The sequence below is a fragment of the Ovis canadensis genome, chromosome 12, assembly GCF_042477335.2.
Source record: "Ovis canadensis isolate MfBH-ARS-UI-01 breed Bighorn chromosome 12, ARS-UI_OviCan_v2, whole genome shotgun sequence".
In the NCBI taxonomy this organism is placed as follows: Eukaryota; Metazoa; Chordata; class Mammalia; order Artiodactyla; family Bovidae; genus Ovis; species Ovis canadensis.
This window is the reverse complement of record NC_091256.1, coordinates 14,458,602-14,529,506: the sequence shown is the minus strand read 5'-3', so window position 1 is coordinate 14,529,506 and position 70,905 is coordinate 14,458,602. Positions and strand designations below refer to the sequence as shown.

General features: G+C 42.8%; 2 protein-coding genes across 6 annotated transcripts; both read left to right on the top strand.

Moving 5' to 3' along the window:
* The first annotated feature begins 144 nt into the window (after positions 1 to 144).
* On the top strand, positions 145 to 7,152 carry RAB29 (RAB29, member RAS oncogene family). Of its 3 annotated transcripts, XM_069545232.1 has the most exons (7): positions 145 to 432; positions 552 to 777; positions 2,633 to 2,704; positions 3,655 to 3,705; positions 3,878 to 4,059; positions 4,352 to 4,473; positions 4,752 to 7,152. In XM_069545232.1, the coding sequence occupies exons 2-7, from the start codon at positions 654 to 656 to the stop codon at positions 4,861 to 4,863; spliced, it is 663 nt and encodes a 220-aa protein (XP_069401333.1). In that variant the 5' UTR covers positions 145 to 432; positions 552 to 653; the 3' UTR covers positions 4,864 to 7,152. The 3 variants fall into 3 exon arrangements, with proteins under 3 accessions (XP_069401333.1, XP_069401334.1, XP_069401336.1); XM_069545233.1 differs by lacking the exon at positions 3,655 to 3,705; XM_069545235.1 differs by lacking the exon at positions 3,655 to 3,705 and having other exon boundaries at positions 172 to 432; positions 3,883 to 4,059.
* Positions 7,153 to 19,859: 12,707 nt separating this feature from the next.
* Positions 19,860 to 47,056, top strand: NUCKS1 (nuclear casein kinase and cyclin dependent kinase substrate 1). 3 transcript variants are annotated; one of them, XM_069545230.1, is made up of 7 exons: positions 19,860 to 20,296; positions 37,484 to 37,533; positions 39,113 to 39,218; positions 42,025 to 42,080; positions 44,419 to 44,571; positions 45,387 to 45,536; positions 46,544 to 47,056. In XM_069545230.1, the coding sequence occupies exons 1-7, from the start codon at positions 20,280 to 20,282 to the stop codon at positions 46,741 to 46,743; spliced, it is 732 nt and encodes a 243-aa protein (XP_069401331.1). In that variant the 5' UTR covers positions 19,860 to 20,279; the 3' UTR covers positions 46,744 to 47,056. The 3 variants fall into 3 exon arrangements, with proteins under 3 accessions (XP_069401331.1, XP_069401332.1, XP_069401330.1); XM_069545231.1 differs by having other exon boundaries at positions 19,948 to 20,296; positions 45,390 to 45,536; XM_069545229.1 differs by lacking the exon at positions 19,860 to 20,296 and having other exon boundaries at positions 37,437 to 37,533.
* Positions 47,057 to 70,905: the final 23,849 nt, after the last annotated feature.

Genomic DNA, 70,905 nt, shown 5'->3' with positions numbered 1-70,905 from the left:
ATTTAAAAATAAAATTCCAAACCATTGAAGGAGTTTGAAACTAAGTGTATTTAAAAAAAAAAAATAGCGTATAAACTACACTCCCAGGAATCCATGCGGGCGAGTCGCTGCGCTCGGCAAGCGGCCTTCGCCGCAAGGTACGCTGGGAAGTGTAGTGCGCCAAGCGACGCTGCACGTGACACGCGGAGGCAGGCGAGGGGACCGCGCCACCTGAGGCGGTCGGGGGTCCGGGGGAGGCTAGGCATACGGCTCTCTTTCCCCCCGAATTTGGTCTGTGCAGTTAGGGGATGGCCCCCATCTCCTCCCCACCGTGAGGTGAAATAAGCTGGCCGTGTTCCGTCGCCCGCCGGAGCAGCTCCGGGGAAGTCCGGAGAGTAAGGCATCGTGGTGCCTCGCCCCTTTTCTCGGCGGCCGGGCGGGCCGGGGAAGAAGGTAACAGCCCGGGGCTCAGAGCCTGCGCCCTGCGCCCCGCCCAGGCTGCGGCAGCGCGGGGAGGAAGCGCGTCTAGTTAAGCGCAAAGTTTCCTTTTATATTTTTTGCTTTCTCTTCAGAGTCGCCCTAACGGGCCATGGGGCGGGTATGCCACACTTCAGTTTGAGCGGGGGTCCCTAGACCAAGGGGTGAACATAAGCGAGCCCCCCATCCCGCTAGCCATGAGCAGCCGCGACCACCTGTTCAAAGTGCTGGTGGTGGGGGACGCCGCGGTGGGCAAGACGTCCCTGGTGCAGCGATATTCCCAGGACAGCTTCAGCAAACACTACAAGTCCACGGTGGGAGGTGAGACGCTGCGAGGGGCGGTCGGGGGAGCGGCCGGGGTCCTGCGACTAGCCGCGGACTGGAGTGGGCTGGGGGCCGGGGGTTTTGCCGGCTTTGGGTCCTTCCCCGGGCCAGGAAGGAGCTGTCTGAGACCCTGGTGTTTGATGTTGCATGTCTCTCGGGGTGAGGGGCGGGGGGGGGGGGGGGGGGAGGTGATTTCCAGTTAAATTTTCCCAGTCAGAGCTGTCTCGAGAGAGAAAGGCAAAGTGTGACGGTAGGAAATGGGGAAGGGTGGGTGAGAAAATGAGCAGTTGCTGCGTTTCGCTGGGGAACTGTGAACTCAAGCCTCCAGCCTTCCTAGCAGTCACCGGCAAATCTCTGCGACAAGCGGACTCCACTGAGACCTTCTGGAGAACCTGGTTAGGTACCATCTGGGGCTGCTGTTCTACCTTTCACGAGAGTTACAGACAGCTGTTGAAGGAACAGAAGGGTGTTTAACCTGGCCTCAAGGAGCCTGGCTTCGTTATGGAGATGCTTGCCCAGGAGAGCATTTGGACACTGTCAGAGGCTGATGAGCTGTGTGGTTTTTGTCCATTGATTGTTTAAAGACAACCTATTCCTAGTGTAAAATATACCACTTTTTTATTTTCCCACCCCTTTTTCTCTCAAACTAGGGAGGCAAAGGACAAGGGGGACACCAGGAGTTAATTCACTTCTTTCCAGGTGTGGCCTTTGGACTCAACTATCTTTGCAGAAGTAGGAGAATGCTTTTTAATTAAAAGTTTAGCTGGGGAGAGCTGGTGAAGAGGAAAAATAACATTTATTTATCTCCATTAAAAGAACTTTTGTAATACAAATTTTGAAAATGTACACTAGTGTTCATTATGGAATTTTTAAAAATTAACATCCAATTAAGACATCTTCCTTAAGAGCATCCATCAAAATGAAGGGTTTTAAGTTTCAGACAAACAAACAAATAAGTAACATGAGGGCCTCTGATTCACGGATTTGGTTTAAAAGTATCCCCCTAATTTTTAACAATTGCTCTAGTTTTCTTATAGTAAAGAATATAATTGACTGGCTATTTTTTTCAGTGTTTATTCTAAATTTCCCCTAGCTTTCATTTCTGTCATAGATGTGAAGAAATATATTTCCAAACATCAGAAATTATCCTGTTTCTGTCTTTGTCAAACGCTCTTCCCCCTTGGCCTTAACTCATGGAGTCTCAGCATCTACAGATGTGGCAGGAGCTTTCAGCACAGCTCTTAAGCATCACCCATGGGGTGAATCCTCTGGGACCTTTTCACTTTATCTCATTCCTGCCCAGGATAATTCCTACAGCCTTATGAAGGATGTAGAATTCCCCCAAGGGTGTGATTTTCTCATAATACAATTGGGTTAGAAACCAACAGTGAAATTGAACGTGGAAAACGCAAAGGCCAACACACTTACCTCATTTCCGTCTTCTACCTCATCATCCCTTCCCTGAGAAAGCCCCCTAAATCTTCCAAAAACTGTTTAACCTAAGATAAGTTGTTTTTGTAATTACTCTCACCTAATATTCTCCAATTGAGTTTTCTCAGCCTGAGCCAACTGTCTGAAAAGAGATAAGGCAGTATTAGTAGGATCAAATAATTGGTTTGACAAGAGAGTAAAAGCCAGAGATGCCTTCAGAAGATGCATGTGAATTATATGTCCCATATTTAGTACATGGGTGTGGTCCATTGAGGGCTTAAAATAACCAAATAAACCAACAATGAATGAATGAATTTGATTGGAGTTGTGTGTCCCTAGGGTTGTATCTGCATGTTTGATATGACTTTGTGGACTTTTTAAAGGTAAACTTTATTCAAGTATATTATACATATATTTTCAGTGGATTTTGCTCTGAAGGTTCTCCAGTGGTCTGACTCAGAGATGGTGCGCCTCCAGCTGTGGGATATTGCAGGTAGGATGGGAAAACGGGACAAGAATAAGGGGAGACATTTTGGTTTAACCAACAAGCTTTCAGAGAAAAAGTAGAACCAAACTTTTTTTTCTGAAGCTGGAATGATCAGACTGCTCTGAGGATATGTAAGCTGAATAGATGTAGAGCTTTTGTAGATGTGTTCTGTAAATGTTTTACCCTGAATAAATATAGAGCAGTCTCTGTGCGGGTGGAGGGGTGGTGAGGTAGTGAACTGTGAAGACCATAGGCAGATGCTCCCACAGCAGGCAGAGGGTGCTCTTTCTAAGGTTTCCAGCTAACCTTGGTGAGAAACAAGTGAAAAGACAATAATAATAGCTAGACAGTGTATTAAAAAGCAGAGACATCACTTTGCTGACAAAGGTCTGTCTAGTCAAAGCTATGGTTTTTCCAGTAGTCATGTGTGGATGTGAGAGTTGGGCCATAAAGAAGGCTGAGTGCTAAAGAATTGATGCTTTCAAATTGTGGTGCTGGAGAAGACTCTTGAGAGTCCCTTGGACTGCAAGGAGATCAAACCAGTCAATCATAAAGGAAATCAACCCTAAATATTCATTGGAAGGACTGATGCTGAAGCTGAAGCTCCATTACTTCTGGCCATCTGATGCAAAGAGTGGACTGATTGGAAAAGACTCTGATGCTGGGAAAGACTGAAATCAGAAGGAGAAGGGAACAACAGAGGATGAGATAGTTGGATGGCATCATAGAGTCAATGGACATGAGTTTGAGCAGACTCCGGGAGATAGTAAAGGACAGGGAATCCTGGCATAATGCAGTCCATGGAATCACAAAGAGTTGAACATGACTGAGTGGCTGAACAACAACCCTTATTTATTATTTGCTAATCACTTTTCTGAGCGTTTTAGAGTCACTGACTCATTAATCTTTACAACTAGCCTGTAATAAAAAACCACTGCTTTCCCCCCACTTTACAGATGAGCAATCTGAAGCACTGAAACCTTGGCTTATCCAAAGTCACATAGATGGTAAATGACAGAGCAGGAATTTGGAAGTGGATGATCTGGGTACAGAATCTGGACTCACCCGCTCCTCATACTGCCCTCTTTCCTTAAATGAAGATGGAAAAGGCAGAGTGTCAGAGAGGGTCCCCAAGCTGGTTCTGAGGATCACCTTCTCAAGAACTGTCTTACTTCCCAGGGCAGGAGCGCTTCACCTCTATGACCCGACTTTACTATCGGGATGCCTCAGCCTGTGTTATTATGTTTGATGTTACCAATGCCACTACCTTCAGCAACAGCCAGAAATGGAAACAAGACCTGGACAGCAAGCTCACACTGCCCAATGGAGAGCCGGTGCCCTGCCTGCTCTTAGCCAACAAGGTATGTGGTCAGCTTGGAAAACGGCCCCTGGCTTCAGTCTGTGGTCAGAGAGTAAGGGAATCTAAAATGCACTCTGATTCTAGGTTTCCACTTGCCCTTCTCAAGCTGGCAAAATCTTCTCTACCTCTCTTCAAGAGATGTTGAAACTTTCTTTGAGAAGAACGTTGACTATAGATTTCTGAGGCTTCTGTTCTAGCCATTGGGGGAACTATTTTAAATCCACATGTATCTGAGCAATGTTCCTATTCCCAGGAAGTTTATGGTGGTGCCTTTAATTTCTTTTCTTTGCCAGTGTGATCTATCCCCTTGGGCAGTGAGCCGAGACCAGGTTGACCGGTTCAGTAAAGAGAATGGTTTCACAGGTTGGACAGAAACCTCGGTCAAGGAGAACAAAAATATTAATGAGGCCATGAGGTGAGTAGCTTATGCTGTTCTAGGGATAAGCATACAGATTTACCCATCTTTCACTGCAGCATCTTGGACCTTCTTGTTTCTGAGCAAATAAGAACAGACTGAGCCAATGGAATGCCAACTTCTGAAGGCCAGGGATGCTGTCTTCTCTCCTGAGATAATTGGGGACAGTGAGGCATTTAAACCTTGTGGCTTTACTGAATGCCATCTGGTGACAAAACAGACAATATCTGCCATTTCACCATTCAGTTTCTGAGGCTTATATTTTATTTGATTTTTAGAGTCCTCATTGAAAAGATGATGAGCAATTCCAGAGAAGATATGTCTTTGTCCACCCAGGGGAACTACATCAACCTGCAAACCAAGCCCTCCTCCAGCTGGGCCTGCTGCTAGTAGCATTTGGCTTGTTTTCCCTCCCAGCTCCAGGAAGTCTTTCTCTTCCCTTTGGTTGCCCATCCAACAGTTGTACTAAGTACATTTGACCTGTCTGCTGGTGACTGTCTGGTAAGGAGAACCATCATAACTAAGAAAAGACACATGGGACCCATGGGCATTTCTGCCTCTTGCTTGCTGCTGGCTTAGAGAGACCAGTGTCTTCTCTCCAAACAAGATCATCTCATCCCTCAGTTTGTGATCTGGGATTGATTTTGTGGCAAGGATTAGAAATTAGCATCTGTGTTTCAAGAAGCATAATTCTCACCTGTTTTTGAGTGTATTTTTCCGTTCAATTTATATTGATATCCCAGTCTGATAGGACTTCAGTTACAAGGAAAGTGAGATCAAAGCTCATTTCCCAAATTCCTTGTTGGCCGTTGCTTTCAGATTCTTTCGGTTTTACCTTTGAATTAAACATCTGATTCTGAAATGCAGGAGGAGTGGGGCCAGATAATAGGTGTTTAGGGCTACTGAAGGCCCTAAACCAAAAGTCACTGTATTTTTTTAAGATTCTAAAGTTGTATTAGCTTTCTCTTGTCTTGGCTTTAAGAATAGCCAAGCTTTTAAATGAACTCTTTGGTGAGAGCATTTCTTTCTCCAAAGAAATTAATTCTCACATTAATGTTTTCTAGTGTCTTTTTCCCAGTGGGCTGGGGACCGGGTTTGCAGGTTTCTGGGTTGATGTCTTACTGCATGATGCTGCAGGTGACATCAGTTGGCCATGGTGCCCTAAAATAGGTCTGTTCCTCAAAGCTCTGGTAGTCTGAGTGGAAGAAGAGGGAGAGGTTAACAGAACAAAATCCTGTGGGACAACTTGCTTATGAGCACTTTCGTGGCTAGCACTTAACAGTCATAGGAAATAAATATTATGTATAGACCTTTGCCTGGGGGTGGAAAGTAGATAGAAAATCATTAGGTAATTTAAGTGCTAAATTGGGTAGAGTTTTTAGTATCCAGTCACTTCTAGACAGTTTAATTTGTTAAAGTCTCACAGGATGGTGATTTATAACCTACCTAGAGTTATGAGTATTCTTAGTGAGCTCAGACTTAGAGCTCTGTGAGAGACACATAGCTAAATAAGTGTTCTAAGTCTGTGGTTCCCACATCTGATCAAAACCACCTAGAAAGTTTGTTTAAAGATTTTAAAATAAAATGTTTTAAGATTTGTGTTTCCCAGTCTAACCTACTAAATCACAGTGTCCAGGAGTGAAACCTGGGGATTCATTGTTGTTGTTGTTTTCAGTTCTGATCAGGCCAGTTTGGAAACCACAGCTGGAGAGCGTGGTGAAAATGCAGAGATCCAGGCTTTCCCAGTGAAATGTTCCTGGGCTGCTGTAGGCTCCGTTAGTTCTCTAGGTGATTTTGACACATACCAGACTGGGGCTTCCCAGGTGGCACTAGAGGTGAAGAACCCGCCTACCAGTGCACTAGACATAAGAGATGAGGGTTGGATCCCTGGGTCAGGAAGAACCTCTAGAGGAGAAAATGGCAACCCACTCCAGTATTCTTGCCTAGAGAATCTCATGGATAGAGGAGCTTAATGGGCTACAGTCCATAGGGTTGCACAGAGTCTGACATGACTGAAGTGACTTAGCACGCAGGCGTGAAGACTGAAAACCACCCTCCTAAGAGATCAGAAGCCAGATATCAGAGCCTTTGGTGGTTTGTTTTTAATGCCAGTTGTTAAATAAATTTTGCACAGTCTTTTTAGACCTTCAAGTTCTCTTTTGTATTACCCATTCCAGGTTGAGTTTTTATTACAATGATTCTGAAAATAATAGTGGAAGAACAAGTTTTCTGTGAAAAGAAAATTGATTTTTATTCAATGATTTGAACCCCTGCAAAATCACAAATAAATGGGAAATAAGTGTTGTATTCATGGTAGTTATTGACCTTCAATATGAGTTTGTTAAAGTGTTATTTTATACTGATAAGAGTATTATGGAAATGGAGACTTTTTAAAATACCTTCTTTAAAATGAAGGTAAATGTTAGTCTGTTATATGTTAATTTCCTAGCACCAGTTGCCTTGTTCCAATTTAGTACTTGATGTAACTTCTCAAATACTGCATGGAAATGTGACCATTTTTAAAAATTGAATATGTTTTCTTTTCCCACTGGCTGACTCAGGATATTTCTGCCTTTTCAAGCATTGCTAGAGGCTGGCCTGCCAGCCCTTCTGGATTTTCTCTCCCAAATGGTGAACATTATGGCCCTGAAACCAATTAAAGAAGAAAGTGAAATATAATTCCTCTCCATATCCCTATCTGTAAAGAAAAGAGAAAGTAATTAAGATAAGGAAGAATAAAAAAATATTTACATGATTATAAATGTGATTATATTAAAAATAATTAGATCTTATCATTTGGATGCTACTTCTTGGGTAAAACTGTTTGGAACATGGACATCATTGTAGCCCTTCCCTAGAGAAATTTCCATATTTGAGACAAGATGCCCCTCCACTCATCCAGCTAGTCTGTGGCCAAGAAGAAAACATAGGCATTCCCCGCAGAGTGTTCTAAGAGATGCAAGGAAGGGCCGAGAACAGAGCTGTGGAATTGTGACTGCCTTGGCTTGCTACTTTGAACAGAATAGCTGAGTGATCAAACAAGCTGGGAAAGGAACCACAGGTCACGGAAGGCCCCTCAACAGTAAGTGATGATTTGCTCTTCTGTGCTGTAATGAGCCGGAGTTGCTCTAAGATTATTTCTCTAACTCATTTAACAATAGCTGAGGACTACTTGGGTTCCTCATTTCCCCCCTTATCTCCAGATTTAACTCTTTTCCTTAGCTGGTCTGCATTCTGTCCCCAGAACACTGTCCCATCTAACAGAAGGCTCTTCCTACCTTTTATCCTTTTGTAGGCAGTGGCCAAGGTTAGCAGATGTAAAAATTTCCATGATAGATATTCTGTACAATCCAGTGATTAGATTGCTCAAGGAAATAAACTTAAGTGCCCTTTTCTCCTTCACCCCCTTCACTATGTATAGGAAGAGGCCCCAGCTGTGTACATGGCTCATTTATTAAAGGCAGATACCCTCCATGCTGCAAAGTAGAATAGGTAGAAAGCCACTCGAAAATGTGCATTGGAAAGAACTCTACATGTATTTTTGACTTGAAAATATATCTACGCATGATCTTTGTTGTTGTTAGAAAAACCCTACCTTCTCCTTGGCTTTCAAGCATAATCTGAATTTTGTTCAGTTTTATCTGCAGAGTTTTAGTATAATAATGGTATTGCTCTTCTTTAGGTTTCTCCAGGGAAATAGAACTAATAAGATACAGATATGTAGGTATGTATATATATGAATATGTGTGTGTATATATGTAAAGGGATATATTATAAAAATTTGTCTCATGTGATTATGGAGGCTGGCAAGCCTGAAACCTGTGGAGCTGATGCCCCAGTTCAAGTCCCCAGACTGGCAGAGCTGATGTTCCTGTTCAGAGGCTGTCAGATAGGAGAATTCTCTGCTACTCAGGATGGGGAGTCAGCCTTTTGTTCTGTTCAGGTCTTCAACTAACTGGATGAGGCCTACCTGTATTAGAGAAATCAGTCTGTCTTACGGCATCTACCAATGTAAGTGTTAATCTCATCCCAAAACACCCTCACAGAAACGCCCAGAATAATGGTTAACCAAATACCTGGGTAAACCGATGTTCCAGTCAAACTGACACACAAACTTAACCATTACTTGCACTTAACAGTACTTTTCTATGTAATGGTGCTGTTTTGATAACTTTCTTTACACTCAACTTGATTTAACTGATTAGGAACTAACCTACATATAATGGGAGTAAAGAGGAAAAGCAGATATGAAAGGAAGAAAATAAGATAGACATTTTATGATTTATCATGACCTGAGAAAGGCAGTCCAGTAGTACTAGATACCAATATCTGACTTTGTATAAACTCTTCCCTCAGACCTGTGAGTTGTGCATGTTTCTTACACTAACCTGGAAATAAGAAAGTAAACAGTTCTCATTTTATATTTGAGGGAAAAACTGTCTCAAAATTTGACTAATGAAAGACAGCTATTTGAATCTGTAATAAAGCCAAGACATAACTGCAAATCTTCAAATTCCCCATCTCCATTCTGTCATTTAGGTTTCTGGGAAGCCTTTGACCTGAAAAACCTATTTTATTAATAGAATATGAGCCCAGACATTTAGAGAAACAGAACTGGCCCTTTTTGGGTTGGAAGTTTAGTTTGTATTAGATAGACTTTGAGATCATGTTCAGAGATGTGTGTAATTAAACTTGGGGTCAAGTTTAGTGTTGTATGAATAGCACGCAGCACAGATATGTCCTGAAATGTTTGACAAGTTCCAGTGACTAAGATAATGTCACCCAAATGCAGTGACTGTCATTTACTTTTGAACATCAGCTTTATTGTTAGCAAATACAGAAATTTTTTAAAAGTTATTCTTTTCCATTATAGTTTATCACAAGACACTGAATAGTTTCCTGTACTATACAGTAAGACCTTGTTGTTTGTTTTATATATGCAAGTACAGGGATTTTAACAGCCATTGCATTTTCAACTGTTGTTGCCAGTAGCTAACATCTGAATGTTTCTATAAGCCAAATACATATTTGTCTAAGCAGGTCCCATGGATTATTTTTATTTTCACAATGATCCCAAGATTCTATATGTGTAGACACTTAAGACACAAAAATTAAGACTGCTCAAGGTTAGACAGCTAGAGAGTGGCAAACTCATTTTTAACCTTTAGCTGTGTTAACCTCAGGGGCTCCTTTTGCTAAATAAACTGCCTCCTGTTTTGTATGTGTCTGTTTTGGTGGTGGCATCCTTGACGTTTTCCCACATAAAGAGTAATTTATTAAATGGGTGTACAGGTTTTTAAGTACTTCTATAACAATTTTAAATCTGCTCCTTAAGGAAAATGTCCCACAACCCAAACAAAACCTCTGTTTACATTTTGATAAATTTATGTTCAGTCCATTTTTTTCATGTGCAGACTTTTTTCATATGCTTGTATTCACACTTAAGGCAGTTTTCATTGCATCCTTTTTATGTATCCAGTATTACAGTAGGAATTGTGGAGGATATAAAGCTCTGTGCCATAGAAGTTCATGGAAGGCGGTCAAGAAAGATTTCTTAAAGGGAAGGAGGACACGAGATGGATGCCGATCGAGAAAGAGGTAGGATAGGATTTCAGGCTGGGAAGAAAGGGGGCTGAGAGTTTTTATGCACGTTTGAGTAGTCACCAGTAGACCAAAAGGGTCATATTATAGAGCAGTGGGAAATAAAGTTAGAAAGACCATGGAGAGATTATATAGGTCACTAATTAAGTGGTATACCTACTGTTATAATTGTGGGATAAGCCCTGGGGAAGAAATGCTTTCTGTCCAGGAAGGGCAGTCCAGAAGAGAGCCAGGCATGTAAAAGAATTGCATCTCACTGAAGGGAGTCTACTTCTTGTAGTGACGCAGGGCAAGGAAGGAGGTCAGGAAAAACCTCGTGGAAGAGGGCACTCCAACTGGAGGACTACAAGAAGAAATGCGTTCTTAGACAGGATGAAGTGAGTAAAGGCGTGGGGGCACTCACTAAACATCAGAGCTTGCTGTAAGGACAGTACATGGATGTTAGACCTGGAGCTGTTGGGGGAGCTGGGGTAGAGAGAGGATGGATGGAGGAGAGCAGGGGACTGTGGGTAAATGAGATTGGAGTTAGGGTAAATCAGGAAGAGCTCTATACGCCATGCATCTGAACTTCATTTTGTTGGAGAACTGTTAAAAGGGCTTTTTAAAATATTTCTTTTCTAATTGAAAAATACATAAACATTATTAATTTTTTAATGGCTTAAAACAACAGAAATGTATTATTTTATAATTCTGGAGGTCAGAGATCCAGAATAGGTTGCATTGGACTAAAATCAAGTTGTTGGCAGGACTGCATTCCTTTCTAGAGACTCTAGGGAAGAATCATTTTCTTACCTTTTCTGGCTTCTGGAGGCCATGCACATTCCTGGGCTCATGGTCCCCTTCTTCCATCTTTGGAGCCAGCAAAAGTCCGTCAAGTCAGTTTATCACTCTGACATTTCGTGTCCCTCTCTTCGACTTTTAAGGACCCTTGTGATTACACTGGGCCTGCTCAGATAATCCAGGTTAATTTTATATTAAGATCAGCTGATTAGCAATCTAGTTCCCCTTCCCACGTTCACAGGTTCCAGAGATTAGGTCATAGAACTGAGGAGTAGTGGGTTAAGGAACTTGTTAAGGAGTCACATGACTAGCTGGTAGTAGGGCCAAGAACATTATTGTTATAATTCACATAATATATTTTTTAGAAGGAAATAGATTTCTTTTGTAATTTGACCTCCGAAAGACAATTTAAGAGTATGAATATTCCTCCAGGATTTTCTCTGCATATGCAGTCCCAGCTGTATAACTCTTTCTCCTAAAAACAAAACAAAACAAATTTATACACAGCTTCCTGAAACTTGCTTTTTTTCTTTTTTAATGTATCTTGGATATCTCCTCTTGTAAGAACACATAGTTCTACCTCATTCCTTTTACTTGCTGCATAGGATTGTATGGATGTATTATAATTTACTTGACCAGTTATCTATTAATGGATGTTTGGATTATTTCTTTTTCCTCTCTACAAATAGTGCCACAGAATCTCTCTATAAATTTATAGACTTGTGTGAAACCTTCTTTATGAACTCCTAGAAGTAAGTCAAAGGGTATACATACTTTAAATATAGTGCCAAATTTCCCTCCAAAATGTTGGTCCCATTATATACTCCCACCAGTAAGATATGAGGGGCCAGTTTATCCATATCCTTAACAAGACTGTTTTCAACCTTTACCAATTTAAGTAGTGAAATGTAAAAAAAAAACCAACTTGGTTATGATTAAATGTAATTGTCATTTTTATTTCTTACGTTAGTCACCTATTTGTAGCCTATGTCTGTTTTTACTTTGTTGTCTTTTTTTAGTGCTTTTGTAAAACTCATTATAACTTTTTCTCATATATATTGTAAATATTTTCCCCAGTTCATGGAGAGGTTTAAAGTAGAATAATATTAGACTTATGCCTGAGAAACTCTGGCAACAGCTTAAATGTTAGTATAAACCATTCAGACTTTATTATGAGAACCATAAGGACATATTGAAAATTTAATTATAGGAATGCCATGAGTGCTGTACTTCAGGAAGACAGTGTTGTCTGCTGTATCTACCACACATTCCTAAAAGGGAAGAGAAGCTGTTGCAGTAATTTAAGCATGAATGGTGACAATGGGCATGGCAAGTGAATAGTGAATTTGAGAAATGCAATAAAGAAAGAATCAAGAGGTTTCTGTGTTGAAGACTAACAGTGAAGGGTTGGGTTGGAGTCAGTAGCACCAAGGATTTGAGCTCAGGCGATTAAGAAGATGCTGCTGACAGAAATGAGGAGTCAGGAAAAGAATGTGGGTAGGGGAGATAATTTGTTTGGCATAGATGAACTGAGCTTGTGGGTATTCAAGTGGAAATGTCTGGTAGGTAGTCAGGATACTGGACTGGAACTCCAATATCCTGGGATTCACTGGAGGCAGAGAGGCTAGCAGCAGTTGGTAGAATCCTGTCCGTACTGGGTGTGGTCAGAACACAGTCCTCCTAGGAATGGTTAGGAGATAGTGGAGAATGAGTGATGGCACCCTGGACATGTTACTGCTGTTCAGTCACTAAGTCATGTCCAGCTCTTGGCGGCCTCATGGGCTACAGCACGCCAGGTTTCCCTGTCCTCCACTATCTCCAGGAGTTTGCTCAAGTTCATGTCCATTGAGTTGGTGATACTATCTAACCATCTCATCCTCTGCCGCCCTCTTCTCCTTTTAGTCTTTTCCAGCATCAGGGTCAGGGTCTTTTCCAATGAGTTGGCTGTTCACATCAGGTGGCCGTATGGACATACCTCCTTGGATATTCATGATGGTAAAAGATGACTGTCATCACTTCTGTCACCTTTTCTCCACGTGTAGCTGTGGGCACTCTTTGTTTACTCTCCTCCCGAGGATTGTTATGTTCCGGTGGAGGCATAAACCAGCTGTTGGATTTGCTTTTTTCTCTTCAGTGAAGATAGTGTACTTCATTCTGCCTCCTACAGTGCTCCATAGTGTCCAGCCTACTTTCACAAGGGAGCCCCTTTTGTTGCTATTGTTACACCGATCTCGATCTCGTGAAGGAGGGAAGGGCCAACATAATTATCCCCATTTTACAGATGAAGAAGCAGAGGCACAAGAATTTAAAATTTGTTGAAGATCACCTAGGTAGTAAACCACAGTGCTCAGGGCCAATATTCTTCATCACAAATGCAGTGCTCTTTTTGGTATACCTTGGGGCTTCCCCTTTCAGTAGTGTTCACTTAACAGTGTTTGCTGGTGGTTTAGATGGATAAGGCTGTGTTGTCTTTCATGTTACAAGTGCAAGTTTTCTATTACTGCTGTTGAGCAAAACAGCGAGTGTTAGTGTTGGGTTTTTTTTCCTTCAATCTGATGTCAAGTTGTACATCCTGTTTGTCTTAGTAACAGAAACCCACCTAAACTTAGCTCTTAACATTCTTTTATTTATTTGTTTTTGGCTGTTCTGGGTCTTCCTTGCTTCGTGGGCTTTCCTCTAGTTGTGGCGAGTCAGGGGTGCTCTTCCTTGTGGTGCGCAGGCTTTTCATTGCTCTTGTTGCGGCACATGGCTCTAGAGCACAAGGGTTTCAGTAGCTGCAGTGTGTGATTCCCGGGGTTCTAGAGCACAGGCTCAGTAGTTGTGGTGCACAGGCTTAGTTGTTCCATGGTATGTGGGATTTTTCCAGACCAGGGATTGAATCTATGTCTCCTGCACTGGTAGGCGGATTCTTTACCATTTAGCCATCAAGGAAGCCCCATCTCTTAACATTCTTAGGAATAGAAAGGAAGATGGAAGTCTGGAGCAGAAGAAATACACACTTGAGAAAATAAGAAATTTACACTTGAGAAAATAAGAAATTTACACTTGAGAAAATGAATTAGAAAGTTTAAATTGACTTTGGCCCAGTCTTTTTCTGGCTGTGACCTGAGGCAAGGAAGCATCCTTCTTAACCATGAACCTATCTCCAAGAAGGTTTTTGGCCACTGGGGTTACAGAAAGACTAACGAAACACACAGCTCCTCTATCCCACCCTTTCTTATGAGTGTTGTGATGGGACAGAGGGCAGCAGGTTGGAGGTAAAAGATTTTTAAAAAGAAGAAGGAAAAAGAAAACACAACTCTGGAGAATCTTTCTTTAAGTTCCTGGCAGGGTCTTCAAAGACAGGTCCCTTTCTGAGCTCCTGTAGACAGTAGAAGCAGTGTCTATCTTTATTTTTCTTTTAATGGACAATGTGGAATCTTTAATTGAAGTATTTAAGAAAGAACATTTGTCATTCTGTTATGGTTGGTGTAGCATACAGCCTTACATAGTTTCTTTTTTTTTTTTAATTTTTTATTTTAATTGGAGGCTAAGTACTTTACAATATTGTGGTGGTTTTTGCCATACATTCACATGAATCAGCCATCGCTGTACGTGTGTTCCCCATCCTGACCCTCCCTCTCACCTCCCTCCCCATCCCATCCCTCAGGGTCATCCCAGTGCACCAGCCCTGAGCACCCTGTCTCGGGCATAGAATCTGGACTGGCGATCTGTTTCATATATGATAATGTACATGTTTCAATGCTATTCTCTTTAATTATCCCCTCTCACCTTCTCCCACAGAGTCCAAAAGTCTGTTCTTTACATCTGTGTCTCTTTTGCTGTCTCGCATATAGGGTCATCGTTACCATCTTTCTAAATTCCATATATATGTGTTAATATACTGTATTGGTGTTTTTCTTTCCAACTTACTTCACACTGTATAATAGGCTCCAGTTTCATCCACCTAATTAGAACTGATTCAAATGCATTCTTTTCAATAGCTGAGTGATATGCCATTGTGTAAATGTACCACAGCTTTGTTATCCATTCATCTGCCGATGGACATCTAGGTAGCTTCCATGTCCTAGCTGTTGTAAACAGTGCTGTGATGAACACTGGGGGTTCACGTGTCTCTTTCAATTCTGGTTTCCTCGGTGTGTATGCCCAGCAGTGGGATTGCTGGGTTGTATGGCAGTTCTATTTCCAGTTCTTTAAGGAATCTCCACACTGTTCTCCATAGTGGCTGTAGTAGTTTGCATTCCCACCAACAGTGTAAAAAGGGTTCCTTTTTCTCTGCGCCCTCCCCAGCATTTTTTGTTTGTAGACTTTTTGATAGCAGCCATTCTGACTGGTATGAAATGGTACCTCATTGTGGTTTTGATTTCCATTTCTCTGATAATGACTGATGTTGAGCATCTTTTCATGTGTTTGTTAGCCATCTGTATGTCTTCTTTGGAGAAATGTCTGTTTAGTTCTTTGGCCCATTTTTTGATTGGGTCGCTTATATTTCTGGAATTGAGCTGCAGGAGTTGCATGTATATTCTTGAGATTAACTGTCAGTTGCTTCATTTGCTATTATTTTCTCCCATTCTGAAGGCTGTCTTTTCACCTTGCTTATAGTTTCCTTCATTGTGCAAAAGCTTTTAAGTTTAATTAGGTCCCATTAGTTTATTTTTGCTTTTATTTCCATAACTCTGGGAGGTGGGTCATAGAGGATCCTGCTATGATTTATGTCAGAGAGTGTTCTGCCTATGTTCTCGAGGAGTTTTATAGTCTTTGGTCTTACATTTAGATCTTTAATCCATTTTGAGTTTATTTTTGTGTATGGTGTTAGAAAGTGTTCTAGTTTCATTCTTTTACAAGTGGTTGACCAGTTTTCCCAGCATCACTTGTTAAAGAGATTGTCTTTTCTCCATTGTATATTCTTGCCTTCTTTGTCAAAGATAAGGTGTCCATAGGTGTGTGGATTTATCTCTGGGCTTCCTATTTTGTTCCATTGATCTATGTTTCTGTCTTTGTGCTAGTACCATACTGTCTTGATGACTGTTGCTTTGTAGTATAGCCTGAAGTCAGGCAAGTTGATTCCTCCAGGTCCATTCTTCTTTCTCAACATTGCTTTGGCTATTCAAGGTTTTTTGTATTTCCATACATATTGTGAAATTATTTGTTCTAATTCTCTGAAAAATACTGTTGGTAGCTTGATAGGGATTGCATTGAATCTATAGATTGCTTTGGGTAGTATACTCATTTTCACTATATTGATTCTTCCAATCCATGAACATTGTATACTTCTCCATCTATTTGTGTCCTCTTTGATTTCTTTCATGAGTGTTTTGTAGTTATCTATATATAGGTCTTTTGTTTCTTTAGGTATATTTATTCATAAGTATTTTATTCTTTTCGTTGCAATGGTGAATGGAATTATTTCCTTAATTTCTCTTTCTGTTTTCTCATTGTTAGTGTATAAGAATGCAAGGGATTTCTGTGTGTTAATTTTATATCCTGAAACTTTACTATATTCATTGATTAGCTCTAGTAATTTTCTGGTGGAGGCTTTAGGGTTTTCTATGTAGAGGATCATGTCATCTGCAAACAGTGTGAGTTTTACTTCTTTTCCAATCTGGATTCCTTTTATTTCTTTTTCTTCTCTGATTGCTGTGGCTAAAACTTCCAAAACTATGTTGAAGCAGAGTCTATCTTTAAACCTGGCTGGCTGATTTTCATGCAGCCACAGAACTGGAAGTGCCCGGCATGGAGTAAGTGCTCAAAATTTTTTACAAAGTTCCCAGAAATTATAGCATAGCCTTGAAGGAAATGGGTCTTTGTTAGGGGTAGGAAAGAATCATCAGACTCACTGCCCGACACTGTCACTTCTTATTGTCTTTAACATATGCAGGGGAGAAGGAAAAGGCTAATTCTCAAAATGTAACTAAAATCATAGGGGAAATTAAGCATTGGGTTCCCAAAGCCATTAAATCTCATTTCCTGGGAGAAAGAGTAACTGTCTTTTCTGTCTCCTGAGCCTGTTTCATTTTCACGATTTCGTATATTGTCTCTTCGAGGTTAACTGACAGTGCATCTGATATCTAACGCACCAGATGATTAGTATCTGTCTTCAGTTTCCTACAGAGTGGCTGTGCTTGAGACAGGTGTCCAGGGGAGATTGTGTGGGGATGCACTGGAGGGATCTGACCTTGGAGGTTGCATTTCAGATTCTCCTGACAGCTAGGGAAACAGTTCTAGGGGTCTTGTAGGCATAACTCTGTACTTGCTCACTAAAAAGTAAACTAGAAGTTCAAGTCTTCCATCCTTCCTGAGAGACAGTGTTTGTTGAAATACTGAGTGAAGGGACTTCCCTGCTGATCCAGTGGTGAAGACTCCCCACTTCCACTGCAGGGGGAAAAGGTTTGATCCCTGGTTGGGTAACTAAGATCCCATGTGCCACACAGTGCGGCCAAAAAAACCCAAAAAGAACAGTACCTGGAACAAATGAAAAGGGTATCCAGTGTTTTAAAAAAAGAGAAAAAAAGAAATACTGAGTGAATAAACAAGCAAACAGAAGCTATTAGCTGAAGCTAAGGAGAGAGAGAGGATATGACCCTCACTTTAGAAGAGGAATAGCCTTCCATGGCCATCTGTACATAGGCCTGGAAGTAAACTACAGTGCCAAGGCCCAGAAAACCTGTTCTGAACTTTCCATTTGCCTAGATATGTAGATTGGTCAGTTCCTTTCATTGCCTAATAAATGAATAACAAGAATTCCTCTGCCTCATCTCACAATAACAAATAATGGTATTTGCTAAATAACAGCAATCTGACCTAATAATAGAGCTTCCAAGAAAGTCACCTGTGACTGCGCCACACCAGCCTCTGCACTGGCATTGTGGCAATGATGGATGACAATCCTTAGTCAAAACATATTTGGACATCCACTAAGACTACCACCAGGAAAAAACAAAAAAAAAAAAAACAAAAAAAGATGACTACTATCAAAAAACACCAAAACAAGGGTTTCCCTGGTGTCTCAGGGGTAAATAACCCACCTGCCAATGCAGGAGACATGAATTTGATTCCTGATCCAGGAAGAGCCCACATGCTGCGAAGCAACTAGCCTGTGCCCTACAACTATTGAGCCTGTACTGCAGAGCCAGGGAACCACAGCTAATGAGCCCATGTGCTGCAACCACTGAAGCCCACATACCCTAGAACCCATGGTCTGCAACGAGAGAAGCCATCACAATGAGAAGCCCTTGCTCTGCAACTAGAGAAAAGCCTGTGCAGCAATGAAGACCCAGTGCAGCCAAAAGTAAATAAATTATAAAACCAAAAAAAGTGTTGGCAAGATATGGAGAAACTGGAACGCTTGTGCACTGTTTGTGGGAACGTTAAATAGTGCACCTGCTATGGAAAATAGAATGGAGATTCCTCAAAAAAATTAAAAATAGAGTTACTGTATGAGCTAGGATTTCCACTTCTGGGTATATAGTCCCAAAAATTGAAAGCAGGTGCTAGAAGAGCTATTTATATATTATATTCACAGCAGCAATTATTCACCGTAGCCAAAATCTGGAAATGATCCTAGTGTCCACTGACAGAGGAATGGATAAACAAAATGTGGTGTATACATATAATGGCATAGTATTTAGTCTTTAAAAGGTAGAAAATTTTTATACATGCTTCAACATGATTGAACCTGAGCGGACATTATGGTAAGTGAAATAAACCAACCACAAAAGGATAAATACTATATGATTCCACTTATATGAGGTTCCTTGCAGTAGTCAGATTCATGAAGACAGGAATAAGGATGGTGGGTACCAGGGCTCGGGAGAGAGGGAATGGGGGATTAGTGTTTAAGTATAATGTTTAGTTGAAAATATTCTGGAGATGTGAATGTACTTAATGGTATGCTTTATTTTTTAACTACCAACAACATTCACGGGGGAAAGGATGGCGCGACATGGAAGAGAAAATATAACTTGTTTTACGCTTTACTGGTGGACTGTGCTGTTCTTTTCCCTTAGGGAAGCCAGAGTTTACAAGGGGAGACATTCAGGAGGCAATAGTAAAGGTTTGGTTTGTTTGTTTATGGACTGTGGCTTCAGTTGGTTATTAACAGGCTGCCTGTAACAGGGATTGAAGTCTGTTTTACAATGGTCGGGTAAACCTTGGCCTTTCCCATAGGGATCCTGAGCTCTACTTCCGAGAGTTTTATGCTTCCAGCAAATGTTCATAGATTTAAATGGAACGATCTGAGTTACCCTCAGTTATTTGACTTGAGTCTTGAGCCAGCCCCTCCCCCATCCCCACCAAGGAATTAGGAATATGAATTTACTAATAACAAATACTTACATTCTGCTTATTGTTCCAGAGACTGTCCTAAAGCCTTTTAATATATCAACTCATTTAACCCTAAGAATCCTACGAATTCAGTAGTTGCCCATTTTACATAGGAGAAAACTGAGGCACAGAGCGGTAAAGCTATACACCTATTAAGTGGTGGACCTGAGGTTCAAACAGAAAAACCTTCTGGCCCAGCGCTCTTGCTCCTAATTTTTAGGGCCCTGAAGTCCACGACTGGGACGTTAATGACCCTGAAGTGATCTCAAGGTCCTGAATGGAGAATGGAAATTGATGGTGAAGTTTTTCCTTGACTGAGAGCCTGCCTCCCTGCTCCAGCAGTTGCTGGGCTCCTGAGGTCTAACGGTGAAGCAAGGCGAAGGGGCTTGTGGGTTTAAGGTCAAAATTTTTGAAGCTGTGAAGTTTCCCTCCAATTCAGAAGCAGCCCCTTGCTGACGAATCAGCTGCCTAGCCCACAGGTTTTGCTGTCAGTGGAGTTTATAAATGACCAAGACAGGCGAAATGATGTATCATTAAGCTAACATTAAATAACACTGAGCCCTTCATAAATCTTTTTTCTCAGTCGTCCTAAGGCGCGACCCAAGACGAATCTGCAACTCCGGAGTGGCAACCAGGGGGCGGGACGAGCAGCGACCATTTTTGTTTTGCGGCCGTGCGCTCTCAGAGAATCTTGACAAACAGGACCTCACGGAGGAGGTGGGGCCTCTCCGCGGGCGGGGCGGAGCCTGGGGGGGACGTGATGATTCAAACGGACCAATGAGCTCCGCGCATCTGGCAGGAGCTGCCAATGACCGGTGGTGCTGGGGCGGAGCCCACCGGCCCTAGTGGGTTCGGTAGTCCGGCGGCTTTGGCGCATTTTCGGCTGGTTTGATTCATCCATTTTGAAGACACTGGGGAGCGGGGGGCTCGTCTGATTAAGGGGCCCTGAACCAGGGAGCGGCGGAGTCTGAGAAGCCAGCAGCTCGGGGCTCGGCGGCAGCGGCCTCCTCGGCCGAAGTTGGGGGGGGTGGGGCGCCGAGCGCGCGGGGTGGGGGGGGTCCTGGTCTTTGGCTCCTCGACTCGGTCCTGTTTCGACAGCGAACATGTCTCGGCCTGTCAGGTCAGTGCGGAGTCCGAGGCCTGGAACGGGCTGGAGGGGGCTGGGGTGAGTGGTGAGGGAGCGGGTGGGGGGGGAGGGCCGAGGCGCAGCGCCGGCCTTCTCCGCGCCGCGCGCGGCCTCCCCCCTTTCGGGCCCCGCGCGCGCCCCTGAGCGCGGGGGGCCTGGCTGGCGCGCGGGGCTGCGCGGGGGCGGCGGCTGCGCGCCCGAGCTCGGGCTCCTCCCCGCCCCGCGCCGCTGCAGGGCCTGGGGCCGCGTTGCCGCCTCCCCCACTCGCCGCACTGGGGCGGGCCGGAGGGGGAGGGGTGTGAAGTCGGCGCCCCCGCGCAGGCCCCACCTCCTCGGGGCCGGCCCCGCGGGCTGGGTGGCTTGGCCCGGCCTCGTTGGGGGTTGGGGCAGAGGCGCCGTGGAGCGCCTGCCCCGCGCGGCCCGCGTGGGGGTGGGGGGAGGCGGCCCGTTCTCTCCAGCGGACGGGGTTGCTCCCTGCCGGGCGGGAGGGGCCGCGCTGCTGCGGCGGCCCGCCTCCGTCCTCCAGGGTCTCCGCAGGGCCCCACCTCCCGGATCGGGGCCGGGCGTGGGCGGGACGCGTTCTTTTCCCCTCAGGCGGGAGGAAGAGTTCGGGGCTGGGCCCTGGCGCGGACTGCGGCCTCTGCCCCGCCTGGGGCTTTCTGAGCGGGGTAACCCCCCGCACCTCCCGTCCCGAGTTCGCTCCCGGCCCCCGTCTAGAAATGCCCTTCCTCGGGGAATCGTCCCTGCTCGGAGAGGTGCGGGTCAACTTGCACAGCCCAAATCCCGAGTGCTCGTCCTTCCCGTTACCCGGCTCTCCTCACGTGGCCGAACACGTTCGGGTGTGTTTGTAATCTTTTCACCCCCCGAGTAACTTTAATAATAAACGGGCTAGGGTCGGGCAGCCGTTGGACTTCATTCTGAGACTGTCAACAAGTTTGCCGTTCCCCAGCGCCCGGTGGAATCGCCCTCTGCTGTCCTGGCTATTGTATGGAATGTGCCATTTATGGAGGGGTGTGGCTTAATCCAATCTGGTGCGGCCTTAAGAAGGAGAGCTGTTGCTAATAAATGTTATTTTTAACATAATGTCCTTGAGGCTGTCAATGTAAGGATTGGCTACTTGGCGTTGTGTTTTCTGGATAAATAGGTTTCGTTTTTAGGTATTTTAACAGTTTCTTCCCCCTTCTCCATTCCAAGTTTTGTGAGAAACGGAAGTATTTTGACCTAGAGCTGTAAAGGGAGGTTTGGAACCCCGGAAAGGGTTTTTAAACGTTGCACACCGTTCTGTCTCCAGACTAGACTGCCCGCTCCAACTGGTGGTGGTCTGGGACTGCATACTCCTGCGCTCCGGGTGGGCGTGAGGAGAGTGCTCACTACCTACCTGACAGCCTTTCTGCTTAATTTCAACCCGCATCTCTGATACCTTACCATCGCCACCGGAAAGAGTTCTGCCTGCATTTTGGCACGGAGTCTGAGTCGATATTTCAAATTACAGTATGCATACTTTTTTGCATAATAATTAACCGGTGTATCCGGTCAATTTTCATAGAGTATTTTCTTTAGGATCAGAACAAACAAGACAATTATCATAATAAAGATTTATTTCACCTGGATTGGATCTTCTGTCTTCTGGAAGTAAATTACTGCGTGATGAAAATGGATTTATTTTTCTCTACCTTCTAACCGCAGTTCACTAGGTTTTGATGACTTTTCACTGTTGCAACTTAACTCCTCTGCCTGAGTTTGTGCCCCCAGATTTATATGTTGGGACAGGAACATCTTTTATCTCTTGAAAACTTGGATTTTTTTTTTTATATCACCAGGTGGGAATAAATACATTAAGCACGTTCTAATGCGTTTTTTGGTAGGCATTGGGATTTGTGCACAACTTTTTTCTTAGTGTGTTAAAAGTAATTTTTTTAAGTGTTTATTTGCCCCTAATTGAAGAATGAAGTTAAATATATTGTAGACTTTTTTGAGTCACTTTCAAATTATTAATTTCAAGCAGCTTGGTTTCTGATTATATATTTAGTGATGAAGCCTCTTTGTAACTGTCTTTTAAGTCTTTTACATACTCTTGATCAATAATAAAGCAGAAATAATTAAACTTGAGTTTGGTGGTTTGTTAAATTTGCAATAAAAAAAGTTCTGTCTTAGGGAAGTGCTTTTATTTCAAGGTGTAATTGAATCTGTTTACTCTAGGGAATGTAACCAAAAATTACAGATGTTGACCCAGTATCAGAATGATCAACTTCGTTTAAAAACAAACCAAAAGCCAAAAAAAGCACGTGTTGGATAAGTGTCTTTGCAGCTTAGGGATATGTTTCTGTCCTTAGGCCTGTATATAATTTTGAGGGTTTTCTGGTTTACGTTTTTGACTATTTTAATGTTAACCTAAGCATTTAAAGAAGATTTAGAAATGTACTAATGGCTGCTTGACACCAGTCCTAATGAGTGGAATTGATCAGCTGCGGCAGGATTTTCCACAGATGTGTGAGACACACATATCTAAGTAGTTTTGTTCAGGCTATATTGTTCTCTTCACCTTTTATAGTATATGACTCACATATAAATGAGAGCTCAAATATTTTAGGTCTTGGATTCAAGTTTATAACATAAAATTACAGTCTTAGAGCCAGAAAGAAATTTAGGCAAATTCATCTTGCAAGTGGCTTTATGTGGGGACCTGGACAAGTGAAGTGCCTTGCGTCATCCGATAATACATGCCAATACTGGGCCTAGAACCTAGATTTCTTAATTTCCAGCCCTGCTTACCCTCATCCTCCCCCTTTCCACATAAATGTTCTACCTTCTACCAGATAAGAATTGATGTTACTTGACTGTATGACACTTTGAACTTTTGTTTTTATGACTCTTATCCTTTGGGGTAGGGACTAAAAATGCTACTACTTGTAAAAGATGAAACAGAAAGCTCAGAGATTTACTGACTTGCCCAGACTAGAAAGTGGGTTTTTTGAAATTCGGCTTGGTGTATATCTCCAGAGATCCTCTCTTATTGAAAATACTCCCAAGTCACTCAGATCAATCTATTTCTCCTTTCTTCATCTTGTAAGTGTACTTGATATCATGCCTCTTTTTGTTTAGTACTTGAGATTGCAAAGAACCTTTAACATTGAAAGTTAGATGTGAAAGCATAGGCTCTTACTGATAAAACTATTTTTGGTCTTGTTTATACTTTTGTTGAGAATTAACAAGCTTTTCCAAGATTTCAAATTGCTTTATTTTCAAAGAGAATTTTGTTTGGAGTGTGTCTGGATTTCTTTTTTTTTTTTTTTTTAAGACACTCTCTTACCGGGAAATTAGTTTCAAAACGGCCTGTTAAAGGGAAAAACTTAGAAACCTGAAAATTTTAGATAGTTTGGATTTTGATACCAAGTATACACCGTGCTAAGTCTACTGTGACTCTAGCTGGCCAAGCTCCTCTGTCCAAGGGATTCTCCAGGCAAGAATACAGGAGTAGACAGCCATTCCCTTCTCCAAGGGATCTTCCCTACCCAGGCATCAAACCGGAATCTCTTAACGTCTCCTGCTGCATTGCCGAGCTGGTTCTTTACCACTAGCGTCACCTGGAAAGCCCCCAGGTAGACACAGGAAGATACTTAAAAATGTCATATGTTAATAAATGTGGTTTTAGATGAGCCTGGTTCCTTGTATCTCATCTTATTCTCTATGTCCAGGATGTGTGTGTGTGCATGTGAAAGAAGTGTGATTTTTATTAACCTTGAATCTGTACATTGTTACTTACATGTCACTTTCCTCTAAAAAGACAAACTCTTTGTAGACTTTACCTTCCAAAATATCTCACATAACTTGCAAAGCCTGAATAATGGAGGAGTTAATTTTGTAACAACACTTAAATACTCAACATTTCCCAACATACATATATTTAATGTGAAAACTATAGTAAGACAACGCTGGGAATTCCCTGGTGGTCTAGTGCTTAGGACTTGATGCTTTAACTGCGATGGCCCAGGTTTGATCCCTATTTGGGAACTTAAGATCCTCCTGCAAGCTATATGGCACAGCCAAAAAAAAAAGTTTTAAGTTTGATTTTAGAGAAATTAAATAAACATTTAAAATAAACATTTACTAAGTATAAATACAGAATCACGTACTCCACTAGAGGATTTCACTTTATCTTGTGTTATCCTTATCACCCTGTAATAGAACATTTTTTAAAATAACAGATGACAAAATAAGTTACAATAGTATGTTACTCAATGTCACAGAACTATCAAACAGAGCCAGTATTTGAACTGAGATTTTCTGAGTACAATGCTGGCATTCATTCTGTGGTACCACTCTTTCCTTCCTAGTGTTTGGCATGAAGATGGGCAAATGCTACTTTATTTAGTCATCTTTAATGGTGAGTGCATTCTGTATGCACCGGTGGTTAAGATTTATATAGAAAATATTTGAGGGGAAATATATGGCCAAAATGTTTTAAATAGCGATCTGTGTTTTTTTCCAACTCAATCTTTAACTTTCAGAGATAAGTTAATTAAAAGCATTTGTTAAGAAAAACAACTAGAAAGAACTTCAGCTTAGTCCAATACCATCTGTTTGAAGTGATAACTTTGAAGTCAAGGAGCTAAGGTGTAGAAATAAAAGTAAAGGTGGATTTAGGCTTCACGAGTCTTAATTAAGCCTCTTCCAGATTTGAATTGTGTTTGATTACACACCGAATGTATTACAGGTCCACAATCCTTAGTTTGAAACCACTGGGGGACTATATGTTTGAGAGAGCAGTATTTTCAAAACTTTTAAGCAGGTAACAAGATTTTAAAAAAGTAAAAGGGTTCCTATACTGAATATATAATGTACTATCACCAGTCTGGGGTAGTGCTCCTATAATGAAACACATTAATCTCTGGTAAAACCTAGGAATTTTCACACTAAAATTCTAAAAATCCTCTCGTTTGCCCCTCATATATTTACCACCATATACATTATGAAAAAACTTGGTTTTCAGAACTTTTTGAATTTCCAAATCATAGATGAGAGAATGGACCTTTTAACAGTGCAGTTCCTTTCTCAACCTTTAATTTTAGAAAAAATAAAAATCTTGAAACAACTCTTTAAGCAAAGTATATATATTATCCCTACTTTGTATGTGAGATAGCTGAAACTTAGATAATTCCATAATTGGCCCAGGCGACCTAACTGTTAAGAGGAAGCAGGAATTCCAATAGAAACTGTGGCCAGTCCAAAGCCAGTGTGATCGGTTCTGTGAGTCACTGCCTCGGGGCATTACTCACGTGGTAGCAGCACACTTTGCCATCTTTGGAGGCCTTTAGTTCATAGCAGGACTTCGGTGGACACGACCAACTGTAGAGTAAGCTGGGGAGGGGTGTGAATGGAGAAAAGGAGAGTCGGGGGCAAGAGTAAGAGAGCATGCGAAGAGGTTCATTAAAGGAAAAGAACACTTGAATGCAGAGGAAAACTTACTGAAGTAGTGTGAGGCTTTTGCGGGAGGAAAATTGCATGGCTTTAAGTGAATACAGTTCATAAGTCGGCATTTTTCCCCTGACCAAAATAAGTGAATGGATTCCAAAACCACCCAAAGGACACCACAGGAAATTAATGGGCTCATTTTACGTATACACATAGATGCAAGAATGCCAAACATAGCTAACTGAAGCTAGTATGTATTAAAAATATCAAGTAGAATATGTCCCAGAAACAAAATGTAGAATCTTTCACTGATTTCATCATATTATTAAACAACCAAAGGAGAAAGACCATAGCATTTGAAAAGGTTCAGCATCAATTATAAAACTCATTAGTATACTACAATTAGTAGGAAATTAAGATTAATAAATTGGAGTTGATTTAACTTGACAAGTTATAAATTAAGGTAAGTGGTTGACTTTTAGTGATTGAAATCATTTAGCAATATAACTCATTAGTAAGGAGAAAGTAATTTGGAATAAAGAAAGGGAGATTGGTTTTATTTATGTTTTTGGTCTGTTTTCCCCAGAAATATAAAAAACAAGGCCACCGTTCTGTGTAGCTCTGGGATACCAACCCAGTTAACATCCACATTACAGTCCATGTGAATGGTGCCTCTCTGGAGTTGAGAGTTAATGATAGGCAGTCACATAGAGTTTGCAAACTTGAGTCACTTGAACTTAATGAAGTTGTTGAGTATCCTGTGAAGTGTTACTTCTGTTTGCCTTTTTAAATTCTTAGCTGCAAAGGGAAATAAATATACCATTCTGGATTATGAAGAAGTGGCTTCTTGGATTGTTGAGTCTAGAACTAGAGACTGCAGTGTTGTAGACAGAGAAAACATTTGATCTAGCACATGACAACTTGATCAAACTGGGGCATCCCTTTGTTTTGTCTCAAAAAATGTATTCCTATCTAGGTTCTAGAAAGTAGAACTGATGTTACAGAATTGCATTGCCATATTTTTAAAATAACTAGTATCTAAATAGAGGTGTTTGAAAAACTTTAGGTTGCCAGAGTGTTTCAACTGGCTATATTTTCAGGTGCTTCTTAGTATCTTTTGAACTGTGCACCTGTACAGTTACCTGCAAAGCAAGGTGATCTTCAGGAAGATTTCATCTGTCCAGATAAAATGACCCAGAAAGTGAATTTCTTAAACTAAAACTTAGCTCCACTGAGAAGTAAAAATCCAGCCATCTATTCATTGGGCAGAGATAACAGACTTTCTTCCACAGAAGCTACAACTGGAAAGATCTATAATAGTTTATAATAATGAATAAATGTAAACTAGAATACTCTTCTGAATACTGCTCTCCCACTGAGTTCTCTAAAATCAGACCGTCAGACTCCGCTGCTTGAGGCTGCATTATTAGAGGGAAACATCACACTCGGCAGGAAAAGCTGTCCTTGATTTACAACTTTAGAGCCTCAAAGAAGGACTTCTTGGGCACAAAATTCACATCTACCTTAACTTCTTTGCCAAGAAATAGGACCCAAGGTCCACTTCACAGTCTAAACCTGATGACCCCTTTTCACACAGTCCTACTGTGCTTTGAGCCTATCAAGACACTGATTCATTTAAATTTCACCTAAATTGTACCCTTCCCCAAATCCTTTTCAGTTTTCCTGTTGGGTTAGATGCTCCACAGCTCTGATGTTCCATCATCTTTATGAGTCAGTAAATCTGACTTTCTTAGGCTACAGATTTGTCCCTGATAGTTATTAAGACAACTGGAAGAGTCCGCTGAAGTTTCCAAGACTTTGCTGCAGACAGGACTCTGCTTGGTAATGTGCTCACCTGAGACCCCTTTAATCTCAGCTGCTTGAGGTTTACTCTTCCTGATTGCATAGTTTTTGCACTAAACGTACGTTTGGAAATGTTTTCCTATATGGAGGAACTGAATTTATTTTGGGAGTAAGGACTGCCATGTAATAGTTCATATTTATTCACCTGAACTGAAATAGTAGCAAGTTGATAAAAGGTTTAGGAGGGAATTGTAATAACTATCTAATATATATCTGGCTCATCATTCACAATGCCTTTATTCTCGTGCAGAAGTTAGAAATTTACTTTCCCCATTTGGAGAACTGAGAACTCTTTACTTGATTTTTTAATTTTTATTTAAAATTTTTTGCTTTCTTGTATCTTGTGAATGGTTTTGAATTCTATTTAATTGTAAAAAGCAGAATGATATGCAGTTAAATCAATATTTCTTAGTCAAAAGGAACATGAAGCTCAAAGATAAGCAATTGTGAGAAATTACTCTGAATTGAATTTATGTATCTCTGCTTCTGTGAACTAATTTTCCTACATCCTGAGTAAATTTGGCACATGAATAATCTTGAGAGTTAGGAAAATAGAGGTAAAATGTCCTAAGTTTTAAGGGGAGAGTGGATAGTGATTGGTGATAAGCAGAAATTTTCATATTTAGCCTTGGAGGAGAGTGGAAACTCACTTCAATTTTAAGGGCTGCTCTGTGGAAGAAAGTTGAGAGTTAGACCATGGCAATACCAGGAGCTAGACAATTGGAGCGTGGACTTCAGAGGCAGGTCTCACGGCACTGGAAACTTCCATTATGGAGTTTTCTTAGAATTAGTAGCCTTGGGAGATCATGGAGGCCCTCAGTCAAGCCCTTACAGTACATCCGTTACTAGGATGACGTGTTTGGGGTAAGACTGGGCCAGTGTCAGGCCCAGTAGTTCCAGTGCCTGGTGGCTTATCACCCTTCCCCCTGACCCCCACAGGCCACTAACCTTGGATAGGCTTTATGAGTGCTTAAGGTTAAAAAAGTGATTTTCGTGAAAAGATGAATTAAAGTAGGAAAAAATGTTACACTTTTGTGGCCACAGATTATAACTGTTTCTTGTAAAAGTGAAACTGCTTTGGAAGTCAGTATATTCTAAAGCAGTGGCTCTCAAGACATTTTCTATGGGGTTCCTGTAAGGAATAGGTTTGACATTGCAGTTTTGTTACATGTAAGAATACAAACACAGAAACAAGCTTCAGGAACTTGCCAGTTATTTAGGTACAGTTTTCTCTAATATTTTCTATTTGCTGCTTTTTCTTTTAAAGAGCTAGTTACAGGGAATTCCGTGGCGGTCCAGTAGTTAAGGCTCAGTGCTCTCACCCCCTGGTCGGGGAGACTTAAGATCCCCCACCTGTGTGGCAAAAAAAATAAAATGCTAGTTACACATCAGTAAGGGCTTCACTTTGGAACAACAGACTGGTTCCAGATTGGGAAAGGAGTACATCAAGGCTGTATATTGTCACCCTGTTTATTTAACTTGTATGCACAGTACATCATGCGAAGTGCCGGACTGGATGAAGCACAATCTGGAATCAAGATTGTTGGGAGAAATAGCAATAATCTCAGATATGCAGATGACACCACCCTTATGGCAGAAAGCAAAGAGGAACTAAAGAGCCTCTTGATGAAAGAGGAGAGTGAAAAAGTTGGCTTAAAACTCAACATTCAGAAAACTAAGATTATGGCATCCTGTCCCATCACTTCATGGCAAATAGATGGGGAAACAATGAAAACAGTGACAGACTTTATTTTCTTGGGCTCCAAAATCACTGCAGATGGTGACTGCAGCCATGAAATTAAGACATTTGTTCCTTGAGAGAAAAGTTATGACAAGCCTAGATAGCATATTAAAAAGCAGAGACATTACTTGGCCAACAAGAGGTCCATTTACTCAAAGCTATGGTTTTTCCGGTAGTCATGTGTGGATGTGAAAGTTGGACTATGAAGAAAGCTGAGTGCCAAGGAATTGATGCTTTTAAACTGTGGTGTTGGAGAAGACTCTTGAGAGTTCCTTGGACTGCAAGGAGATCAAACCAGTCAATCTTAAAGGAAATCAGTCCTGAATGTTCATTGGAAGGACTGATGCTGAAGCTCCAATACTTTGGCCACCTGATGTGAAGAACTGACTCATTGGAAAAGACCCTGATGCTGGGAGAGACAAGGTGGAAGGAGAAGGAGATGACAGGATGAGTTGGTTGGATGGCATCACCAACTCAATGAACATAAATTTGAGCAAGCTCCAGGAGTTGGTGATGGACAGGGAGGCCCGGCATGCTGCGGTGCTTGGGGTTGCAGAGAGACGACTGAGCTGCTGAACTAACTGACTGAATGGCTTCCCAGGTGGCTCAGTGGGTAAAGAACCTGTGTACAATGCAGGAGACACAGGAGTTGTGGGTTTGATCCTTGGGTCAGGGAGATCCCCTGGAGGAGGGCATGGCAACCCACTCTAGTATTCTTGTCTGGAGACTCCCATGGACACAGGAGTCAACAGAGTCGAAAAGAGTTGGACCCGCCCGACTGAAGTGACTGAGTACACTCGCAGGCATACATCCGTAAATTGGCTTCAGGAGCCAATAACAGGTTGTGACTGACAGACTGAAAAACATTGTTCTAGAAATTTACCAGTTACATGATTAGTGAAAAGAGCTATGTTAGCTGTTTCTCAAAACTCAGGTAAACTAAATTCTAGAAAATTAGCTAGGTATTTCTTCCCTGCATTGACCAGAGCAGTGTGATTTCTTCAGGGTTACAAATGGAAGGACAGTCTGCTTGAGTGAGCTAAACAGTGTAAGCTCTTTATAAGCTCTGTCTGGTTTTCCTTGAGAAAATGATTTTGTGCTCTTTAAGTAGTATACAGCTTACGGTGTCAACAATTAAATGTGTGTTTCTATTTTAAAGTTTGCTTCCTTGCCTGGAATTTGATGTGAACATTTGTTATAGATTAGCATCAGATTTTGTGGCTTTAGTTGTTTTCTCATCTATAAGGTTAAGAGGGTTAGTAGATCATCTCAAAGGTGTGGTCATTTTCATCTCTGAAATACTGTTCATTCCATGATAGCTCAGTTGGTAAACAATCCGCCTGCAATGTGGGAGATCTGGGTTCAACCCCTGGGTTTGGAAGAGTCCCTGGAGAAGGGAATGGCTACTCACTCCAGTATTCTGGCCTGAAGAATTCCATGGGGTCGCAAAGAGTCGGGCACGACTGAGTGACTTTCACTTCACTTGATCTCTAGAATGTTATTCAAATATTATTGACTTGGTCTTAGATAGTTGCTGATATAAGAAAGAAAATATATTTTGGGGGTAGAATTACTACTGTTTAGTAGAAGGAAGTTGATGATCAAGAGAGAGGAAGAAAAAAAATCCTGTTGCTTGAGTTAGCCATTTTTGGTGCCAAAAATAGATCTTTTCTTGTTCTTTGTCTAGCTTCCAACTTTACCTTTCAGTTTTGCATTTTGCTGCTGCTGAGTCACTTCAGTCGTGTCCGACTCTGTGCGACCCCGTAGACGGCAGCCCACCAGGCTCCCCCGTCCCTAGGATTCTCCAGGCAAGAGCACTGGAGTGGGTTGCCATTGCCTTCTCCAATGCATGAAAGTGAAAAGTGCAAGTGAAGTCGCTCAGTCATGTCCGACTCCTAGCGACCCCGTGGACCGCAAGCCCACCAGGCTCCTCCATCCATGGGATTTTCCAGGCAAGAGTACTGGAGTTTTGCACTTTATACCAATGCAAAAGTTAGGACTTATCTCAAAGCCCTCTGGTGGTCATCCAAGAATTGGTTCATGTGCAACCAAGTTACCTTTAGAATCTAAATATAGTGATTATATCAGCTTTTAAAATAAGAGCAGGCACATAATTGAAGTTTTTGTGTTCCTATAGTTTCTATTTTAAACATTTGTTTTCCTTACTGGGTTACAGTTCTGTTTTCTAGTATAAATTTTTAGACTTATTTAGATAGAACTCCATGTGATTTGACTGATAGAAATTGATCGAACTTGAATGGTGGATTTAAAATAGCTAGTATTGCTACTTTCCCTGGCCTAAATGGTAACTGGAAACTTTATCATAGAGTTGGAAATAATGTTAAAATACCTATTTTGACATTGCATTTTAGTGAAATGAACAACAAACTCTTGAACACAATCTTTCTAAATAATACTAGAACCAGACACAATGTTTTTAAGAGGAGTGATTTAATCATGCTGTTCAGATAAATAGTTCAAGAGTGTTGTGTAATCAGGTGGGTTCAAGATTGCAGTGGTATTCTGGATGGAACAGGTTAGTGGTTACAAGAAATAATGGCTACTGTTTATTGGATAATTGTGTGCCTGGCACTCACAGCATCCTTGAGAGACAGCTGTTATTTGTCTTACAGGTGAAGTTCAAAGAGGGGAAGTAACTGGGAGACCCAGGATTTAAACCCAATTTTAAAATCCATGTTTAACTTTTATGCTATATTGAAATTTTTAAATTTAATTTATTTTAATTGGAGGATCATTGCTTTACAATGTCTGTATTGGAAATTTTGTATTGTCCTCCCAGTTTCAATTTTTGATGTTCATTTTACACTGAAGAATTGGTTTTGGCATTTGATAGTTGCTCCAGCAGTTAAGACTCCATGCTTTCAGTGGCATCATAACATGTTTGTAGTTTTCCTGTGTTGAAAACTAGGATAGAAAAAAATATATTGATATGAAATATGGGACTTCCTTGGTGGTCCAAGGACCTTGGTGGTCTTTGTTGCCAAAGCAGGAGGCTAGATCAAGGAACTAAGTAAGATCCCACATGCCATGCAGCATGGCTAAAAAGAGGAAAATGTACTAAATAATTTTTTTGCTGTGCCAGGCGACTTGCAAGGTCTTAGTTTCTTGACCGAGTATTAAACCCTGGACCACTGCAGTGAAAGTACCAAGTCCTAAGCACTGGACTGCCAGGAAATTCCCCTTTCAAATCTCTTAAATCTAAAATAAAGTTTTTTAGTTTGGAGAAAACTGAATTTTCTTTTGTTGTTAAGAGCAGTGGGATTGAAAGTCTGATAGGTTAAAACCTCCAGTGGCACATACATCCTCCCTTCTGTTGCCCTTTCTCACCCTAATCCTTTGGAAAGGCCAAATCCATTCACTCATAAAACCTGCCTTGAATCTGACGTTCTAAGTGAAGGAGAGACGCCTCTGTCCTCAAGAAGTTCACGTTTAAAAGGGGAGACAGGCATTAGTGGTTTATGTAGTATCAGTAAGGGATTAAAGGTGTTAAGAGGTGATGTTGTAGCTGATATGAATGAGACTGATAACGAACGAAAGCATTCTAAGCAAGGAAGCTGCAGGACCAGGTGGTTAAAAAAAAAAAGAAACCTGATTCTTGGTTGCCTTCTGGTGTTGATTGTTAAGTGGCAAGAAATGAGATCCAAAAAGACTTAAGGAGCTGCTGCTGCTAAGTCGCTTCAGTCGTGTCCGACTCTGTGCAATCCCATGGACGGCAGCCCACAAGGCTCCCCCATCCCTGTGATTATCCAGGCAAGAACACTGGAGTGGATTGCCATTTCCTTCTCCAATTCGTGAAAGTGAAGCTACTCAATCATGTCCGACTCTTAGCGACCCCATAGACTGCAGCCTGCCAGGCTCCTCCATCCATGGGATTTTCCAGGCAAGAGTACTGGAGTGGGGTGCCATTGCCTTCTCCAGACTTTGAGGAGATTGGATAATTAACCTCTAGAGTATTTTCTAGAATTAGATTTCTAACAGAGCTCTTAAAATTTGGCCCTAAGAGCAAAAAGTTCAGAAAATATTTGGGTGCCTACCTTTTACCTGTTCTGTAGCACCAGTGGGGACATAAGACATAACTGTTACCTTCAAAGAGCTCAAATTAGTGAAGAAAACAAATGGCACAGCAGTATGTGTTAAGCTGTGTGATGCCCAAAAGGATCATTGACTGTTTGAATTTGACAGTCATGTTTTTCATTAAACTTTGGTAATTGTGTTTAATTTCATAGAGCAACTCTTTAGATCTTTCTAGCAACTTAGGTCATCAGTTCCAACAGCTGAGGAACTGGGGCCCAGAGAGTAAGTGATTGGCCTGAAGTTCTAGAACCAGAACCTGAATTCCTCTCGGCAGATTCTGTATTTATCACTACATAATTCCTTTGTAAAGAGTGTTTCTAGGGATACACTAGAGAAGTGTAACTATCATTAGCAAGCAGTTAGAAAGTTCTTTATATTGAACCCATACTTAATCTGACCACCAAATGTAACGTGTTTTCCCTTTTGCAAGTTAAAAAAATCCCAATTTATTCAGTTGTTCTTCATATGAAGAAGGAAGAAGGAGGAGAAGAGAATGTCTACCCACTGCAGTATTCTTGCCTGGAGAATCCCCACGGACAGAGAAGCCTGGTGGGCTACAGTCCATGGGGTTGCAGAGAGTCAGACACAACTTAGTGATTTAAGAACCACAGTGATCCTTTTCCATTATGATTACTTGCCTTTATACAGTATCATAGGCTATGTCTATCGATCCCTGGAAATTGTACCGAATTTTAGCTGCAATTACACCAGCGTGGGTAACCTAAAATTATTACACCTGCAGTTTCAGAATCTGCACATAATTATTAGAAGTTGAGGTTTGAAACTCCCTCTCCTGGATCCTTTCCCCCTGCTTCAGTGTCCCATTTTCTTTGATACTAAGTAATGCAGAAAATGGTCGTCTTTGCCTTGGGTTCCTAATGTTGTTTTTCATGGTGTCTGTCATTAAAAATCACTATTTTGCTAGAACATGAATATTTACTAGCTCCCCAATAACTTTTTTTAATTGTGGTAAAGTAGCACATTTACCATCTTACCTTTTCCCCCCGATTCTTTTATATCATTTTATTCATCTGCTTCTGGCTGTGCTGCATCTTCGGTGCTGCGAGGGGGAGCTGCTCGCTAGCTGGGATGCTCGGGGGTCTCTGCGGTGGCTTCTCTGGCTGCAGATCCCAGGCTCTAGGGCTCCCAGGCTTCAGAAATGGTGTACACGGCCGATAATTGTGGCGCACAGACTTAGTTGCGCTGCCACTTGTAGGATTTTCCTGCATCAGGGGTTGAACCCGGCCTCCTGTATTTAAAGGCGGATTCTGTACCACTGAGCCACTGAGAAAGCCCCATCTTAACCATTTTTAAACGTACGGTTCAGTCGTTAAATACATTCACATTTTTGCGCATTCAGTCTCTAGAACTCTTGTAAAACTGAAACGATACACACCATTGACTAATCCACCTTCCTCTACCCCAACCCTGGCAGCCACCGTTCTACTTTTTGTCTCTCTGCATTTGACTAGGTAACTCATGTAAGTGGAATTAATAGTCATGTTTTTTAAATTGACTTTCCTAATAGAATGGTATCTTTAGTATATAAACTCAGTTTCTTAAAACATAGTTACAATATATTTTATGATTTTGCATCTTGACTCATTGAGGCAATAAAGTCAGAAGATAATTCATTATTGGTAGACTAAAGAAAAACAATGCAAAATTCCTTATGAGTCCTTTTTCTCTCTTAAATCAAGTGTGTGTCCACAGGGCTTCCCTGGGGGCTCAGTGGTAAAAATCCTGCCTGCCAGCCCAGGAGGCATGCGTTTGATTCCAAGTCTGGGAAGGCCCCACATGGCGCACAGTAGCTAAGCGTGGGGCTGCAGCTCATGAGCCTGTAGCTCTCAAGCCCGAAGGTCCTAGTGCCCGTGCGCCATAACACAAAGCCCCCATTTACCCCAGATGGAGGAAAACCTGTGCACAACGGAGACCCAGAACAGCTTGAAAAAATGCAGCTGTACCCTCTTGCACATCTAAGCCCCGAGCATGTGTTCAGAATTCACTCCTACTCTATCATTTTTGCATATTATATAGACATTGCACCTACACTCGAATTCTGACTGCCCTGGTTTTCCTTTTAAACGATGTCTTAATCTATTGTTGTGCTGTTATTTAGTCACTAAGTTGTGTCCCACTCTTTGCGACCCCATAGACTATAGCCCACCAGGCTCCTCTGTCCATGGGATTTCCTAGGCAAGAATACTGGAGTGGGTTGCCATTTCCTTCTCCAGGGGATCTTCCCCACCCAGGGATCGAACCCCTGTCTCCTGCATTAGGTGGATTCTTTACCACTGAGCAACCTGGGAAGCGTCTTAATCTATAAAACCAGGAATAGTCCTCAGCTTAGGTTTAAGTGCAGTTGGTAGTATGTTTCTCTTAGTTCTTTCAATTCATTTGTTCAATTTCCCCTTAGTTACAGTGCTAAGGTTCTTCAAAATGCCAGGCTGTTTGGATACTAACATGGAAGCTCTTATATCTCTCTCTTAAGGCAGAAATTTTAAACTTCTGGGTTTAGAATATGAAGTAGAAAAATGGGAATTAAATTTGTTTGAGATATTAAAGATGCTTTACCTAGGAAGAAATACTTTTTAAAGTACTTTTAAGTAGGGCTTCCCTGGTGGCTCAGAGGTTAAAGCATCTGCCTGCAATTCGGGAGACCTGGGTCCGATCCCTGGGTCGGGAAGATCCCCTGGAGAAGGAAATGGCAACCCACTCCAGTATTCTTGCCTGGAGAATCCCATGGACAGTGGAGCCTGGTGGGCTATAGTCCACGGGGTCGCAAAGAGTCGGACACGACTGAGCAACTTCACACACACACACACACACACACACACACACAGTTCTTAAAGCTGAGCACCGAAGAATTGATGCTTTTGTAATGTTGGCAAAGACTCTTGAGAGTCCCTTGAACTGCAGTCAATCCTAAAGGAAATCAGTCGTGAATATTCACTGGAAGGACTGATGCTGAAGCTGAAACTCCAATATTTTGGCAACCAGATGCAAAGAACTGACTTGTTGGAAAAGACCCCGATGCTGGGAAAGACTGAAGGCAGGAGGAGAAGGGGATGACAGAGGATGAGATGGTTGGATGGCATCACTGACTCAATGGACGTGAGTTTGAGCAAGCTCTGAGAGTTGGTGATGGACAGGGAAGACTGGCCTGCTGCAGTCCATGGGGTCGCAAAGAGTCAGACACGACTGAGCAACTGAACTGAAAGGACTTAAAAATCACTGAGCCAAGCAGATACAAAAACTTGTTCCTTTAATAAATGCTCTTTAGGGGAGCTTCCTGGTGGTGTAATGGGTAGGACTCCGTCCAGGCTTTCACTGCTGTGGGATGGGAGCAGACATCTGCACGCTGTCGGGTGTGGCCCCAAATGCTCTCTAATAAAGAGCATCTTTATATGCCTTGTTTGGCTGTGCCATGTCTTAACTGCAGCATAGGGAATCTAGCTCCCTGACCAGGAACTGAACCTGAGTTCCCTGCATTGGGAGCACTGATTCTTAACTGCTGGACCACCAGGGATGTCCCAAAGAACAGCTTTTGAATGAATCAGTTTCTTCCATTCCCTTCTGTGTAAAGCTTAACTTACAGTCACCATAGTTTGTATATTATAATTGACTGTATTATATTTAAAAGCTAAGACACTTTGCCGTGAAAAAAAAATTAGTAGTAACCTTATTTATCAGGAATATGTGAATAAAATAACATTTATAGTTTTGGTTTGTGTGCAGATGGTATCAGACTCTGTATATAAAGAATATATGGTACTGTGGCTCATTTCTCCATTTTATGTACTCCTGGGAGGTTGTTTTGTTGGAAAGGATATTATTTGAGTTATCCCTGAGATGAGCACTATAAGAATTTTCATTTGAAATACTTTTGTTTTAAGCTATGCTTTCCTATAACACAATGTGACATTCTTTTGGCTGAGGTGACAGCTTTTTGAAAAATAAATTTCAGAGAGCTAGTTCTAATTCTGTTTATGAAATAGAAATGTGTGTTCTAATATCTTAGAAAAGTCCTATATTTTTATGATCTTGCTTAGAGTCTTTTCTTTTTACAGAAATAGGAAGGTCGTTGATTATTCACAATTTCAGGAATCTGATGATGCTGGTAAGTTTTATGATTTCAGTAAGTAGTAAATTGAACTGATTAGTGGAAGAATACCCAGCTTATTTATACTTTTTTTTATTCTTTTGAAATAATTTTTAATTTTTAGACTATTTTGACGTATATAAATTACATCAGTCTGTGTCACTCAAAACAAATGTTGAACCTGCATGGATTTTAATTTTTCCTTAGTAAATCATTGATAATAAACACTTCAATAATTTTTTTTCTTACCTAGTTTTGGAGTCTGAAGTTTAAATGTTCGATAATTCTTATACATTGTTTATCAGTTAATATATCTCCTGCTATAATCACGACAAAACTCATACCTTGTAATAGGGAGCGTGTATGTATTTTGCATGATAAAGTAAGATGAGAGTGTTTTGTGAAACACCTTTGATTTGTGGACTAACTATAGAGAGGCTAGGGTATTGTAAATCTTAGCCATGAAAGGTTTCTTTAGAATATGTCCTTACTCTCATTTTCAAGATGTGTTTACTGTTCTTTTTTTCTTTATTTTTTTAATCTAATTTTACTTGATAAAGATAATACTATATGCTTTGGGGAAATGTGGGAAATACAGCAATGTATAAAGAAGAATAAAAAAAGAACATAACCCAACTTCCCAGAAGCAATACTTGCTAAATGTTTTTGTTTACTCATTTAATCCTTAGCTCAGTCCTATTAAAATGGCGTTATAAGTATTGTTATTTCCATTTTACCGATAAGGAAACTGAGACAGAAATATTATTCAAGGTCCCTTAGCCCTCAAGTAACCTTTTTGTTTAAAAAGGCTTTGGTCTTTTTTTTTCCTTTTAAAAATATAGTTGACATCTTTCTGTAGAATTTTGGATTCTGTGCCTCTCCCAGCTGCCGCTACTTAGCTTTCTTGTGTTATGAAAAGTTTATGCTTGTTAGTGGTTGTATGGTATTCCATAATTTATAATTATTCAACCATTTAATAATTGCTGAAGCTTCGCACTGTTCTCGATCCTCACGATTATATATAATGGTCTAGCGAACAGGTTTGGAAATGGTCACTCTTTAAGGTTTTATGGCACTTTTTAAATTGAGGGTGTTTTCTTCAAGTGTCAGAGTGTGCTATATATGATACTTTAGCTGAAAAGTAATTTGCTTGATAACAGTAATTGTGTTAGGATTGTAGAATTGTTGGTTCTTTACATTCTAAAATGCTTATAATATAACCATGTTACTATAATAGTAAAAATAAATAAATACAAAGATGTGGAAACATTTAAAGGCTTTAACAAATTAAAAGGGTTAAATATAAAATAAGAGATATTTGACTGTGAGTATATTAAAGTATACACACGAGGACTAGAAAGCAATAGGCAAAAATAAAAATGACTGAGTCAAGGTGGAACTAGAGTAGAAAAGATTTTTTTTTTTGTAATGAAAGAAAATTATTTAGGAAATTCTGCCTTCTTAGCTGTTAAACAGCTTGAGAGAATTATCTCAGTAAATACTGTGGTATTTTTGATATGTAAAAATCATAATATAGTTCATTAAATTTGAAAATTTTTATCTTCATAAATAAATTCGATCTTCATAATCTATTTAGATGAAGATTATGGAAGAGATTCAGGCCCTCCAGCTAAGAAAATTCGATCATCTCCCCGAGAAGCTAAAAATAAGAGGCGATCTGGAAAGAATTCACAGGAAGATAGGTAAGAGGCATTGCTAATCCGTTTCTGCCCACACTGCCACCACTCTAAGATGGGGGTGGTCTCTGATCTCTAACCTGGTGGACTCTTCAGTTACTTTGGGAAAGTGCTCTTGGTGGTGTTTTTGTGTGTTTCATATTATCAAAGCATGAAGTGCTTTGATTCTAGAGGTTAGCCTCTTTAAGGTCATGGAGGCTTGCTCAGACTCAACCTGGAGTCTCAAGTGAGCTCTGGGAATGATGGAATGATTTTGTTGCTACTGCAAACCTCTGAACAAAGGCAGAAAGATTGTTTAAGTATGTACTGATAATTTGTTGTCCAAAGATACTATTGGCATTTTCACTGTAGAAAGAGCGAAGAATAAGTGACCTTTCCTATTCAGAAAATCACTGGCACAAATCACTGACAGAACTATAACTAAAGCTTATAGAATCTTAAGTTGCTTTGCCTGCTGAGTATTATATAATCAATCCTACTTTGTTTAAATAATTTAATCATTTTGAGCTGTTCCCTTTCCCTTCGTTTTATAAATGAGTTCAGATGAGTTATATTTTTAACTGTAATTGCCTCACATGACCAAGGAACAGTAGCTTTCATCTCTGCTCTTATAGGTATACATGTAAGCTCTCAAATTCAGTGTAGTATAACTATACCAAGACCTTCTTGATGGTGGTGGTGATGATAGTTACCATTTAAGATTATTATGTGCTAGTATCTATTATGTGCTAATTTATAATCATTATCATTTAATTCTCACAAAACCTTTATTAGGGTAAGTAACATTAACTCAGAGGATTCGGTGATTTATCTAAGGACTGGCAAATGAACCAGCAGGTTTTGAAACCATGTCTACTGGACTCCAAAATCCATTTTTTTAGCCATTAGACTACACCACTTCCAAACAATACTATTAAGTATGAGCATTTCGAAGAAATGAAATGATAATTCTCATTAGTTCTTCTAAGATATTTACTTTTGAGCACTGAAATCAGTATAACAAAGCCCTGAGTAGAAGTCTTTCATTCTGAATTCACAGAAAGCTAAATTTAATACATTCACCTAGCATTTTCTGTTTGCTTGAGTCACTAACCTCTAATATTTTATTTCCTGGAGAATTTCAGAAATGTGGAAAATATTTTAGGAAAAATAAGATAAAATTTTACTGTAGGAAGATAACTCTTCCATAGTTTCATTAATATATCTCTCTAATCCAGGTTTTTAAAATAATTTTTTTTTGATGTGAACTATTTTTAAAGTCTTTATTGAATTTGTTACAGTATTGCTTCTGTTTCATGTTTGGTTTTTTTTTTTTTTGGTCACAAGGCTTCCACACCCCATGCATTGGAATGCAAGGTCCTAACCATTGGGCCGTCAGGGAAGTCTGTACTCCAGTTTCATACAGCAGTCCGACTTAGAACTGTCTTTTACTGTATTTATTTTATTGTATTTTTCCTAGGAATGAGCATCTTCATTGCCTATCATGTCTCATCAATATAATTGATATCTAGACTACATTTTTCATTGTTGTAATCATTTGGTTTTATTACTCTCTCCTATGTGTCCAAAAATGGTTGAAATACAGTTTTTGTTGCCATTTGTATTGTCTCATATGTTTATTCCCTCAGACCAGTATTATGTTGATTTTTCTGTTGGTGTCTACTTAAAAGTTTAGCTATTACTTCACTTTAAAGGGGGTCAAGGATTAATGGTCTCTATAAACTCAATAATAAGATAGAGAAAATGATTTCATTCTTCATCATTTAATAGACTTGTGAATTAAATGCTTATTTTGCATAAAATATTTAGATAGAACAGTCACAATTTTCAAAATTACAGTATATTTAGATCAAATTGCTTAGTAAAGAAATGTGTTTGGTTTTTCCTTTGCTTAGGAATCTTGGGGCTCAATAGTTTGTCATTTGAGTGTGATCTAGATTATGGGAATACCAAAGGATTTACCGAATCTGCTGTTGAAAAACAGAAGGCTATGAAGACAGTTTTGTGTATGGTTTTTTGGTTGTTGTTTGTCAGAATTTCTCATGGAATCAAAATTTTTAGCACTGAAGAGTACCAAGTGAATTGCCTGAGATACAGCTAATTAATTTACGACAAAGAACACTAGATACCAGATTTCTGAGTTAAAATTTGTGAGGATATAAAATGTGCATCTTTGTGACATAAAAAATTTTTTTACAAAATTTTCCATTTAACTTTGAAACTCTTTAACTTCTACCCTGCAATGATCTTTAGCTTGCTTTTATTTTCTCCATGATGTAAGGCAGGCCTATGTGTTGAGATTTCTGATATGCAGCATGCTGGACTCCTAAATATTAATATTATGAGATAATTTATTTTCATTTCGCTTTAGATAAATTTCTGGGCACCTTGTAATAATTATAAAGGTGCTATCCACTAATTTGCCTTCTTTACCATCACTGATACATAACATGGTTTATTTTCATTATATTCATACTCTGTCTCTGACAGTGAAGTTTTTTTCTTATTAAATGTTCTTGTGAACCAGGGCTTATGCATAGGTGAAAAGATTTAGCCTGTGTTGAGATACCTTCGTTTTTTCCTTTGGGTCTTCAAAGGAAGCAATATTTTCCAAAAGTGGATAAAATTGTTCTTAGTCACCAGTATCTCTATGTATTAGGGAAATAATGGAAGCAGTTTCACTCCTCAGCATCTGAATTATTTTATGCATAACGGAGCTTTTCTTTAGCATTCTTCTCCAGTCAGATTTCTAGAGATTTATGTTCACTTGGATTTTGACCTAAGACTTTTAAACTTTTCCCTCTTCTTATAGTGAGGACTCAGAAGAAAAAGATGTGAAGACTAAGAAGGATGATTCTCATTCAGCAGGTAGTAAACAATTTTTAATGTAGTAGCTGTAATTCTATTTATATATTTATTTATTGGGCATTTTGATAAGTGGTTTCATAGTAACGCCAGGCTCTGTGGTAAATGCCACGTTGCAAACTGAGTGTTTCCGTCTCCAAAGAGCTGACAATGATTCTTAGTCCTGCTGGCTTATTATTGTTTCCTGTGAAAGTTTTTTTTTTTTAGCATACTTATGTCTATCCCATCCCAGGACTTCTGATTCAGCAAGTCTAGGCGGGATGTTGGGGCTTTGTTTTTTAAAAGTATTTACAGATTATTCTCATGCATAATTGAAATTATGCATAATCGAAATTGAAAACCACTTACATGAACAAATAAAAGATATCAAACTATATAGAATATATATAATACTAAGTGAAATCAAGGTATAAAATACAGGAAGTGATGACTCTGGGTTGAAAAGCAAACTGATTAGTTTTAGTCTGACTTTTTAGCTGGGAAGAGGTCCTTTGAAACAGTAGCCACAGAGAAAGCTTTTTTGTAAGAATTTTAACTTAAAAGAATCAATTGAAGAGACTCTGACTAGATTAACTGTTAAATCCTGATTATTTGTTGTTGGTATTTATTTTTTAAAGTTTAACTCGTTCAAGAATTGAGAGTTCTACCTTGCTCCCAAACATGTTAGTTTCGGTCTACGTTCCCATGGTATTTAGGTAATATGTAAAGTGTAGACAAAGTTCCACTGAATTCGCCCTGCTGAGCTATTTTTTTCTAATCATTTAGTTAATTTGTTTATCTTGGGCTGTGCTGGGTCTTCGCTGCCGCGCAGGCCTTTCTCTCTTGCGGCGGGCGGGCCCTAGGGCACACTGGCCTCAGTAGTTGCGGCCCCCGGGCTCTGGAGCTCAGGCTCAAGAGTTGTGGTGCAGGGGCTCAGCTGCTCCCCAGCACGTGGGATCTTCCCGGATCGGGGATCAGACCCGTGCCCCCCGTATTGGCAGGTGGATTCTTCCCCACTGAGTCACCAGGCGAGCACTCCACTGAGCTGCTTTGCTTTCACTTGTTCAAGTCTGCTAAATGATTGTCTGAAAAGAAATTGTATTAGCTTTTCGCACTGTCTAGTAATGTTGTGATAATGTAACATACACTTTTATTCAGTTACCTTGTAAACCTTAATTTGAATCTCTTGTGTTTGTAAGCATTTGAGCACTTCAAGATGAATAACTCTGTACTAATGTTAAGCATACCTCCTACCAAGTGGGTTTAATTTTGAGTCTGCCAAAATCAGCTCTGTTCTTGTGTCTGTTGTCTTCAGGTGAAGTTTTTGGTAGTGAAAGTGATGGCTTGAACACTGTCCATAACAAGGCTCATAAGACTCTAGTGTTTCCAAAAGAGTAACAGCTAAACCTTGACAGAATAAGGGAGCCTCAAAGTCCAGGAGCAGGGCTATAGGTGAAACTGATATAAATATAACTTGGTCTACAGACAGTAGGCTGGCATCCTGCCCTTTAAGTCAGATTTATGCACGACCATAACTATGTGCTGAAAAGTTTTTAATTAATAAACTATAGTATATGAGAGTAATTTTTTATTATAAAATTGTATTAAGATCTGATTGATCTAAATGTGTGTTTTGAAGATTTCCCTCCATCTCCTCTAAACTGAAATGCCCACACCTCATTCGTTGAAAAGGGTAGTAGTTTGGCATTATTTTGAGTACTGTATGTTTTGTATTGTAGAATGAATATGTTGGAAAACTGTCTTCCCCTGTTCTACTATTTAAAATATTTTTCTAACTTTAGTTTCTAAAAGCTGTGTAGATAGGTTTGAATGTAATTGAGAATTTTAGGGTACAATAATAATATAAGTTTAAAGCATGTTATATAGGAAGCATCTGTTATACCTAAATTGAGCTTTATTATTACTTAAAACTACATGCCTAGGTTATTTTATATGTAATAGTGGGTGAAAGTGAAAGTCACTCAATCGTGTCTGACTGTTTGCAACTCGTTGTCTGACTCAGTCCATGGAATTGTCCAGTCAAGAATGCTGGATGTGGGTAGCCTATCCCTTCTCCAGCGGATCTTCTCAACTCAGGGATCAAACTGGGGTCTCCGGCATTGCAGGCAGATTCTTTACCAACTGAGCTGTCAGGGAAACCCATAATAATGGGTACATAGCCTTATTCAAGTTACTTCTTTGAATTCTACCTCTCTTTTTGCATATTTCGTAGACATTTTTAGGAACAGAATCTTCCCTTTCTGAATGAAGTAAAGCTGCAGTTCATCTCTTACACCGCCTTTCCCAGTCACCTGTGAAACCCTAACCCTTTGATCATTGCATTGTGACTTTGATGTTGCAGAGGACAGTGAAGACGAGAAGGAAGACCATAAGAGCGTGCGCCAGCAACGGCAGGCAGCCTCTAAAGCAGCCTCCAAGCAGAGGGAGATGCTCATGGGCGATGCGGGCAGCGAGGAGGAGCAAGAGGAGGAGGACGAGGCGCCGTTCCAGGAGAGTGCGTGCCGCGCCTTGTGTCTTGGTCGTGGTTGTAGTTTGTGACCTCAGTTTTACTTCAGCAGTTTTTTGGATGCTCAGTGTTAAAATCAGCCCCTTAAATTAGATACTCAGTGTTATTAGAGAGGATTGTTTGATATATTTTAAAAAACTCAGAGATTCTCACAATTATTATCTGATTAAGTACATCAAATAAGTACCCAAGTACTGATTAAATACTCAAATAGTGATTAAGGACATCATTCATTCTCATATACTGAATGAACCATTGTTAGAGTAACAATTACCTGGTGGGTACTGTGATTAAGATCTGTATTTTGTCCTCGTGGAGAAAGGTGTAGACATCTCCTTGCAAAAAAGGTGTTAACAGAATTTAGGTGTTTCACAGGTTAGTCAGATTAATTAATTGTATGTATATTTGCTTTGTATGTATGTTTCTTACTTTGTTTATAGTTGTGCCAAACGCACCACATCAGTTCACTTTCATTTTCCTGGTCTTATCAGGACTATATGGAAAATGTAGAACTACCAAGAGTCATTTGATGACTTCAGTTTTTATCCACATTAAGCCTAATCTCTTCCTGTTTTTCTGCCTCCTCTTCAAACCAGTCAGTCATGGAACCCTCATGTGCATGTTAAACCATTTTACAGGTGGGGCCAATGACAGCTCCAGCCGAATTGGTAGTAGAGCTGCAAATAGAACCCAAGAGTGTCCGACTTCCAAATCCCATCCTCCATTCTTAGCGCTCTCTCCCTTTGCTCACTTGGAAGGATGTATACATTAAGTTGGACGTTGAAATTCTTCTTTCCTCTCAGAAGATTCCGGCAGTGATGAGGATTTCCTAGTAGAAGACGATGATGATAGTGACTATGGCAGTTCAAAAAAGAAAAACAAAAAGATGGTTAAGAAGTCGAAGCCTGAGAGAAAAGAAAAGAAAATGCCGAAGCCCAGGCTAAAGGCCACAGGTGAGCTCTGCAGAGGTCAGGTTAAGTCACCAATGAACGTGCTCTACAGAAATCCTTCAGTAGGGCTTGATAGTGAGCACATAACAAAGATAAAGGGACCCTGTCTCCTGTGCCTGGAAGTGTCACTCACTTATTAGTAAGGGCTCCAGCCCCTCCAGGAGTCTGGCGGCTTGGCCCTGCTCTTCAGCTAATGCTGTACAGAAGGCAAGATTTGGGAATAACCTATTCACACTGCACCAGCTTAGCTATTACTGCCTGTTTTTTCCCACTGATATCACAATCCCAGCAGCTACTAAAGACTGAAAATTGTGAAAATACATACCTACAGTAATATATTTAACTGTTCTGATTTGTACAGAGAATGAAATCACTCTTGACAGCATAGGTTCATTTTTTTTGAGCCCTTGTGGTTTCTATCAGATATTCTTCTGGGTGAAGCTGGTTTGTCATTAAATCAGAAAGCTGGATTTGCCTTTTTTTTTTTTTTTAAATTCTGGCAAATAGAACTTTTATTAATCATGTCTTACTGTTTGATAATGATGAAAGTATTAAAAGTTCCTTGATGGGGACTTCCCTGACCCTCCAGTGGTTAAGACTCTGAGCTTCCAGGGCAGTGTGCGCGAGTTCGATCCCTGGTGAGGGAATGAAGATTCCACATGCAGCATGGCCAAAAAATTTAAAAATAACAGGTATTTGACGGCTTTCTATTCTGGTTAAGTTGCATCCCCTCTTCTTCACTCAAGTTTTAAACATAAACAACTGACAGTTTTGCAAGCCACTAAGGATGTTATGTAGTTTCTATAGCATCTTGTTTCTTTATTACAAACATTACTGTTAACATAGTAGTGTTGGCTAAAAGTGTTTGAAAACCAGTACCCACCTTCATTTTCGGTAAGTCAGAGTGTCGTCTTTTGATTTTTTTTCTTACAGATTGTTCTGTAGCTGATTTTTGTTAAAAACATTAGATGTTTCTTCCCTTCCCCTAGTTGGTATTTTTCTTCTTTCAGTGACGCCAAGTCCTGTGAAAGGCAAGGGGAAAGTGGGTCGCCCCACAGCTTCAAAGGCATCAAAGGAAAAGACTCCTTCTCCCAAAGAAGAAGATGAGGAACCAGAAAGCCCTCTGGAAAAGAAAACGTCTTCAAGCCCTCCACCTGAGAAATCTGGGGATGAAGGGTCTGAAGATGAAGCCCAGTCTGGGGAAGATTAAAAGTGATGATGGTCTGGGGAGAGATTTTATTTAAAAAACAAAAAAAAAAAAAGAGAAAAAAAGAAAAAAAAAGAGGGAAAAAAAAGAAAAGCTACTTAAGATAGAATATGGTTTTGGCTATGGCTTGACTCATGGGCTTTCAATGCTTTTTTTCCCTTTTGTTGAAAATAACATTTTCTTCTTTTCTTCTTTTTCTTCTTTTTTTAAAGAAAAGCATTGTATGTTTAATTTACCTTTTTTGTCTATTGGTCTCTTCGTCATGACCCCCTCTTCCCCCTCCCCCCCTTTCCCAATGAAAGCCATGTTAAATTAATCACTGGATTGACTGCTTCATCTTTTTATTTTTAATGGAGGGTATGCCACAGTTGTAAAGCAATAAGATTTGAGGTAAACACTATGAAAATTTTGCTTTTTGCTAAATGGTAGCAAGTTGAACAGGAATCAAAAAATGTAGAAGGTTTTAGTTAAAAGTTATTGCTTCTTTCTCTACCTGAATTTAAAAAAAAAATCAATTGTCATCTAATACAAGTTTATATTCTATATACAAAAATAAGGATGTCTAAAAAATCATGATGTTAAACTTCCACTGATGGGGCAGGTAGGAGATAAAGATGAATTCTGAACTGCTACTAAAGGTATTCATGTTTTATACTGTGGGGGCAGGGAACTGAAGTTACCTGACCCTGTTTGGGGATATAGGTTTGCTTGTTTTTAGTTTCATCACTTGTTATCTCTAGGAGACTCAGAGCCAGTGATCCTTTTATTCAGCTACAGTCTTTAAAGAACTTTAAAAAAAAGCAAGGGCCGCCAAAACTTAAATCTTTCTTAATTTCCTATCCAAAACTCAAATCTTGCTTGATTTCCTATTTCATTCTCTAATGGTTCATGTTTTTAAATATATATATGTATCTATTCTGTTTCTTGAATAAAAAATTTTACCAAGGATCAAAAGAAGAAACCCTAGAATTAAAATGGGGAGATCTATATATCACAGTGGATTTCTTCTCAAACTGACAATGTTTAGGTTTTAAGCAAAATAAAGTGCCAGTTAATGTGAAACTCAATCACAAAGACTTGAGATTTTTGCTTTATGGAAACAGAGAATGGAAATTCTTTTATGCTATAAATGTGCACTCAGAGTCCATGAACCATGCTCTGCTTTTACTGAGGGGTAGAGTGTTTTCCTGTCAGACCCGTTCTTCCCGTCTCTTGGTGGAGACAAGGTGTGGAGCGCGTCTCTTGGCTTCCCGCTAGTGCACAGGGCACTCCTGCACAGCCCACTCGCAGCGCCCACCAGCCCTGCTCCAGGACATGGTTTCTCCTGGTTCGGTTCTGCACTTCATATCCTGTACTTGATGGGAGTATGTGACATGCTGCTCCGACACTGTTCAGTTAGCGTTTGTCTTTATACCGGTGCCCTTGCTGACCGCATGTCGCTTACAGCAGCAGTTTACGGGGCTCTGCAGAGCGGGAGAAACCATGCATCCAGGAGGCCTGTGTGCAGTGGGCAACAGACGGGTTGCACGCCTGATGAAGGTAGTCAGGAGACAGATCGGTGGGTTTGCTTCCCCACATTCTGATGCCATGAGCTAATGGGGGCAAGGTTTAGGGGGTCTTAGTGTGCTAACAGGCTTCCCAGGTGGCTAAGTGGGTAAAGAAACTGCCTCTAATGCAGGAAACGCCGGAGATCAGGGTTCGATTCCTGGGTTGGGAAGATCCCCTGGAGAAGGGCATGGCAACCCACTCCAGTATTCTTGCCTGGAGAATCCCATGGACAGAGGAGCCTGGCGGGCTGCAGTCCATAGGATCACAGAGTCGGACACGACTGAAGCCACTTAGCACAGGACACAGTGTGCTGATAAACTGAAAAATTAGTGAAATTTAACCTCTGCCTTTTTATCTAGATTTGCTTCCTCAGTATATACTAATGGAATTCCTTTCTATCTGCTGTTACAGCATATTTTTCTCTCAAACAACCTGGCTTTCCTACAGATGTTCATAGAAAAAAGGTTATTTAAGGAGTGTTTTTAAGACACTGTAAGGAATATCCTTACTCTGATTTTTTTCTTTTTTTTAAAGAAAGCACCAGTGGCAGAGTGTCGTTTCACTGTTGCACTGTGGAGGTTAAAGAATGAATTTGGAGATTTTAGTACTCAGCCAAATATGTAAAACTTGAACATAAGTAGCAATTGGACTATTATCTTTCATGATGGTTGACTTTACAGTTGTGAACTTTGTAATGCGGTATTAAAGACTATTCTGTTTGCTTTATTGGTTTGTTCAGGTATTTTAACAAGAAGGTTTGTGTTCACAGGTTTTAAAAAACCTATCAGTGTTTCCACCATGCACTTCTGTTTTTAGGGGTTTATAACTAAGTCTTAACATTCCTAGTAACGTGTGCTTTCCTCTCAAAGACTAGGGGGAAGGGTCTTTTAAAACTTTAGCCTTAGTATTTTATGTAACAGTCTCTTTACTATAGTAATCTGCACTAACGTTTCTGTGATATATGCACATCCTTTAGAGTAATCGCACCCTCTAGGTTATTTGTGTGCATTTGGTTATGCTTTTTGTTTGGGATCCCTTTTTTAAAGGTTAATTCATGAGATTATAAAATGTATATTTCTAATAGACTGGAAAAAAGGATCTGTGTCCCCAAGAGAGACAGGCTCTGAATGACCTTTGTTTTCTCCAGTTTTGCTGATGATTTAAAACACTCTGGTCTTCCCCTCAAATCACGCACGCAACCAGGACAGCTGTGGCGTCTCAGCTGGGAACAGGTGCTCAGGAGTCAGGCTGACAGTGGTGTCGGGACAGGTTATGGGACGGGCTGCTAGTGACTGCCCACTGGCAGCGCCCCTGGCTAAATGCCCCCTTTCTCTAGAGCGCCTCTGAGGAGGCGGCGGCGGCAGTGCTGCTGTCTTGGTTTGCAGCTGCTCAGGAGGCGGGACATTCCCTTTGAAAGTGCTTATCGGTGTTATCTCAGTTCTCCGTTAGCTCTGTTAGGGTTACCTCTGGAACACGGATTTCGGCAGCTACGCTGACTGACACTACATTCTAGTTCTTCAGATGCTTTTCTCAGACCTCCCTCCCAAACACACACACACAGAGCTAGGTAGCCTGCACCTTGTATACCTGCTGTAGCCTGCTGCTGCTCTTCGCCTTCCCCACCTCAGACTGTAATCAATGGAGTGGGCTCGGAGGATACGTGTTAGTTTTCGTAAGGGTAGCTTTGTCCTGCGTTGTAAAACATTTCTGCCTCTCATATCTCTGCTCCCTATTGAGTCCAGGTAGGAAAATTCATGGGTGTTTTCCTTTTCTAGGGAAGTAGTGAGTGGAAATCTTTGCATCCGGAAGAATAGTAGTTGATTTTCCATTATGGAGCTTTTGGTAACCTTTTTTATTTTTTCTCATAATAACTGGTTTGTTCCAGGCTCAGCCCTCAGTTCAGTACTTATTCTTGGTACTGGTTCAAACAGCATTTTCTTACAGGTAACTAATCAAGAGTGGAATTCGAGGTTAACAGTCCATTGAAGTGTTTGACATTCTTACAGATACGATCAACTAAACTGAACTTGACACTTTTTTGAGGCTGGTTTTTTGGGGTTTGTTTGCTGCAAACATTGAAGTGACAGTGAGTTTTAGAGTCCTTACTGGGGAAGGGAATAGTGCCTGGTTTTCCTTTTCCTTTTCTGTAGAAGATGCTTTGAGGGTGTCAGAAAGGCGGGAGCAGAAATTAATCCCAGGAGCTGCAGGGAAAGCTGTGTGAAAGGTCAGGTGACCATCGTGGCTTTTATGAAGAGGGAGTTTTGATTGGAACACTTCTTTCTGTGCCTGTATCACCAGTAGCTGTGCCTAGAGGAAGCTGTCACCTTAGCAGTTTGGAAAGGCAGAAGCCTGGCCTCCGGTTTTTATGACATTCAGATAGAACAAGCAATATTCATTTTCTGTCAAGGGATAGCTCTTGAGGTTAGAGAGTGTCCTTTTCTCTGTGCATGGAGCTAGGTTTATTTGAAAAGGAGTTCGTTTATTTGAATTTGGGGATGTCAAACTACTTCAAGCCAAATTTCAATCCGCAACCCATTTTCCCTTTTTCTTGAGATAAGCTTGATACAAAATAGGTTTTCTTGACTCCCAAATCCCTAGTTACACTTTTTTCTCAAAGCCTAATTCAGAATTCACAGTGGTGCTTTCTGTGTATTAACCACTATTGGAAAAAACCCCTGTAAACCTGCCTGTTGCCATGCCATGGAGTGACTGGACTGGTGACATCTGTGCGGCATGCTTTGTGTGGCTGGTGGGGCGCCACCATCGTGCATACACTTTGTACATCGGGGTGAAGGGAGGGTTTTCTAGATAATGGGGGGAGGGCAAAATTGGGACTTTTTTGTTGTTGTTCCTTTTTTGATGGGTTGTAGGGGTATAGTACTCAGTTTATGCCCTAAATAACTTGTATAAAAATCCCTGAAGTATTGTGTGGGTGTGTGTGTGAGTGTGTGTTTGTTATATGTCTGGCAATTAAAACTTTCTCTTCTGGAAATCAGCGAATTCTTTTTTTTTTCCTCCAGAAGTATTTGTTACAAGATTTGTAAATAAGAGCTCTACTTAGTTTGTTTACCAAGAACATGTTGCAGCAAACCTTTTACCCCTAATTCCCACAAGGTTGAAGTAGCGACTCTTAAGATTTGCCAGGTTAAGCAGCAGCCAGGTGCTCAGTCATTGTTGGCCTTGATTCATCTTTCAGACTTCATTTTGCCAGCTCTAAAATTCCCAGCCTTCCTTAATTGAGGTCCTTAACCGTTTATGTTCTAGAAGCAGGAAGGGTGAAAGAAAAGAACCTGCTTAAATGTATGGAATTGTCCATGGGCTGAGACCCGGGCGCCCCTCAAGACTGTAATGTTGCTGGGAATACATGATCAGACACCAGAGGGCTGGGCGTTCTCGCAGCACCTTAACAGTGCTGATCCCTGCAGCATGGTACTAAGGAAGTTAAAAGTTTGAATGTAACCACTTATTTAAAAGTTTTTTTCTTTTAATTTAAATGAAATGGGGGTTGAAGTGAACATGATTTTGTTGACCATGTCCGTGACTTCTAGATGCAACATGCATTGGTAGACTTGTGCGATGGTCTTTTGTGATACTTAATTTTTACATATCCCAGTCTCTGTATGTATCTGCATAAACAAAGATAAAACAAACTCCTGCTTTCTTTTACTGAAGGGTTTCCAGGACTGCGTGTCTGTTCCTGAGCTCTGTTTTAAGTATGTGTATCCTTTGCTTGTATTTTGTATTAAAAAATAAGAAAAAAGAACACTTTATTGTTGAGCATGTTGGCATTGTCCCTTTTATTTTTTTTCTCTTTTTGGGACATATGAAGCAAGTTATTCTTTTTCTGTATCTTTTTTTCTTTTGTAAACTTTTTGTTTTGTTTAAAAATGGCTTTATAAAAGGGCTTTTGTAACCCAGATGCGTGCTCTGTGTACTTCTTGTAATACTCAAGCAAATACACTGATTTACTATACAACTGGGCACCTTGGCCTGGCACCTCCCAGTCTAATTTGACTTTAGGGGGAAACTGCTAGATGAAAGAATTATTTTAGCAGTGACCATCACTGTTGTTGGTAACAGGAAACGTATGTTTTGTCTTAACTAGGACTAGAGTTAGGAATCAAGAAACAGACTCATTAACTTTTGATTAATCAAGGGAGCAGGAAGCTGGGTGCAGGAGGAAGCCTAGTTAGTGTCTTTTCTCACGTTCATGTCCAGGTTATGAAGTCTTACGAGGGCAAAATCCTTTCAACAATCATATGTAATGAAGAATAATGTTTATATGTGTAAAATAGACATTTGCATTCAATTTCAAATACCTGTAAGAATTACACTATCTTGCAGTTTACAGTTAACTATTGTTACCTCTTTGATGGAGAATATAGTACAAGATACTGTAGGTATTAGAGATTTTATCCTTTTCAACCTTTCCCCTGATTGACATTCGGGCCTTGTCATCCAAACGTAATTCACATACAAACTCACCTTGGCTTTGACATTAAGTGCTTTTTGCATGCTGTTACCCTTTAGTGACTAGCTAACTTGGCATTTATTTTTTATAGAGTTGTCTGTTTCAAGCCAAAGTTTACTTCCTAAGAATGTTGACCAGCCACTTTTCCTCCTGTCGCTGTTTTATGATTAACATCAGATTTCTGCTTGAGCACAGTGCTGAAGAAATAGTCTGGTTTACAGGACTTCAAAGGCCATCAGGGCAACAAACACCAGAGGTGTACTTTATATTTGGTGAGACACGTTTGGAACTCCCTCCCTCCCTCGACTCCTATCTGTGAGCATTACTCTACAGTAATTTAACGTTGCAGCTCATGTAAAAAACTGAGCATTTTTAAAAATTTATTTTTGATAGAAGGATAATCACTTAACAGTACCCTATTGGTTTCTGCCTATGAAGCATTTCTATTTACGTAGTACCCCTTTCAGTCTTCCCAACAACTGAGATTGCTCAGATGTTCCTCCAATTTTGTAGAAAATAAATTGCTTCAGGTAGAATGTGATTTAATGTGGCTAGTATGTGACAAGGCTTCGGATCAGGTCATTCTTTAAACTGTCACAGCTGTTGGTTCTAAAACCAGCTCCTTTGTACTGATGATAAACTTTTTAATATATTCCTCAGCATCACTGGAGAAGGCAATGGCACCCCACTGCAGTACTCTTGCCTGGAAAATCCCATGGATGGAGGAGCCTGATAGTCTATAGTCCATGGGATTGCTATGAGTCGGACACGACTGAGCAGCTTCACTTTCACTTTTCACTTTCATGCCTTGGAAAAGGAAATGGCAAGCGACTCCAGTGTTCTTGCCTGGAGAATCGCAGGGACAGGGGAGCCTGGTGGGCTGCCATCTGTGGGGTCGCACAGAGTCGGATACAGCTGAAGCGACTTGGCAGTAGCAGCAGCATCACTAAGTAAAGGTGATACTTGAGCAGTGTTACATCAGAGATTTAATGGGAAATTTTCTTTTCAATGAAATATGAAAATTTCTCACTAAATGCTTAAATTTACTTGAAAATCCCTGTGGTCCCTAGACAGGAAGCTTCAGCTTATGTGAAACGCTTTCCTTTCTTTCATCTTTGATTGTGTTCTAGAGTAGTGACTACATAGAGAAAATGTTTATCTTGACTGCCGCTCTCACCCTTTGCCAGTAGAGGGCGGTGTCCTCCATATGCTTAGCCCACTCCTTACCTCTTTCCATACTGCCCTGGGCTCAACGCTCGCAGTATCGAGACACTACCATCTGTTTGTGTTAGCGATGTCCTGTGATCAGTGTGCCTGCTTAAGATCCTAGTGTATGCAGCAGTAACATTTTCTGATTTTCAGTGCAAAATAGGATCTCTTGATTCACGAATATCTGTCTGCTTATATTCCCTTAACAATTCCCAAAACCTTTGTGCATAATGGTCCCAAGATGAAAGTATATGTTGAGATTTCGAAAAAGCAGCTGTGAACTCTTGGCCCCGTTTTGAAACAAGTATTGTCTTTTAAAATTGCCCTCCAGCTCAAAAGCCTCATCTTTTTGCACAAGTAGCACTGATGACATGCTTGTGGACAAAATTACTGAGACTTCAAAGCAACACGGTACTGTGTGTTCCTTTACCTTGAAGGCATGCTTCTCTTTCCCTGCATTATTCTACTAGAATGGACAGGTACCCATTTGACATGTTTTGGCCGGGGCCCCACCAGGAGCAATCAGCATTGCTCATGGGTGTACCTCCTGTTTCAGTGTTAAAGTCCTGGACAAATATTGTGAAATAAATGCGTGTTGATTCTGGGGTCAGGGAATGAGAGCGCAGCCAGAGTTTACACCCTAGTAAAGAAAATAATTACTTTAAGATATGATAGCATAAGAAGAAGGCAATGGCAACCCACTCCAGTACTCTTGCCTGGAAGATCCCATGGACGGAGGAGCCTGGTAGGAAGGAGGCACACACACCCTTTTCTTAGCATGTGTAAGACCACTTCCTTGGCTGATATGTAACATGTCTAGTAGATAACACTTTGCCCACCTTGGGCAGGAACATGGATGCATAAGGCTCTCCTGATTACAAGAGATGGGGAGAAATGGATTAGGTAAGGCTCTGAAGGAGGTAGAAAGTCACCAATACAAGGAAATCAGTGACCTAAATCTTAGGGTGACTACCAGTTTGGTAACTAGATTAGTTATGTGGTAAAAATTGATTCTCATCAATGAACTCAATGTGTACAGTGATATAATTAATAAGTTGACAATGAAACACTTGTCTTTACCCAAAAACTTTAGAGGTGGTTACGTACACTGAATCCTCACTTTGTGACTATAAATTGATTGTCTAGTTTGACTTAATGAAATAAGATCCTGGTCATTTTAAAAATGCAGTTTTACCTCTAATGTAGTTTAGAAAAATGAAATAGCAAAGCGCTTTTCTAAGACACGGGATGTCTTTAGGAGTCATAGAGGGCTCAGTTGACATTCTGGGTGGATCCTGGAACATGAGCTGGGGCTTTGGTAACCTGACTTCATATCTAATGCAGGCCACATCTCGGCGACAGACTCTAGGCTCCTGGATTCAGTCTTCTGCCTCTGACCTAATTTACCACCATGTCTCTTCTTTTTTGGTGAATAAACAGTGTCTATGGGGTTAGTGTATTTGAGGCAAATATATTGTTTCTACATGAATCAGGTAGCCCTAGAAGTCATTGGGGAACCACCTGTCCGGTAGAGTCACACAGTTGGCCCATGTGCAAGATGAATAGCGTTTCCTGGCAAACCTGGAACAATGCAGAGCTTAGACTCCAAAGCTCCATTGTAGGGAGCTGCTGCTGTGACTTCAGGTGCACAGGATATGCGCACACACGGTGCCCAGTCAAAGGCCGTGCTTGTTGCCCTAGACCTTGCACAACGGGCTAGTCTTGGGTCATTACAAAGCAAGTCACTCCTTTTCTAATCTTGCTTTCCCTCTTTCTCTTCCCACGCCCTCGACTGAAGCAACAAGGCCGGAACTTTGGCTCATGGTCGCTAACTGAGGAGGTCAGTGTCCTGGGCCGCCACTGAGGAGCAGATGCCTTGCTCTGGGAGGTTCAGGTCTAAGGGGGACATGCTGCTACTGCCAGACAGTGCCAGTGAGAGTTTCTAGCTCATCTGTTGCTTCTGGAGTTTGCCTCTGAATTAGCCAGCAGTTTTCAACGATGAGAATTATGGTGACGATATTCCCAGCCCAAAATTGGGACCTGTGCTGTCATGAAGTTTTGTCCTACTCCTCACTGGAAAAAACAGTCTAAGATACAGTCTGGATCTCAGAGTATTAGCATTTCTGTGATGTTTTTATAGTTAAGGAACTAACGTGTGAAACACTTAAAACCGGATTGTTCCAGGAAATGCATGTGCCTTGTATAAAAAGTGTAGCAGATGTTAACAGCAGAGTTGAGAATAGTACATAACACCCACTAAAGCATGAGTTCCCTTTCATTGAAGCCTCATGTCATCTTTCCTCATCTTTCCTACCTGCTTTAAGAAAAGCTTTGTGGCTGATTGTTGATCAAGCAGATCAGCTCAGAGAGTGATCTTAGGCTAGTCACTTACCTACCCAGCCCCTCATCTCTCCATACCCCATGCGCGATTCTCCATTTTATACAACGGGACTGACTGACTTTCCTTGCTTCAAAGGGATGCTATGAGCCTGAATGAGGCTGTGTGTCCCTAATGCCTTGAACCTAAGTTGTAGACTAACCAGCCTCAAACAAAAGCAGTAGTGTGCCTCTAGGCAAGGTACAGGGGCGGTGAAAACCTCATTCATGCCAAACTGAAGTCCTTTTAGCTTTGTCTCTGAAGTACAAATGAGTTATTTATTAGTAAGAACACTTTTGCAAAAGGGTAAATTTTAACCAGCCCCAATGTAGCATGGCTTTAGAGGGGAAGGAAGAGTGACAATAATTCCCAAGTCTACTCTAATGAAAGTTTTTTTTATTTTTATTTTTAAAAATAATTTTATTTATTTTTGGCTGTGCTGGGTCTTCACTGCTGCACAGGTTTTTCTCTAGTTACGGTCCTCGGGCTTCTTGTGGTGGCTTCTCTCGTTGATCTATGCCAAAGCCTTTGACTGTGTGGATCACAGTAAACTGGAAAATTCTGAAAGATGGGAATACCAGACCACCTGACCTGCCTCTTGAGAAACCTATATGCAGGTCAGGAAGCAACAGTTAGAACTGGACATGGAACAACAAACTGGTTCCAAATAGGAAAAGAAGTACGTCAAGGCTGAATATTGTCACCCTGCTTATTTAACATATGCAGAGTACATCATGAGAAACGCTGGGCTGGAGGAAGCACAAGCTGGAATCAAGATTGCCGGGAGAAATATCAGTAACCTTATATATGTAGATGACACCACCCTTATTGCAGAAAATGAAGAACTAATGATCCTCTTGATGAAAGAGGAGAGTGAAACAGTTGGCTTAAATTTCAGCATTCAGAAAACTAAGATCATGGCATCCGGTCCCATCACTTCATAGCAAATAGATGGGAAAACAGTGGAAAGAGTGTCAGACTTTATTTTGGGGGGCTCCAAAATCACTGCAGATGGTGATTGCAGCCATGAAATTAAAAGACGCTTACTCCTTGGAAGGAAAGTTATGACCAACCTAGACAGCATATTAGAAAGCAGAGACATTACTTTGCCAACAAAGGTCTGTCTAGTCAAGGCTATGGTTTTTCCAGTGGTTATATATGGATGTGAGAGTTGGGCTATAAAGAAAGCTGAGCACCGAAGAAATGATGCTTTTGAACTGTGGTGTTGGAGAAGACTTTTGAGAGTCCCTTGGACTGCAAGGAGATCCAACCAGTCCATCCTAAAGAAGATCAGTCCTGGGTGTTCATTGGAAGGACTGATGTTGAAGCTGAAACTCCAATACTTTAACCATGTGAAGAGCTGACTCATTTGAAAAGACCCTGATGCTGGGAAAGATTAAGGGCAGGAGGAGAAGGGGCCGACAGAGGATGAGATGGCTGGATGGCATCACCAACTCGATGGACATGGGTGTGGGTAAACTCCAGGAGCTGGTGATGGACAGGGAGGCCTGGCGTGCTGCAGTTCATGGGGTCGCAAGGAGTGGGACACAATTGAGCGACTGAACTGAACTGAACTCTTGCTGCAGAGCACACTTTCTGGGGCATGGGCTTTAGTAGTTGTAACAGGTGAGCTCAGTGGTTGCGGTTTTGAGGTTCTGGAGCACAGGCTCATTAGGTGCGACCCATGGGCATAGTTGCTCCGCTTCATGTGGGATCTTCCCCCTTGAGAGATCCAACATGTGTCTCCTGCATTGGCAGGCGGGTTCTTTATCACTGAGCCACCAAGGAAACCTGAAAAGGATTTTTAACAGTGGGGGTGCACAGAACTGATGGGGGTGTGAGTATTCAGCTTCTCACATGAAAAAAAAAATTCCACCCAGTAGTTACAAACTGTACTTCTAGTTAAGGGACATGCGTTTTAAAAGAGGGAACGCTTATTTTCACTGGAAAGCTGATGAGAAATACTTGTCAGGAGCATATTTCTGGTGTATGAAATCACTATATTTTTGTATCTTTGGTTTTTCAAGTTTAATACCAGAAAGGAAGCCGCAAAACTATCTGCTGGAGCTATTATCAGGAACAGACCCCCGGGGGTCAGCTGAGCTGTTTCGCTGTTGCAGTGTGATATCCTGTGTTCTCATGACACTGGGGCCTTGCTAGAGTGCTCTCTGTAGAAGGCCCCTATCAGGAAGCCCTTCTGCAGTTGAAGAGCATCTTGCCAACCGGACCGCAGGGATGAGCTAGAAGATAGATGCTCCCTCCTCCCCCACAAATTCTCTTCAGTCTGAGGGGAAGGAAGATGCAATTTCAACAGATATGGAAGAGGCTTTTTTTTTAAACTTTGATTTATGTGAGTTGAGTAACAGCCTAAAAATACGGAAATTCTGGTCAGAAGCCTGTTATCTTGAACACTCTCTTCCATCAGATTTTTAAGAAGATCATTTGTGCTTCTCGTGTAGATAAAATAACTCCCAGAAGTTGCAAGTTCCTCTTGTCATGCTATCTCGCCTAAAGAGAGAGAACTGGTCATCTGGGCTTTAGTAAAATTCTCACTTTTCGCAACGCAGTTAGCATCTCTGAGCTCTGCTAATGTGCATGACACATGCTTCCTCCTCATTAGGCACTTTGGAAAAGTGTCAGCATTTAAGGTCGTGAGAACTGGAATTTTGTTCCCTCTTAAGAGTGTGGTATTAAGGAAACTGAGCTATGCACCAGGATGGCCCTCTTCTCCTCAGGCTTAGCTTTCACAACATTCTCGCAGAGTCAGAATGTGGGCTTGGGGGCAGACAGACAAATAAGGCAGGTTCTCAATAGAAAAGCAGCCAGTGGTGACGCAGGGTGAGTGGTCCGGGACCTGCCTTCCTCAGCCCCGTTCTTCTCCTCACCGCATAGACCACGTCAGTTCTTGCTTGTGTCAGTCAGACTTTCCAAAGAGATTTCTTTGTTATGGGGTGTTTATTTCTTTTTGTGCTTTCCACATTCTTAAAATTCTTAATTGAGAATGCACGTATTCATTTTCTAATCAATGTGATGGAGTTAGACGGCTAGTAAGTAAATGCAACTGTTATATGTGTTGGAAAGGAAGATATTAAGGATTCTGCAATTTGATACACTTTGGCTGCCCCTGGAAAAGGGCTTAAACCAGTGGTTCTCAAAATGTGATCTTTGGACCAACAGCCTCAGCATCAGCTGGAAACTTGTTCAAAATGCAAAATCTTCAGCTCCATCTCAGGCCTATTGAATCAGAAACGGAGCAGGGCCCAACTGTTGGGGTTTAACAAGCCTTCCGGTTGATTCCAACGCACACTGAAGTTTGAGAACCTCTGCTAGTTTAAATCATGACAAAGGATCAGCTAGACCAGACCCTTGCCCTTTTCTCCTCATTGGAAAGGCGACTTGGCCTAGATGGTGCTATTGCCACAGGCCAGTTATTGCACCCATCTGTTTGGCTCAATAGCACCAATTAAACCCCATAACTGCACCTTTATTTGCCTTTCCTGGAAATGATTTTCTTCACCCCTAGATGCTTCATTCCTCTCTAAGAGTCTCTAAAGATGGAAACAGCCCTTTTCTCTGGAATGAATCCCACTGTCATCTGTCTGGTACCTCTGATTTTTTTATCTTGCGCCTTAAGAATCCTGCCTGCTTTTGGACTTCCTACAGATCCAGGCCTTGGTCTTAAGGTGTTTGGTTTTTTTTTTTTTTTCAAATTCTTTCTGGGAAGACCACTGGACCTTGAAAATGTCTTTGACAAACCACAGATGTTCATGTTCAAAAGTGAAAATACATAGTAACATCCTTTAATAATCTACATCTCACCCTGGAGAACTCATTTGGGCTGTTAACCCTGTATTTCTTCCAACATTAGTCATAATGAGAATACCTCTTGTTTTTGAGTGTTTATGTTCAAGGAATCATCTTGAACATTTATCATGGCTTTTATCATTGAATCCTTACAACAGTCCCACGAGATCCAGGTAATGTCACGATCCCCAATTTACAGAGGAAGAAACCGAGGTCTAGAGGGGGTGCCCCGGAGCACATGGCCTGAAAAGCACAAGCTTCTGCTCCTCTTTTTTTTTTTTCCCAGCTACTTTTTTATTGACTAAGGCCAACTTTGACAGGTTGCATTTTGCCATTCCCCAGAATAGCCATATTCTGCCTCTAGCTGAAATATCAGGAAGCAGTGAATTGACCCAAAAAATAGATTGCTGCTAAGTCATTTCAGTCATGTCTGACTCTGTGTGACCCCATAGACGGCAGCCCACCAGGCTCCCCCATCCCTGGGATTCTCCAGGCAAGAACACTGGGGTGGGTCACCATTTCCTTCTCCAATGCATGCAGGTGAAAAGGGAAAGTGAAGTCGCTGAGTCCTAGGGACCCCATGGACTGCAGCCTACCAGGCTCCTCTGTCCATGGGATTTTCCAGGCAAGAGTACTGGAGTGGGGTGCCATTGCCTTCTCCCAAAAATAGATTAAAAGATATATAATGAAGAAAAACAACACCTTTAGACAGAAAGTCGGGGATATGGGTTTGAGTCCTGGCTCTCCGCCAGCAGGATGATGGCTTTCCCAAAGTGTCCGTTTTCTCAGGCTGTTAACTGTGTCAGTGGCATCCACTTCTCAGGGTTGTTATAAGGGTCGTAAGTGAGCCCGCCCAGCCTAGAGGCCTCATGGTGCTATTTCCAGGGGACTCGAAGCTAATCATGCATCACTAATATGAAAGAGGAGCAGCCTCGGCTCTCGAACCAGAGTGCCCTTCATTCGTGCTGCAGAGGCAGGCGGCAGTTTCTCTGGCTGTGCCTTCTGCTGGAGGTGGTATGAGGGGGCAGTCCAAGTAAGTGAGGGGATGGGCACCACCCAGCCACCTTGTCTCAAGGCTCCCGGCTGCCCACCCTCTGTGCCTCCCGGGCACTTTTTCACACTTGTCCTATGAAACAGCTGGCAAACAACAGGCTGCTTATGCACATTTTGGTACTGGGGGCTAGAGCCAGATAGGGGATCTCTGATCAAAATGTCTCGGTGCCCCCGAAGGGCAACAGGCTAGGCCTGTCTGGAAACAACATTCTCTTGACTGCTCAGACCTCTCTGGTTAGGGGTAGGAGTGGCGCACAGTGGAAACACAGAGAAACATCTAACAGAGAGGCTCTGACTGGGAAATAGGACTGTAGCGATGTGGGCTGGGGCGGGGGAGGGTTGGGAGTGGTGTGGACGCCCACTCAGCCCCCGCAAGCCCCCTCAGATTCAATGCTGCAGCTCCTATAGAGCAGAGAGGCGGGGGTGGGGAGGCCCGGGAGTTTCAGCCGCACCTCCGTGAACAGGCTGCAACCGCCGGCCAGTGCAGGCCTGTGAGGTCTGGGTCCTGGGGGAATAGCTGGCGATGAGTGGGAAGTGACATGAAACAGGAAGCCGGGAGGGAAGGATCCCAGGGGACCACCCTTCCTCTAGCAAGTCGTGTGTAGCCGTGGTCGCCCTGTGTCTGCCTGCCTCCTGAATCCACCACAGTGTGCTCCCAACTCAACAAGATTCCAAAGGTCTTCCGTTCATTCCAGCACACCTAGGATTTCTCTTTTGAGTGCGGCCTGTGTGTGTATACGAGAGAAACAGGCAGAGCATCAAGGGTTTGTGTGTTGCAGAGGCTGGGAGGGGGGCTTCCCATCCCCCTGGGGCCCCTCCTCTCTCGTCAGTGTAGCCGAAGGACACATTGACTGTGGGGTCCTCCCTTTTCCCCAGGCTAATTACATGCCTCTTTATGAAAGGAAATAGTTTCCCGGCCGAGCTGGGAAACCCAAGTCCCCGGTGCCCCCTCGTCGCGGGTATCATGGGAAGGACAAGAAAGGAGGCAGCTGCTCGCAGTTCCCCCTGCCTTCCCCGGCCTCGCCCGGGGCGCCCCACCCGGCCTGGAGACGCGGAGCGCCTCCTCCTCCACGCAGGCGCCTCGGAATCCCCCTCCGCGCCGGGCTGAGAGACGCGGGTGCTGGGAGGAAACCCTGGCGAAGGATGCGAGGAGGTGGGGGACACGGGCTGGGAGTCCGAAGAGGCCCTGAGGAAGCGGAGATGTTTCCTCACAGGCCCTCAGCCGCTGCCCGGGTGGGAGGGCGGTGTGGCTGCCCCACGCCTGCTGCGCGCAGCTGCTGCCGGGGATGCAGCCGCCGCCGGGGATGGAGCCGCGGCTCGAGCTTGGCCGGGGGAGGACCGGGAGAAGGAAGGGAGGATCGGCCCGGGCTCGGAGGGGAGGTTGGCGAAGGCCCGGGACGCGGCTGCAGGATCCTCCTCTCTCCCGGGGGCTGCCTCCTCCGCCCGCCCAGTCCCCGGGGGCTGGGTTCAGAAAAGCGCCCCTCGTGGGATCCTAGGTGAGCACGCGGAGAGGCGGGTACGGGAGCAGGAAGCAGCTGGGCTGCCGCCTCTCGGGGAAGGTCGCTCACGCGGCAGAGGCCAGGATGTGAGGGTTACGGGCACCTCTCTGCTTTCCTCTGTCGGTGAGGCAGACAGATGGACGCAAAGAGACGCAGAGAGAAGAGATCCCACGATCCACAGTCGCTGCGAGACCCACAGCGAGAGGGAGGAAGCCGCCGAGCGGGGAGGGAGCCAGCCGTGGAGCCCGGGGGAGGCTGACCCTGACCCTGACCTCGGGGCTGCCTACCCCAACTTCCAACGCCTCTGTCTCCCAATTCTTTGTTTTAAAAAATGCCACAGGTGGGGAGGCTGGGACTGGGGAAACCATGCAGAGGAGTGAGGGTAAGCTGCATTTGTGGTCTTTTGATGACGATTCAGCAACCTCTTTCCTGAGGAAAACCTGCCCACTTGTTTATTATGCCTCAGTCAGTCCAGTCGCTCAGCGGAGTCCGAGGCTTTGTGACCCCATGGACTGCAGCACACCAGGCCTCCCTGTCCATCACCAACTCCCGAAATTTACTCAGACTCATGTCCATCAAGTCAGTGATGCCATCCAACCATCTCATCCTCTGTCGTCCCTTTCTCCTCCAAGAAAGTCCCTCAATTATTAAACCTCAGCTGCAATCAACACAGAACTGGATAAAGCAGCAGAGGACTGGAGAACGGGAACCCCTTGAAGGCAGATCTCTCTCTCTCTCTCTTTCTGTCGCAATCATTGCAAATTCACAGACAAAAACCTACTAACAATAATACAGAGACATTCTTTGTACACTTTGCCCATTTTTCCCCAAAGGTAACATTTGCAAAGCTATAGTATAGTATCACAACCAGGATATTGACCCTGATACAATCCACAAATCTTATTCAGCTTTTCCATTTTACATGTGCCTGTGTGAGTGTTTAGTTTTATACAGTTTTATCACCTGTGTATGTTTGAGCTGTCACAATCCAGATTTTGAAGTTACAACAGGGAACAAGGATCCCTTGTGTTGCCCTTTTATAACCATCCCTGCCCGCTGTTCCTGGCAGGCACTATTCTGTGAGTCATTTCTAAGGTTTTATTTCAAAAATACTATATAAAAGAAATCACATCACATGTGTCTTTTGGGAATTGGCTTTTCTCTCTGCATAATTCCCTGAAGATCCACCCAAGTTGTTGTGTGCATCAATAATTCATCCCTATTTTTCCTTTTTGTTTAGGAGTAGTTACTTTGCCAACAAAGGTCCATCTAGTCAAGGCTATGGTTTTTCCAGTAGTCATGTATGGATGTGGGAGTTGGACTGTGAAGAAAGCTGAGCACAGAAGAATTGCTGCTTTTGAACTGTGGTGTTGGACAAAACTCTTGAGAATCCCTTGGATTGCAAGGAGATCCAACCAGTCCATCCTAAAGGAGACTAGTCCTGGGTGTTCATTGGAAAGACTGATGCTGAGGCTGAAACTCCAACACTTTGGCCACCTCATACAAAGAGTTGACTCATTGGAAAAGACCCTGATGCTGGGAGGGACTGGGGGCAGGAGGAGAAGGGGACAACAGAGGATGAGATAGCTGGATGGCATCACTGACTCGATGGCATCACTTGAGTTTGAGTGAATTCTGGGAGTTGGTGATGGACAGGGAGGCCTGGTGTGCTGCAATTCATGGGGTCGCAAAGAGTCGGACACGACTGAATGACTGAACTGAACTGAATTTGTGGTATGTTGGTACCAGAGTTTATTTAACCATTCACCCTTTGAAGGACATATGGGTTGTTTCCAGTTTGGGGCTATTACAAATAAGGCTGCTATGGATGTTCAGTTTATGTGAATATCAAGTGATTTTCTATCCAATGACCGCATTGCATGGGCACACAGTGGGTCCTCAGTCAATACTCCTTGGAGACGGAAGACAATTGACTTTGGCACTTCCATCCAAGAGGGAGGATGGGAGCATTACAGTAATGACGGGAGTTACCCTCAACAGGGAACAAAAAGCGAGGCGCCATCTGAAGAAAGGACTGAGCAAAAGACACAGAGTCATCAGCATTAAGCAGTGGGGACAATGAGGGCAAGATTCTATATAGAGACAAAAGGTAAGGTTCAACACACCACCTAGAGTACTGGAAATAAAACCAAAATTAAACAAGTGGGACCTAATCAAACTTAAAAGCTTTTGCAGAGCAAAGAGAACTATAAACAAAGTGAAAAGACAACCCTCAGGATAGAAGAAAATAATAGGAAATGAAACAACTGACAAAGGATTAATCTCCAAAATATACAAGCAGCTCGTGCAGCTCAACACCAGAAAAGCAAACAACCCCATCAAAAAGTGGGCAGAAGTCCTAAACAGACACTTCTCCAAAGAAAACATGCAGATGGCTAATAAGCACATGAAAAGATGCTCAACATTGCTCATTATTAAAGAAAGGCAACTCAAAACTACAACAAGGTATCACTTCACACTGGTCAGGGTGGCCATCATCAAAAAAATCTACAAACAATAAATGCTGCAGAGGGTGTGGAGAAAAGGGAACCCTCTTGCACTGTTGGTGGGAATATGAATTGATACAGCCACTATGGAAGATGGTATGGAGATTCCTTTAAAAACTAGGAATAAAACCACCATATGACCCAGCAATCCCACTACTGGGCATATACTCTGAGGAAATCATGACTGAAAAAGACACGTATACCCTAGTGTTCACTGCAGCGCTATTTACAACAGCTAGGACATGGAAGCAACCTAGATGTCCATCAACAGATGAATGGATAAAGAAGCTATGGTACACGTATGCAATGGACTATTCAGTTCAGTTCAGTCGCTCAGTCATGTCCGACTCTTTGCGACCCCATGAATGGCAGCACGCCAGGCCTCCCTGTCCATCACCAACTCCTGGAGTTCACTCAGACTCATGCCCATCGAGTTGGTGATGCCATCCAGCCATCTCATCCTCTGTCGGCCCCTTCTCCTCCTGCCCCCAATCCCTCCCAGCATCAGAGTCTTTTCCAATGAGTCAACTCCTTGCATGAGGTGGTCAAAGTATTGGAGTTTCAGCTTCAACATCAGTCCTTCCAATGAGCACCCAGGACTGATCTCCTTTAGAATGGACTGGTTGGATCTCCTTGTAGTCCAAGGGACTCTCAAGAGTCTTCTCCAACACCACAGTTCAAAAGCATCAATTCTTCAGCACTCAGCTTTCCTTATTGTCCAACTCTCACATCCATACATGACCACAGGAAAAACCATAGCCTTGACTAAATGGACTTTGGTGGCAAAGTAATGTCTCTGCTTTTCAATATGCTGTCTAGGTTGGTCATAACTTCCCTTTTATTTATTTTGGAACCCCCCAAAATAAAGTCTGACACTGTTTCCACTGTTTCCCCATCTATTTCCCATGAAGTAATGGGACCAGATGCCATGATCTTAGTTTTCTGAATGTTGAGCTTTAAGCCAACTTTTTCACTCTCTTCTTTCACTTTCATCAAGAGGCTTTTGAGTTCTTCTTCACTTTCTGCCATAAGGGTGGTGTCATCTGCATATCTGAGGTTATTGATATTTCTCCCAGCAATCTTGATTCCGACTTGTGCTTCTTCCAGCCCAGCATGTCTCATGATGTATTCTGCATAGAAGCTAAATAAGTAGGGTGACAATATACAGCCTTGATGTACTCCTTTTCCTATTTGCAACTAGTCTGTTGTTCCATGTCTGGTTCTAACTGTTGCTTTCTGACCTGCATACAGGTTTCTCAAGAGGCAGGTCAGGTGGTCTGTTATTCCCATCTCTTTCAGAATTTTCCACAGTTTATTGTGATCCACACAGCCAAAGGCTTTGGCATAGCCAGTATTCCTCAGCCATAAAAAGGAATGCATATGAGTCAGTCCTAATGAGGTGGAAGAACCTACAGCCTATCACACAGAGTGAAGTAAGTCAGACACAGAAAAACAAATATCATATATTAACACATAAATCACATAGATATGAAATCTAGAAAGATGATACTGACGAACCCATTTACAGGGAAGGAGTGGAGACACAGACGGGCCTGCTGGCTTCAGTCCATGAGGTCGGGAAGAGTTGGGCACGACTAACTCTTTCTTCAACAGAGACATAGGACAGACTCGGGCACACAGTGGGGGAAGGAGAGGGTGGTTTGATTTGAGAGAACAGCCGTATGTAAAATAGATAGCCAGTGGGAGTTTGCTGTATGACACGGGGAACCCAAAGCCAGCTCTCTGTGGCGGGAGAGGGGAGATGGAGGCGGAGTCCCCCTCGGGTGTGCCCAGTCACAAGGAGCCCTTCCCACCCATTCAGGGACCACCCCCGCACAGCTGGTCCAGCGGTCAGCAACTGTCCGGTTCTGGTCCATTGGTCTTTGCACCCATCATCACTTTTTTCACTGGAGTTCTTGATACATCTCCCTGGCAAGCTCAGACGGCCCACAGTGAGCTTGAACACTATCAAGTCGATCATGTCACCCCTCTGCTTGGCTCCTCCTGGTGGTGCCCTCCTGCTGCGCCAGAGTGAAGTCCACGCTCATACCCGCCAATCCAACCCCACCTCTGCCTTCCTCCCTTGCTCTGGCTCTCTTCCCATTCCTGGCACTCGCCTGCCTCAGAGGCTGGCCCTGCCTCAGTGTCTTTCCCTCTGCTCTCCCTCTTGCCTAGTCCTTCCCTCCCAGATCTTCCTGGGATGGGCTCCTCTTTAATCTTCCAGATCCAGCTCGGTGTCTCCTCCTCAGAGGGTGCTCTCCTCCTGGACCTCCCCGCCATCTCCTCCCTAAAGGCGCCCTAACGCATCATCTTCTTTTACCTCCTTCATAGCCATGTGCGGGTTCCTCCACACATCAAGATGGAGAGACCTAGAGTGTGTCCCCAGCACCTAGAAGGGGCTTAACCAATGCTTTCTTGGATGGACAGATGAATCCCCTGAGGTTGCATTCGGTCAGAGAGAGGCCCACCTGTGGGCAGAACGCTGGCTGCTGAGACTAGAAAACCAAGTGTAAGTCTGTACCTGCACTCCGCCGTATATTACCTGTGTCGCTCCAGACAAGTTGCCTTACCTCTTTGCATTTACTTTTCCTCATCTGTAACACGGAAGTGCTACCACGTGGCTTCATAAGACTGTGGGGAGGGTGAGAGAATTATATGAAAGCACAAAATAAGATGTGGAAGAAGCACCGGTTTAAAAATAAATCCGCATGGTTATCCAAAGACAGTAAAATAGAGCTTAGGTGCTGTTACCCGCTAACTTCTTCACTTCTTTTACCAACTTTCATTTTTATTTAAGGAGGCTGACACACAGGGCAGCTCTAATGGAGAGCTGAACAGAAAGCGCGTGCCTGCAGGCCAGATCCAGGCACTGCCAGTTTCTGTCTGGACCATGAATGATGAAGGGTTTTCGCATTTTTACATGGTTGGGAAAAAAAGAAGCCATTTTCTGACACAAAAATACTGTATGAAAAACCCAAATTTCAGGGTCCATTAATAAAGCTTATCAGAACCCAGCCTTGTCGACTTGTTTACACACTGGCTGGGGCTGCTTTCATGCCATGAGGGCAAAGTTGAATTGTGACAGAGGCCACCCTAAAATATTTTCTATTTGACCCTTTACAGAAAATGCACGCAGACTCCTAGCTGCTTTTCAAAAGTGAAAGGCTGGTGTGAGAGGCCGCCTGGCCACAAGGAGGTCAGCGAGACCCGGGGACTGCTCTTCCCTCGGGGCGCCCTGCTGCGCTTTGCTGACGCCCGTCTCAGCCCGGCCACGAAGGCAGCGCCAGCCCCCGAGTCCAGAGAGATACCGAGGGGGCTGCACACCTGTGAGCCTTGGGGGCACCGTCCCCAGAATGAAGCCCCCCAGAGTCCCTCGCCCTGCTGCTGCTCCTCCGACCTCCCTTTGCTTTCTTTCTAGAAGGTGGTGGTGGGGACGTTAAGGGCTTAACTTCTGGGGTGTCAGCTTTCAAAGACAAAGGCAGTCCTCCCAGAAGCTCTTCCAGGTCCGGACTGGGGTCCCCAAAGAGCAGCCTGTGAGAGCTCCGATAGAGTCTTCTTAGGAAAACACAGGAGCGCTAGCTGCTTGGAGGATGTGGGAAGTCTGCTCTTAATGACAGGCCTGTCTCTCTGGGGAACTTATAATCACCTCGGGAGGCTCCCCCTTCGTGGCAGGGACTCAGGGCTGAAGGAGGCAGGAGATGCCAGAGGCTGCTGTGTGGCCTGGGGGCGGGTGGTGGAGGGGAGCACAGAGCAAACCCAGAGCGAGGCGTGGGGGTGAACAGGAAACCAAGGGGGGGCTGCCTCCTAGGGGCAGGGCGGGGGGGGGCCGTGCAGAGGGCGTGGGGGGTCGGGCTGCCTCCTAGGGGCTGGGCAGGGGGGCCGTGCGGAGGGCACCACCCCAAAGATCCCTTCCCTCTTCTCATTCCTTCTTCTAGTCTCTGGGGACCAGGAGGGCCAGGCGGAGGCCCCACCGCCCTGCTCACCCTGAGAAAGAAGAGGCTTTTCCTGGAAACGAAAGCCGTCCCCTGGGAGCAGAGAGCAGGGCAGGGACCTATCTCTGGGCTCCGTCTCGGCATCCACAACCTCCTGTGGTCACCCACCTCAGAAGGAGACAGGGGGCCAGGGCTCAGGCCCGGCCCCAGCGCTCTCGGCCGTGCGGCCCTGGCAGGTCCATTTCTACTCCTCCAAGTTGGCATTTCTGTCCTGCGCTTGCCTGCCAAGGTCTTCATGAGAACCGAGCGACACGGCGCGCATGAACTGGCTTAGGAAACCATGGAGCCCGAGCTGTGGTCTTGGCGCCCACACCGCCTACCAGACGGTGAGAGGCTGCCGTTACAGCAACAGCAAGATGGGCCCCGTGTGGCTGACCGCCTCTGAAAGCCTAACCATCACCCACCCTGAGCAGCTGGAAGGGCTGGAGGCCTTGAGAGGAGGGTTTGCTCCCCAGCTGGCAGGCTCCGGAGGCGCTATCACAGGCCCACATCACATCGGGCCTCAGCCTGTGGTCTGATCTGGGCATCGCCCCGTCGGCCCGGCCTTCCGGTGGCACCCGGCAGTTAGATGGAGATTGCGGTGTGCTTCCCTCCAGGGCTGGTGCAGCAGCTTCTCCTGGTCCTCTCCTCTCTTGGGCTGCTCACCCACTCAGGGCTGGCACGGTGGAGGAGGACAGGTTGAAATGTGTGGATTTCAGGAGGCACCCGCCTCTCTTCCCTTTTATTCAGAAAAGGTGTTGGTAAAATTCTAGAACCTTCACTGCCCCCCACCCCCACCCCATGTGATCACTGGGAGCTCAGCACCAAGGCTGTAAGCCTTGGGTTCAAGGCCAGTTCTGCCGCTCTGCGGGCACATCACCCCCAGTGAGCCACCTCTCGGGGCTGGGTCCCCGGTCCCCTGTAAACCGCGGACACCTTCCTGTCCACTGCTCCGAGAGTGGGGAACACAGGGGAGATGTCAGCGTGAGTGCTTTGAAAACTGTGCCGTTTACCTGCAAGGAGCCTGACTGTCATAGACTGAGGAAGACTGGCCACAGCCCTGAGTCTGGGCAGGAGGCAGGGAAGACGGGGACAGGGCAGGAACTATGCAGAGCTCTGTGTCAAGCACAGCACGAAGCCCTCTCTGACTCTCACACAACCCTGGGGATGGGTATGATCCTCCGCATTTGCAGGGGACCACCTAGCCGCAGCAGAGTTCAGTCATTTGCCCCAGGTTCACCTCTAGGGAGGCCAGCAAGCCCATGTTAGTCTAACTCCAGCGTCTGTGATCTGTGGACCCCTCCAAGGCTCTAGACACTCCATTCTGGGTGTGGGCATAGATTAGATAAAATGGGGTAGGAGGAGAAGAGGGCACTGGAGAGGGGCAGGGAGAGGCCCGAAGGCGTCCCTGCGCTGCGAGTGCCTGGCCTGCCACGGGTGCAGGGGCTGCAGCCAGCCCATAAGGGGCCTTCGTGCAAATTCGGCAAAGGTAGGCGTGACCACCAGCCTTGCCTAGCTGCGCTTGTGAAGTGAACAACAACTACAACTGCACACGGCAGCCCTGGGAGGCACTCTGCAATTAATTAAAGAGAAGAAAAACCAAACACGTTCCAGGATAGAGATTTTGTGACTTGTTCCCCGCTCCATTTCCTGGCCTCTGAGCCCAGCCAAGGGGCCCCTCCCATGACTTCCTCCTGGCCACCAGGAGCTGCAGAGTCTGGGGGCT

Excerpts from the sequence above, each read along its gene's own strand:
- RAB29 (XM_069545232.1), top strand. The coding sequence starts at position 654 with ATGAGCAGCCGCGACCACCTGTTCAAAGTGCTGGTGGTGGGGGACGCC. Across the intron at positions 778-2,632 it reads CTACAAGTCCACGGTGGGAG|TGGATTTTGCTCTGAAGGTT; the intron begins GTGAGACGCTGC and ends ATATATTTTCAG. Across the intron at positions 4,060-4,351 it reads GCCTGCTCTTAGCCAACAAG|TGTGATCTATCCCCTTGGGC; the intron begins GTATGTGGTCAG and ends TTTCTTTGCCAG.
- NUCKS1 (XM_069545229.1), top strand. The coding sequence starts at position 37,452 with ATGATCTTGCTTAGAGTCTTTTCTTTTTACAGAAATAGGAAGGTCGTT. Across the intron at positions 37,534-39,112 it reads TCAGGAATCTGATGATGCTG|ATGAAGATTATGGAAGAGAT; the intron begins GTAAGTTTTATG and ends TAATCTATTTAG. Across the intron at positions 45,537-46,543 it reads GCCCAGGCTAAAGGCCACAG|TGACGCCAAGTCCTGTGAAA; the intron begins GTGAGCTCTGCA and ends TTCTTCTTTCAG.